This window comes from Bidens hawaiensis, unplaced genomic scaffold (genome assembly GCF_021521415.1).
Source record: "Bidens hawaiensis isolate Kalapana, Puna unplaced genomic scaffold, B.hawaiensis_p1.1 tig00044904_1, whole genome shotgun sequence".
NCBI classification, from domain to species: domain Eukaryota; kingdom Viridiplantae; phylum Streptophyta; class Magnoliopsida; order Asterales; family Asteraceae; genus Bidens; species Bidens hawaiensis.
The window spans coordinates 1-70,593 of NW_027497995.1; the positions used below are offsets into that span (position 1 = coordinate 1).

At 36.0% G+C, this 70,593-nt stretch overlaps 8 protein-coding genes, 1 non-coding gene and 2 pseudogenes across 15 annotated transcripts; 5 read left to right on the forward strand and 6 right to left on the reverse strand.

The window, feature by feature from the left end:
• Positions 1-1,787: 1,787 nt before the first annotated feature.
• LOC143595328 (NDR1/HIN1-like protein 26 pseudogene) lies at positions 1,788-3,353 on the forward strand (annotated as a pseudogene).
• LOC143595336 (U6 spliceosomal RNA) lies at positions 2,455-2,555 on the forward strand. Its single transcript, XR_013146503.1, has one exon. It is a non-coding gene; the product is annotated as a U6 spliceosomal RNA (small nuclear RNA).
• Positions 3,354-3,933: 580 nt separating the features above from the next.
• LOC143595327 (putative calcium-binding protein At1g02270) lies at positions 3,934-7,614 on the reverse strand. Of its 2 annotated transcripts, XR_013146502.1 has the most exons (10): positions 7,372-7,614; positions 7,194-7,299; positions 6,254-6,447; positions 6,110-6,186; positions 5,918-6,026; positions 5,713-5,838; positions 5,567-5,613; positions 5,313-5,423; positions 4,511-4,618; positions 4,234-4,423 (listed from the first exon to the last, which is right to left on the reverse strand). XR_013146502.1 is itself a non-coding variant. In XM_077074364.1 (9 exons), exons 1-9 carry the CDS (start codon positions 7,594-7,596, stop codon positions 4,229-4,231), a joined length of 1,251 nt encoding a protein of 416 aa, XP_076930479.1. In that variant the 5' UTR covers positions 7,597-7,612; the 3' UTR covers positions 3,934-4,228. The 2 variants fall into 2 exon arrangements, 1 of the variants encoding a protein (XP_076930479.1); XM_077074364.1 differs by lacking the exon at positions 5,567-5,613 and having other exon boundaries at positions 3,934-4,423; positions 7,372-7,612.
• Positions 7,615-8,174: 560 nt separating this feature from the next.
• Positions 8,175-15,774, forward strand: LOC143595323 (uncharacterized). The gene is made up of 20 exons (XM_077074362.1): positions 8,175-8,180; positions 8,540-8,683; positions 8,759-8,887; positions 9,542-9,709; positions 9,787-9,870; positions 10,807-10,857; positions 11,312-11,368; positions 11,445-11,527; positions 12,371-12,494; positions 12,569-12,628; positions 13,526-13,720; positions 13,791-13,877; positions 13,948-14,095; positions 14,184-14,311; positions 14,449-14,496; positions 14,624-14,837; positions 14,908-15,011; positions 15,115-15,185; positions 15,247-15,542; positions 15,620-15,774. The coding sequence occupies exons 1-20, from the start codon at positions 8,175-8,177 to the stop codon at positions 15,772-15,774; spliced, it is 2,352 nt and encodes a 783-aa protein (XP_076930477.1).
• Positions 15,775-21,493: 5,719 nt separating this feature from the next.
• Positions 21,494-24,056, forward strand: LOC143595329 (autophagy-related protein 13a-like). The gene is made up of 3 exons (XM_077074366.1): positions 21,494-22,897; positions 22,965-23,137; positions 23,672-24,056. The coding sequence occupies exons 1-3, from the start codon at positions 21,752-21,754 to the stop codon at positions 23,904-23,906; spliced, it is 1,554 nt and encodes a 517-aa protein (XP_076930481.1). The 5' UTR covers positions 21,494-21,751; the 3' UTR covers positions 23,907-24,056.
• A 478-nt stretch (positions 24,057-24,534) lies between these two features.
• On the reverse strand, positions 24,535-27,669 carry LOC143595321 (protein VASCULATURE COMPLEXITY AND CONNECTIVITY-like). The gene is made up of 3 exons (XM_077074360.1): positions 27,490-27,669; positions 27,213-27,412; positions 24,535-24,927 (listed from the first exon to the last, which is right to left on the reverse strand). The coding sequence occupies exons 1-3, from the start codon at positions 27,583-27,585 to the stop codon at positions 24,627-24,629; spliced, it is 597 nt and encodes a 198-aa protein (XP_076930475.1). The 5' UTR covers positions 27,586-27,669; the 3' UTR covers positions 24,535-24,626.
• Positions 27,670-29,228: 1,559 nt separating this feature from the next.
• Positions 29,229-30,359, forward strand: LOC143595324 (F-box/LRR-repeat protein 25-like). Its single transcript, XM_077074363.1, has one exon. The coding sequence runs from the start codon at positions 29,229-29,231 to the stop codon at positions 30,357-30,359; it is 1,131 nt and encodes a 376-aa protein (XP_076930478.1).
• A 1,510-nt stretch (positions 30,360-31,869) lies between these two features.
• On the reverse strand, positions 31,870-33,793 carry LOC143595330 (parthenolide synthase-like). The gene is made up of 2 exons (XM_077074367.1): positions 32,777-33,793; positions 31,870-32,638 (listed from the first exon to the last, which is right to left on the reverse strand). Exons 1-2 carry the CDS (start codon positions 33,773-33,775, stop codon positions 32,027-32,029), a joined length of 1,611 nt encoding a protein of 536 aa, XP_076930482.1. The 5' UTR covers positions 33,776-33,793; the 3' UTR covers positions 31,870-32,026.
• A 5,129-nt stretch (positions 33,794-38,922) lies between these two features.
• LOC143595326 (G2/mitotic-specific cyclin-2-like) lies at positions 38,923-40,840 on the reverse strand (annotated as a pseudogene).
• Positions 40,841-43,825: 2,985 nt separating this feature from the next.
• On the reverse strand, positions 43,826-51,287 carry LOC143595331 (putative F-box/FBD/LRR-repeat protein At5g44950). Of its 6 annotated transcripts, none has more exons than XM_077074373.1 (7): positions 50,098-50,762; positions 49,837-49,996; positions 48,540-48,652; positions 44,827-46,062; positions 44,521-44,724; positions 44,248-44,410; positions 43,826-44,183 (listed from the first exon to the last, which is right to left on the reverse strand). In XM_077074373.1, the coding sequence occupies exons 4-7, from the start codon at positions 46,042-46,044 to the stop codon at positions 44,158-44,160; spliced, it is 1,611 nt and encodes a 536-aa protein (XP_076930488.1). In that variant the 5' UTR covers positions 46,045-46,062; positions 48,540-48,652; positions 49,837-49,996; positions 50,098-50,762; the 3' UTR covers positions 43,826-44,157. The 6 variants fall into 6 exon arrangements, with proteins under 6 accessions (XP_076930488.1, XP_076930485.1, XP_076930484.1 ...); XM_077074370.1 differs by having other exon boundaries at positions 48,540-48,716; XM_077074369.1 differs by having other exon boundaries at positions 48,540-49,048.
• Positions 51,288-54,188: 2,901 nt separating this feature from the next.
• Positions 54,189-55,849, reverse strand: LOC143595320 (uncharacterized). Its single transcript, XM_077074359.1, has 3 exons — positions 54,839-55,849; positions 54,551-54,748; positions 54,189-54,443 (listed from the first exon to the last, which is right to left on the reverse strand). Exons 1-3 carry the CDS (start codon positions 55,847-55,849, stop codon positions 54,189-54,191), a joined length of 1,464 nt encoding a protein of 487 aa, XP_076930474.1.
• Positions 55,850-70,593: the final 14,744 nt, after the last annotated feature.

Sequence of the window (70,593 nt, forward strand, 5' to 3'; positions counted from 1 at the left end):
GGACTGCCTCACTTCACTTGTCTGTGAAGGCCATTGGGCACTGCAACTAAAGTTGTTGACCATCATTCGAACCTTATATCTTTTTATCTGTGACGGATATTGGGGATGTATCAGGAAACATAAAAATTAATCAGGAAATTGAGTAAATTGGCTGGGATGGATGCGAATATTGCATTATGATTTTGGGTGGAAATGTTGCGAAGGGTGAGCTCAGAAGTTGTAGCGTAGGACATGAGTACGACAAAACGTTAGCTTAATCTTTTAAACGAAGGGCATGACTGTGTCATTCTATTTGCATAGTTGTAGAGCATGCCACTTCCAACAGAGATAGCAGTCACACTGATCTCTATCCAACATTTTATTAAAAATCTCATTTTTATTTTTTATTGAAAACTGACAAGATGGCTATATCATATGGATGAGCATGGCATAGCCATGCCCAACACTTGCAGAAAGTGATGGTTATGTGAACTTGAACCATATATTTTTTTTTCAAACTCTAGAACACAACTTGCTCCTTTTTAGTAATTAGAAACTGTTGTTCTCACTTTAAAAAGATGGTAAAGATTATTAAGTTTGGTACAAAGATGAGTTTGTTTAAACGCACAAGATTTGTGACCAAAGAAGGTATCTACCATATAGGATAAGCTTCTAGCTAGTTAACACCTAACAGTAAGTTTTTGTGGCTTCTGATGGAGCCGACACATGTTTGCTTCTTTTCTGATAGCATACCTACACAACAAACACATCAGAGTATGTGGTTTGGTGTAGATATGGCCAAAAAAAACAGGTTTCTGAATCTCCCCAATACCAAACCAAACTAGTTTGACCCAAACCGGTTTCCAGTTTGATCCAGACCGGCGGTTCGTATACCAGTTCGCACTTTGGAGAATCAAACCGGTTTGACCAGCTGTTTAATAAAGCGCTCCGGTTTATAAGCCGAACTGGTTTCGGCCCAAATTATAATTACTGTTAATATTTTTATTGATTAAGAAGTTCCTTATGAAAGAAGAGATTGGTATTCCTAACCAAATAGCTAAAAGACAATTGGAATGAAAAATTGGAGATGAGGCCAAACATAAACAAACATAACCCATTGTGAAGTAACTCTCTTATGACATTAGAGGACAATGATAATACAAATCTCATTTCTTAGCTTGTAAGGCATTAGCCCACAATGTCTGCCTGTCTTTTTATAATATTTTTTTTTATAAAATCATTTACAATTTTATATAAACTCAACTGTGTTTTTATACATATATACCTGTTATTATACATATAAACTGATCCCAATTTTTTGTTTTGAAAATGCACCTTGCTTTTATGTAAACATACATTTTTTTGGTAAATATACATGTGTTTTATGTAATTATACGGGCGCTTTTAGGAAACTAGACGTATTACTTTAGATGTAATTGACCTGTGCATTTTTGTAACACAAATGGAGACGTTATCGAACACATTAAGTGATTAGCTGGTAGGTTATCTAAATCGAACTTCATCGCAGTCAGGGGTGCAACTGAGTTCTGCTCATAAAATTTTCTAAAGCTCAAGCTCAGCTTGGTTAAAGTCTAAAATTTTCAACTCGGGCTCAGCTTGTGTCCAGTGTAACTGTTGCACATGGATTATGTCAACCATTTTATTTAATTTATCTTTTCCAAATTTTATACGCAAAAATACATAAATACCCTTAACTTATAAATATTAAATCAGAAGCATGCAGCAAGGGACTTTCCCCCTTTTTATATTCCACACTTGCCATTCATAATATTCATTAGCATATTCTACACTAAACTATCATCTCTGATATTTTACAAATGTCTCAAATCCATGCAAAATCTCCGCAACACTGTGCCAAAAAGAAACTAGTAAACATCAACAAGAAGAAAGTATTCTTGTACATCTTCTTCCCCTCAATCCTCCTATTCATACTGATCATATTCTGGCTCGTTCTTCATCCCACCAAGCCGCAATTCTCCCTTAAGCAGGCTGATATTTACCAACTTTTCGTATCCGGAACACACCTCCTCAACTCCTCCATTCAGCTCACACTTGTCTCCACAAACCCCAACCAACGAGTCGGAATCTACTACGATGAGATTCAAGTTTATGCATCCTACAAGGGTCAACAGATAACTCTCCATTCATCTCTTGCTCCTTTTTACCAAGATCATAAGGATACCACTATTCTATCCGCTGTTTTAGTCGCCAACGCCTTACCAGTGGCTCCTTCTTTCACTTATGATTTGGGTCGTGATCAGATGGCCGGGAGATTGGTGTTGAATGTCAAGGCAGACGGTCTGCTTCGGTGGAAGGTGGCTACATGGGTCTCTGGAAAGTATAGATTTAGTGTTAATTGTGTTGCGGTTTTCGTATTTGGTCCATCGGCTCCTTTAACCTCTAAGCAAGGGACTCAATGTTCTACTATCATTTAACAACTAACTAAACTAAACCTTATTCCACTCATATATATTAGTCCACAACGATACAGAGAAGATTAGCATGGCTCATGCACAAGGATGACACATACTGGTTCATGGATGCTAGCTAGCTTTACCTGTTAATCATGTATTTTCTTACATATGTAAAGGATTAGCGCCATTTGATCATCGTAATAATGGAACAAGCTTGTTGTTTGGATATCCGCAACCGACTCGATCAAACCACACATTTTGATTATATGGACCTCATTACAAGAAACAAAAGCCAGAATTGAATAAACAAAAGCATTTCAGTCAAAGATGTGAAAAAGCTAGAAAACTTTTTGCAATGAATTTATATAAATACACCAGAAAGCAACTTTTTAAAAAGCTAAATTATTTTGCTTCTAAACTACTCAACCTTTTTGTCGGGAGTCTTTGTATCTAGCAAGTCTTCCCATGTGCAAATAAAACAAGACATGAAATTGGTAACTAATGGATTATTAAGGTTCTGGACCAATGTGCATGTAACAACAATTATCAATAAAGATTCTCATAAAGTTAATCAACTATTTGAACAACATATCTATCTCTCTTTCCACTCAAATAATGTGCTAAAGCCTTAACAATAATAGGCACATATATGTCTGTCTATCTATCTTCCACTAACCAAATATAGATGAAGCTAGCTACCCTTTTTTCTTTTTGGTTAAGGTAATGGCAGTCCCTATCAATCAATGTCCCAACTTGGCTAAGGCGGCTTGTTGGGCGTCGTTTGATTGCTAGATCAATAGCCGATCGATTTTGTCGACCAAGGTCATGATCAGACCTTCACGCAACAAAAGAGGCATGAGGACTCTCAATGAAAGCACCAAATTGATAGGACTGATTCGAGATGGTCAATCTTCCAATGTACTCGTAGAGTGAGTTAGGCTATAAGAACAAGAAGAAAAGAAAAGAAACAGAACTGGAAAACAAAGACATAAAAATATGAAAAGATAAACAATATGGAAACCAAATTATAATACATTAAGGAAAGTAAGATAAACTTAATTAATATATTAGAGTTAAATAATATTTGATCGTATCACCGGGCCATGTTTTGTCGTGGTTTAATGGAATTTTATTTTTGGTCATGTTTGTACTTGGTATATGTGATCTTAATGCGGTACTGTACCTGTCAGCATGAACATAGGCAATGTAAGGCATAGTGCATTTGACAACACATAACACAAAGACAAGTAATATCCTACAACATTGGGAAGGCGTATGGCGACGTCACCGGTAGGGAGCTCTTTAAGGCACAAAGCTTAGCGCTAAGCTAATGCGGGGTTATTCAAGCCCAATTGCATTACTTTGGACCATTTTAGTCAGCTCCAAGCCTCCAAACATTTCAAGACCAAATCTTGTTCACGGTTAACCAACCATCAACTGAACCAACATGTAAAACCGACTCAACCTAGACCAATTAGTTATCATTGTCCGGTTAACTGAAATAATATCATACAATATGAAAAATCAGTTTAGTACTTGATAAATAAAAGTTAAACAAGTAATTACTATTGAGGATATTTTGATTATGGGAGCAAGTAACAAATGCTCCGATATACTGCAACAAAGTATGTTTATTGTTTCAGTACAATTATACATGGTCTCTCATAATCTGCAAATACTACTTCTCCTGATATCAATCTGAACCAGGTCTCATGTATATCTGCAAATCCTCAAAAATGGATGCTGGCAGCTTACCCTTCTTATATATATACGCTGAAGGGTTGTTTGTTTCTTGGTGACCAAGAAACAAAGAATTAAGGTACACGCATTCTCACGGCCGGTGAAAAGACAACAGTGAGACGGGCATGATCAGAGAGCGAGTAGTCATCTGGCCACATTCCTTTTTCAGCTTCGCTCGGGTACAGTACCGCATTCTTCACCCTGTACCCTATTAGATCTTCTTCTGTAACTGTTTGCTCACACCTTGTAGGCGGATTCCATATTTGTTGCTGCAGTTACGTCAATAGCAAGTTTAATATACATAATTAAATAACAAGCAAGTTCAAGTTGAAGTTCAAAGGAAAAGAGTGAAGTACTTGGAATTCTTTATAATCAATAACACCATTGCCATCAATATCTGCTTGAACCCAAAGGTCTTTTATCTCATCATCACTCAGGCCATTTGGATGACCAATGAAATTAAGCTGCATAAAACCCATACACAATGTGATACAATGCATGTACAGACGTGTTCACAGTTCAGTTTCAAACCGTGAAACCGACCATCGCTTTGGCTGCATGATACATTTTTTTTTACTTTCTTTCAGTCGGTTTCAAAGTTCCCAAACCATAGCGAATGGTTGGGTTTACGGCTTATACTGAAAACCGACCATATAATTCTGGACCAAACCATGAGGTTTGACAATATACTTTTGACTTGTCCTTTATATATTTTACTATATTTAATCATCTATATTTTACATTGGGTTTAATTGAAACAATACTATAATAATATTACAGATATAAGCTATTATTTTCTTTCCTTTTCACTAATGGCCTAACGGGGATTATACTAGGTAGTCAAGAATCTTTTGGTTAAAAAAACTATGTAAACCAGTTTTTTTTTGTTTGTTTCTGAATATTATTGTCATTTGTAAATAGATTAGTTAAAAAAACTTATATTTTATGAAAAGTTTTACAAAAGCCCGGTAAGTCCAAACCGTTAAACCAAACCGGAACTAACGGTTCAGTTTTAATTTTCCTCAGTTTGGTTTTGGTTTTCGATAACCAAAAATCATTACTAATGTTTGGCTCACAATTTGGCCCAAAACCCGTGAAAACCGGTCAGTGAACACCCTGTACTTGGGAATAATTTTGTACAGCAATACCTACACCTACCTGGCACAATGCTTCACAAAAACCGGAGTAAGTAATACCATCTCCATCACTGTTGGCCTTAAGTAATGCAAAAGCATCTTCTTCGGTGAGTGAGGCCCGTCGCACATGATACTAAAAATACAAAGTCTTGGTTAACTACAGATCATAATCATAATGTCAACATGTATATATCTATAAATAGGAAAGGAAAGGGCGGTCTTCAGAAAGATAGGATGGGAGATAACCGAAGAAAGATTGGATGGGAGATAACTCACTGCTTAATAACACTGCCAGTCAAAGCAATAATCCCCCCCACATCTGACTTTCTTTCATAGCAGGTCAAACACAAGTGAACATAACAAGACAAATATATATATATCAAAGACATAAAAGAAATGTGCAAAAAAGATTGTGTGTGTACCTTGAACAGTCCAAAGACCGCATCGCTCCAACTTGTTTTGAGTACTTTCCTACACTTGTTTGGATTAAGAAGCCATATGAAATCTACACCACATATGTTTCCTCGATGATTCCTATGGCTAACCCACTGCATACATGAATTAAATTATGGATTATGAAATGCTATGGTAAGTACATTTGTAGATAAACAATTGCTAGTGACTGACCTTATGCGCATCAGCATCAGTGTAGTGATGAGCGGTATCATACGATGACACAAATCCCTGTGACCTAAGGAACTTGTACACATGACCTCGCTTGCTACCGTTCCAGTCACTTTGAACATAGATTAATTGTTAGTAATCATCATTGTATTTGGCAATTGGCATAGATATAAAAAAGTTGAGTTAGTAACTTACCCGCATAGAATAATGGGCAGAGGACTAAGATTATTCTCCTTCTGATAAGCTTCAACAGATTGCAGGATCTTGTAAACCTAAGATTCTTCATATTATCAGATGACAGCACATTCCAACCAAAGAAAAAGAAAAGAGATAGTGTACCTGACGCAATCTTTCCAAACACATGCTTGAATCGTGCGGGAACAATAAGTGAGTATTAACTATAAGAACTTGTTGGCCTCCAATTAAGAGCTGAACATGTAAAAGCAGCGCAACACGGTCTCCAAAATCGTTGAAGAGGAACTCCCGATGGTCTATCACACGAAAGTAGTCTTTGTGCACAGCAGTCAACAAGCCTACCACGTAATATTCAAAACTGTTGGTAACCAAGAACTATCCAATATCCATATATGAAATCATACGTAGAGAATAGGATCAAAGGAGAGTGTTTCATTGAATTAAGTATGGGATTACAACCAAAAGTAGAAAAGTTTGTTTACATATATGCATATATCTAGTCTTAATCAACCCCACCATATGATGAAACTTATGTATACCTGTTTCTTAATTTTGACACATAGTTGATTATTCAAATAATACTAGTGCCAAGGATAATAATACTTAGGCAGTTAGGCTAGGTGTGGTGGAGGCGTCATCCATGCCACATGGGCATGATGGAGCCTACAACACCACGCCGGGCAAGTAACATGGGGCGCCACCCCAATAACGGCATGAAACAAATCAAATGGTGGGCCCACCCCACTAACAACCGATGAATTACTTGTGTAAACCAATTAAAAAAATCACCTCAAATTTTTGAATAGTCTAATTATTATTTTAATGGGGAGTAGTGGCTAGTTAACTCGCAAGTCGCAACGCTTAAATTAATGAGACGGCTAGTTATTGCCTCACTGCCTACGTGGCCATGGTGCTAGTTATCCCACAACGCACAGCCCCCAAATGATTACCAATAATAATAATAATATAAGTGTAGATTATATTGTAATAAATAAAAACTAGTGTTTTTATTTGATATTCTACATCAATTCATATAGTACAAACATGAAAATGATTGAAAGGAATAGTGTTTGATTGATGTTACCATCACCGCGATTATTAGTCCTGGCAAGCTTGAAATTGAGATATCCTGCATCCCCAAGCCTGGTGTCATACATGTTGACAAGCTCTTCGTTACCAACCCAGAACTCCTGTTTATTATTAACAAATATAATATATGAAATAAAATAAATAAACTAATTATTAGTTACAAAGAGTGAAACCTGAAGACAGATGATGGAGGAGCGTTCACGCAGCAGCAGATCCAAAATCCCCTGGTTCCTGTTGAGCCAATAGGCTCTGATTTCACTCTCTCTGCAAGCATGGTCCTCGTGAATTAGGCGCTTGTAGATAGGGGCTAGGATGTTGAAGGTTGTGCAGGAAAATGAATTATTATAATTATAATTAGGGTCTCCGATGACTCTTGAAACACCTCTTTTCTTCGTCATTCTTTCTTCAAAATGGTAAGAGTGTTGTGTTTGTGTATCTGGATATCAATCAATCAATCAATCAATCCAAAGGTAGTAAGGCTGTGTTGTATGTGGGGGCTTGTCTTGGATATTTATTTGGCTTCTGATTCCAATAATAATAATTTTGTATTTCCTTTTATTTCAATGTCTTCTGACGGTAGTCTGAGGACACCACACCACACCACACCTTCATTTAATTATTTTATTTGTATTATTATACACCACACCTTACTTTAAATGTGATGATTGATGATTGGACACGGACACGACGAATTACTTTAAATATTTAAAATAGATATATTCCTTTTATTAAATACTTTTATATATTTATTTATTAATTTTGACAAATAACCTTTTATAAATATTTTTTTTAAAACAACGTAGGACACCTGGTAAATCATTTTTGCCTACAAACACCATGCCTCGTGTTTGATTATGAAGACGGAGGTTTAAAGGCCCAAGACCTTCATGCAAGAAGCCTATATGGAAAACCCCTGGTCACTCTTGCACTTGTCTTGATATCTTTCATTTTCGTATCATACTTTAATCTTATAAACATGCAAGTAAATATCTGTTTTACATGATCCAAACTCCAGCATTATGTTCCTGAGTTCACTTAACAAAGAAAGGAAAACATTTTCATTATTTTCCTTTCCTTTTCTTACATTTCCTTCCTTCCAAAAGCATTTACAATATAAAAACATCTCATTTTCCCTCAATTTCTTTTCTTCCTTTAAATAAAACCCAGAAACACCCAGGTACGTTTGGGTCACTACTGAGCTAGTAGATCTGTTCAAACTCCCATCCCACCCAGTGGCGAAGCTTGGACTGAGTCACCCCGGGAGGGGGGAGGCTCAAATTTTCGGCCGAAAAAAGCTAAACTTCACTGTTCATTTTCTACTTGTACTTCCATTCAATTCAGATTCAAATTCAAATTCAAATTCAAATTCAAACCACTAATAAATCTGCTGTAGTTGAAACCACTCTTCGGGTGCTTCAGTGGGACCAACTATGCGACTCCGTTGCTTCCTTTTCCGGCACCTCCTTGGGCCGCCAAGCTACCAAGGCAACCTTTCTCTTTAAATCATTATAATAATTACATCCTACGACTGACTGACTGACTGTTTGTGTGTTTGTTTAGGCAGAATTATGGTGTTTGGATCAGTCCTACCAAGACAGTTTGAGACTTTTGGCTGAGACAAATGCCGCCGTTCAAATGCACAACCACGGTAGCTGCATCATGGATTTCACCTCCATCGATACCGCACTGGTTGGTTACACTTCACTTTTTTTATATTAATTATCATAATTTCAGTCACTCCATCCAACAACAACATTTTAAATCATAACTAGTATACTTGTATTGTGTACTCTACAAATCAAATACCAATTCAGCAATTTGCATATATATATATATATATTAGCATGTTGAGGAATAACAACTATGACCAAACATACAATAGGCAACACCACACTGCCAGACATTAGACAATTGCACAATACTTTAGTGCTTAGATAAGATAAACTTCTGTTATGTTGCTAGGTTATACAAACTTACTATGAAAAACCATTCCTTTACTGATAGGATCTAAAAATTAGACTTGAAATTACTGAAACATATAACCCAATTCAACAAGGGCGCGATCTCCAGTGACAAGGTAATGACCATAGTTTTGATAGTAATCCTAAAACAAATGAACATCCAGGTACTAATACTAACACGAACGGTTAGCAAAACTAAGAAACTGTTCCATCTACTCCTATTTTAATGAATTGTTGTTTGAATTAAAGGCGGGAATTGGGTTCATATAACTTACTAAATCATCATGTGACACCAAATTCCAATTAACTAGATGATATTTGCATCAAAATAGGAGCTGATATGGTCAATAGAAGTCCTACATTTTGTTGTTTTTTCGTGCAGGTGAAGTCTGCAATACAACATGCTCACAGGGGCTTTCCTGTTGATGGAGTGGAAGCAGTGGCCCTTGTAACCATGCTACAATTGGTTGACTCATTGCAGATGAATCTCAAAGAGGCAATAAAGGAAGACTCAGATTGGCTACGACGTTTCATGCCGGTTGCTGAAATGGTATGCACATCTATGATGAGTTTGTTTACCACTATGCCCTTTTCTGTAAAGTCTAATGCTTGTTATACCGCTTACAGATTATGGATATGTCTGTTAATCGCCCATTGGTAAAGTTCATACAGAAACTTGTAGATGAAGATGGCTGTGTAAAAGATTCTGCGGTATGCCACTAACACACTATTTAAAACGTGTTGAATATATATTCACGTCTCTTAGCAGATATAGGTCTTGTTTCAGAAAATAGCAATTTTTGGCACAAGCCCCTGATACCAACAACATCTTTAACACCTATTTAAATACATTCACAATGTTAGTTTAAAGTAATCTAGTTGTACATCATTAGTAGATTACATCCGAGTGTTACTGACCGGCATCCTAGTGTGGATATACCATTTTTCATAAAAATGCTTTATCTGGGGTACTCTTTATGTGCACTCAACTCATCTCCTTTTTTTGCCACTAGAACCATCACCGCTAGTTTTAAAATACCCGCCAGCAAGAAAATGTGTTAGGCAGAAGACAATTTAGAACTGTCTAGTTAGTTTACTAGGTTATTATACCTCTGCTACAAATAGGAGTCATTAGTAGAAATTTTTCTTATGTTATAAATCGACTAAGTTTACAATAAGAGCCTGAGAAGTCTTCTTAAATCTTGTGTTCTTCCAGGAAACAATATTACTCTCTTCCCTTTGATAATATGTTAGTTATTCCCCAAAAACGTTTGCAAATATGTTAATTGCCTAATCTGTAGCTTTTGTTACATCAACTGACGATCCAAACCATATGCTTGGTATTTCATGAAAGAAATCAATATTTCTAAGCATCCAACTTATTTTGTATATCCAAATAATAGTTTTCACCCATTACAAATATAATTTTGTAAACATAACATACAGGTTGGGAGTTATACAAAAAATTCAAGAAGTTCCTTTTTCTCTCATTTTTTTCTATCCTTGCGATCCTTATTATTCCTTAAATCGCATCAAAAGGATAAGGAAAAGCATCAATTTTATTGGTTATGAAGTAACTGAGTCATATGTGGATGTTGTTATTTTATATATTCTTGTGTTAACTAACACCCCCTCCTGATTTTGCAGAGTCCTACCTTGAAACGAGCTCGTGAACAAGTGCGCTTGCTTGAAAGAAAGGTTCCATCCTTTTTCTTTAATCTAATATTCAATTGGGATTTTATCATTTAAATGAATCAAGTTCAACACGTATCATACATTAACACCAATCTAAAGCACATGCCCACAGATAGCATGAACAAAAATTTCCTAGTAACTCCAGCATTTTTCACTACTTTCAATAATGAGTTTCCATTAAGCAACCCTTATCAGGCTGGCTAATACCCTTTTGTGAATTAAGTTATTTGATATTTTGATTGCACTTTAGGGTTCAATCATATGGACCGTCTGACATCCCTCTAAATTGGTGGGTGCAGCTACATATAAAAGCAAGCATAGTGGTGGACTATGTGCTAATTTTGCACGGTCCAATATATCTCCAAAAACATTACTATTTCATGTAGATGTCTACTGTTAAATAAATGTATACCATAGAAATCCGATTCACTTACGCAGATTCTTCTTTCTTATTCAGTTATACCAATTAATGGAAAGTCTTATCAGTAAGGAGATGAAAGAAACATCATCTGTGGTAAGATGTGTTGTAATAATATCTATGTTTCATTCTCTTATGGTTCTACCCTCATCTTTGTTCCTTGTTGATCTAGGAAGTAAGCAACACTGATGGAAGATGGTGTATAAAATCAGGAACTGATACAAAGAAAAGCTTTGACGGTCTATTGTTATCAAGGTGAATCGCATGATACTCTTCACTGCACATTTTATTGTTCTGTTTTGTTCAGTATTAATTTTGCTCACCAGCTGAAATATGATAGTTTAAATGTTTTGGTGCTGTAGTATTGCCACAATGAATCTTGAACTTTATTGTAGGATCATTACTTTGTCTCCTACTTGAACAATTGTGCCCAGTAAATCCCACAAATAGCATAACTATTGGTACGGTCTGGGGAGGGTGGGATGCAGACAAACCTTACCTCTACCCTTGGCACCAAAAACTAACAAAAAGACAAACAACAGAAATAGAGAGCTACCAAATAACAAAAGAAGTGGTGGAAGAGTGACATAGTAAAATAGAAACTGATATAACATCATAAAACTACATATATACATAGATACTAAAAGACAAATCACATGCAAAGTCCACCTAAGTCTAAGAAAACCTAAGCCCCTAAAACAAAGCTATGACACATATATACCCTCTCCTAAAAGTCCTTAACCTTAATCCTACGTCTCCACGAACCCCTATCCTGGTCTATGTCCGCTTAGGCTGACTATCCATGCTCTTTGTATGTTTTAACCTTATGCACACAGTCACATTTTATTGTGGACTGAATTCGGAGCACCTTTGGTGCAATATATCTCAAAGAACTCGTTGCAGAAGTGGCATGCTTGATTTTTGTGTATGAAGTGGAACTTTTTAACAAAAATTATTCATTATATCTTTCGTTTTTGTCGGTCCAACAAGTGGACAAATATTTTTTATGATTTCTTCTATGATGGTGAAAGAAATTATGAGTGTGAGAACTTGCTACTACCCTCCCCCAGTCTTGAGAGATAAAATAGTGTGTTGTAGTGGTTCAGGCACGGGAAGCCTTGTGGAACCACTTTCTGCTGTTCCATTAAATGATGAGTTGCAACAAGCAAGAGCTTCAATAGCCAAAGCTGAGGCTGACGTGCTTTTGCAGATAACACACAAGGTAACTGAATCGAAACTCATTATGTTATTATTCTCTTACTGTGTTTTCATCTATTTATTTTTATTCATGTACAGATGCAAACCGATCTTGAGGACATAGAAAATCTGTTCAATTCAATAATCCAATTAGATGTGGTTAGTATCTGTCTCTGAGTTTGAATTCTCATAATTTGCCAGTTGCCACTGCAGTGGTCAATGTGCAAGGAGTATCTTTTTTGCATTTTAATTTTTTGTTTACCATTTCCTTTATTGTTTTCTTATGCTCAAATTATTTTCTTTCTTCGTAGTATAGAAAATAAAGCAAATACTGATAGGTGTATATATTGTATTAGTATATGTTTTATTAATATATGGCTCATTGGCCGATATAGGCTTCTCTAGGGTTCTTTCGTGTATAAATTTCCCTTCATTCAGATGCTTACATTCACTTTACAAGAACATATACAAGCTCATGGGCCATGGCTTTTTTCTTTCTTTGTGCTTTATAGCGTTCTTTTGTTTCTTGGGCATAATGCTTTCATAGCTGAGCTGTTGCTGAAACATAATACACTTTATTTATACTTGTTCTTCTCTGTCAGTTTGATAAACGTTTCTACAAAGAAACTATATAACTTGTGTTTCCCTTTTTGGATTCTGTTGTGCTGAATCATATATCAACTCTCGCAGGTTCTCTAGTTAGATTTTGTGTCTGTGTGTAAATATCATTGGGTAGGTACATTGGTTCATTTGGTACCATGATACACGCATTACTCATAATCGCAAGGGCTGCATCACATGCACACATCCAGAAGCATGCATGCACATTAGTTTCCCTTCAGTTACTTATTTCTTGTTAATTACTTCACTTAATTCTTACAGTCAATTTCCGTTAGTATGTATAGTTCATTTGCAATAGTGGGTCTAATTATGTTTATTTTTCTTTGGTTGTAATAGGCGAGCATGTTTAATGTTTTGAGTTAAAATATCTCCCTAAATCTTTTCTTATTATCTCTTATTCTTCTAAAACCTGGCTCGATACACCAACAAATGCAGATCAATGCTCGGGCGACATACAGTATTTCATTTGGTGGCACTTACCCGGATCTAGTTTTATCTTCCGAGGATGCATCCGCAGGTGAACAAGTAAAATGGAAACTGTATCTGCCAAAAGCTTATCATCCTCTGCTACTTCAACAACATCGGCAAAAAATGCACAAGGCTTTGAAGGACGTCAGTGACACTACTGCTGTAAGCGGCATCTGTTTTCTCTGCTAAAATAAAATCTTTATGTTAAACTACTCAAATTTAAAACCACTAGGAAATTAGAAGGAGAAGGCAGCAGGTGGGGATTGCCACTCAGAGAGAGGAAGAAATAAATGCAAATCTGTCATCTTTAGAAGCACAGGTAACTGTTTGACAAAATGAATAGTTTAAAGTTTCTGTTCCGATGTTAACTCAGTTTTATAAGTTTTCAGGTTGCAAGATTAAAACAATCATCCCCTGTTCCCGTAGAAATATATGTTGCACAGAAAACGAGAGTTTTGGTTATAACCGGCCCAAACACTGGGGGAAAGACCATTTTATTAAAGACTGTAGGGCTGGCTGCTATGATGGCGAAAGCAGGCATGGGCTTTAACTTTTAAGTATTTGCTTAGTCCGAGAGGAGTGAGTCTTATGCTGTTATATAAAGGTGGAGGCGTTGTTGTTGCAGGACTTTTTGTGTTGTCATCGGAACCTGTGAGGATGCCATGGTTTGATTCTGTATATGCTGATATTGGTGATGAGCAATCCTTGACTCAATCTTTGTCTACCTTTTCCAGCCATTTGAAACAAACTAGTGTAAGTTATCATTAAAACAACCTACTTAATTGTGATGTTTTCTATAACAGCTCAGAGCTTGGTGGCTGTTTGATTTCCAATATATATAGCTGACTGGTTAGGTGGAAGGCTAAACCCCAAGTGTTGTTTCTTTTCAGGACATACTCTCAAGTTCAACGAGTCAGTCATTAGTGCTCCTAGATGAGGTATAATAGATACATTTTAAACATTGAAACTTGTACCGTCTTTCTGGATTTTTCAATAACTCAATGGCTAGACATCTTTTTATTTTACTTTTGTAAGACGCATGCATAATTAAGAGTATCTGGGTAGGTTGGTGCTGGTACAAATCCTCTAGAAGGAGCTGCTTTGGGAATGTCACTCCTGGAATGCTTTGCTGAATCTGGAGCATTGTTGACAATGGCTACCACCCATCACGGTGAACTTAAAACCCTCAAGTACAGCAACAATGTGTTTGACAATGCATGCATGGAGTTTGATGAAGAGAACCTGAAACCAACGTACAGAGTTCTTTGGGAAATTCCAGGTTCTTAGCTTTGCATTTTATTATGTGATGCGACTTGCGAGTTAATAATTAATATGAAGATGCAATGCAGGGCGGTCAAATGCAATAAACATAGCTGAAAGGCTTGGACTCCCTAACGTGGTTGTAGATAATGCTCGTGAACTCCATGGAACAGCTAGTGCAGAGATTAATGAGGTGACTTGCAGCAGCATACTCTGCTACTTGTAACTATATTTTGCATTGACCAATCATCAAAGATATTATATTTGGTGATTGTGTGTAATTTCTTGACATGCAGGTTATAGAAGATATGGAGAAGTTGAAGCAGAAAGTTGATGAGCATATTCACGAAGCACGCCATCATCTTAGGTGAGGAATAGAAATGAGTGGCGGTTAAGTATAACTGCTAATGCTACTACTCGTGTTTCAGGCTTGGCAGGGAACTTCATAGAAAACTAGTTATTAGCGAGGGTAGGATCAGGGAACATGGCATCAGCCAAAAATACAGAAAAATACAAGAAATATCAGAAGCTGGAGGAGTAGCACGTTCAATACTTCACAAGAGAGTGAGAGAGCGTCGTGCATCCCCAACCTCACTTGTTTCTGAGCCAAATAATGTTAATAAGCAGCAGAAAAAGCTGACATCCTTTAGCGGCAGTCGCTCTATTACGGGTACAAAAAAAGACACAACAGCAGTAATGTTGAATGACAAGCAGCAGCCAATAGGTACTTGTGGATCACAATCTTATAGACTACTTACCTAATAACTACTGTATGACAAATCGTTTGCATTCAAATTGCAGAAAAAACCGTCAAGGCAGGTGATACGGTGCATGTTTCTAAATTTAACAAGAAAGCAACTGTGTTGAAAGTAGATCCTTCTAAACAAGAAATTTTAGTACAATGCGGAAACATGAAGTTGAAGTTAACACTAGCTGATATACAAGTGTTTACTTAGATTTCATTTGCATGACTTCTTGCTTCATAAACATTTGATTGGGACTGAAGTCATATTGGTAAAGAAAAAGAGAAGCAACGTTGCATGTACAAACAAAAAGTAAATATAGTTCCTGTTTAATTAAGTGATTAATCAATTTTATATTTCTTGATAAACTATGAAGAGTATCGACTATTGTATATTGATTGCGTGTATAATCTAACTATCTATATAATTGTCTACCATGAAATCATACGTGTCGCTCTCAGGTTGTTCCCTCCATTCTTTAGAGCAACTAGATTGCTTGATTTCTAAATGGAGACTTCTCATGCATTTGACCCGAAATTATGGGTATTGATCTTACCAAACCCAGGTAGTCTTTAAATGGGTTATAACATCTCATTTATTTGTGAAACTCTTTCATAATCAAACAATAATTTTCGCGGATCATGGTCTCACCAAAACCGGATAACTTTTAAACAAGTTATAACATCTCATTTATTTGTGAAATAACCCCTTAATCTTCAAAGAATAATTTCCACGGGTTATGGGTCTTACCAAACCTTAAAAGCCCTCAAATGGGTTATAAAATCTTATTTATTGGTAAACACTTTCATCATCAAACTCTAATTTAATTTATCTTCTTTACATATTCTCTGTTGCCGGTCTATCATCTCCATCGTCGGTTAACTTCTGATACTACCCACCAACGTCACGTTACATCAACGCCTACTTTTTCATTAGACAGATATTTGTGTTCATTTTTGTTCATTTAAAAAATCAACATGCTTGTGTTTCTTTATGTTTGTTCGTTAAAAATCTAAAAAACCTACACATCTCAATTGAAAATACCCAAACGCTAAAAAGTATAACAAACTAATATATATGTATTAAGTTAAAACAAAATTACGCTAAAAAATAAAATAAATCATCATAAAATTGCGAAACGATTAGAAAAAACTTAAATAAACTCCCGTAACTAGAGATAGTTTACACCTAGACACCTTCTACACATGATAATTATATAAGGCTGGTCGCTATGGTGAGGGGCTTCGAAGTCCCTCCACCGTGCCACGTCAACGTCATGTAAGCACCGAGGGCATCGAAGCCCCACCCAAAGATACCCAACTATGGTGTAATGCCCCAAAGGCGCCCTTACTATACATATATATGCATATGTATGTATGTGTGTGTGAGAGAGATGTCATCAACGGCGCCGACCAATGGAACGGCCATTTCTTCGTCGCCCTTGGTTAGACCGCGCCCCACGGCGGTGTTCCGCACCCACTACGCCCCTACAACCCCGCCTCATAGCGAATGGTCTAACTAGTATAATGTTCTTCACACCTACAATATTTACTAACGGTAAAAAATAATAATTATATATATATATATTAAAAAACAAAATTTCTTATACTGAGTAAGACTACTATTCATGAGAATTGTGGTTAATAGCTATACACGTGTTCATATCTTCTTACCGCATATTACCTCCTATTCTTCTTATCTCCTTCATCAAACATAAGTACTTCGTACTTCATAATACTTAATATCCAGAGGGAAACTAAGAAGATGCATACAGATGGCTCTCCCGAAGTTAGGGTTTTCCGTCTATATGTTATTGAAATCGGTAAAATACGGCTCTTGGATGAAGGTTTTAATATATAAAGATGTGTTAATATTATATTATTATAACTAATTTTAATTATATTTGTTTTTCTTTTATGAATTTTAGTATATAAAGTTTTATATTATTTCAAAACCGAAAACAACCGAAAACTGAAAAACCGAAAACCGATTGATTTGTATATTTAAAAAACCGATAACTTCTGTTTCGTTTACGCTTAATAACCGAATCGAACCTAACTGTACTAATTAAAATCATACATACCTTATTGATAAGTGTTTTCATCCATCAAATTATCTAATGTAGTCTATTCCAGCAAAGCTACAAACCCCACTTGCCTTGATAGCAACAATTTTGCACCATATATTGAAATCCAAATCCAATAATTGTAAGCAACAACTTATATTTGATGATTCCAAACTATTAAATGTTAAACTTTTAGCGGGTGAATCGAGAACACGAACACAAGATTTGATCAACACACGATCGACTCTTTTATTAAGAAAACAACTAACGAGAAAAACTTAATAATTGTGATACAATGTATGGCTTATATATAGACCATACATGACTAATCCTATACTAACTCAAATACACAATTTGAATCTAAAACAAATAAGATTAAATAAAATAAGACTAAGTTATCCTATAATAATAAACTAATTATTATATTAATTACTCTACAAGATTTTAGGAGCCTTCAATATGGTTTGGTGTTGAACACGTTTAACACTCCCTCTCAACACCAAATTTCTTCTAACCATGACACACACAAAGCACCTCGCCTCGAAACGACCCGCGACTCAACACAGTCACGTCTTTCGACTTAGACTCTAGTGTCAAATTCAACACTCCCTCTAAATTCACACTTGTTCCTTTAAAGTCTTTCACAACCCACAACACATGTATCTCTTTAGACTTGATTCTTGGACGCCTTCCTTTGATCATCCAATTTGTTTCATGGTGACACAGACCAACTTTATCCTTTATCAATTTAATTGCCTCAGTGGCATCGGGCTTGTAGCCACCAACCATTTAGTCATCTTCAACTCACATGCATGTTGATCGCATGATCCATTCAACATGAAATTTCTACACGTATACGTACGACGGTACGAGTAGCTCGAAATTGAACCATATAAACTCCATTTTGGATTCATAATATATCCAAGCTTTGGTCTTGAAAAACTCCGAACACTTGATGTTGTTGTCTCGTTTAGACAGCCCGGAAACACTACCACTCGGGACTGTTGGGTCATCGATTCAGCCAACTAAACTACACTGACACACAAAGATTTTATCATCTCGACACACGGTGATGACACATCATCGCGACTGGACACACGAAGTTTCAACTATCCCGACACACGGTGACGGAACTTCATCACTGAAACCTTCAAGGTGACGAACACCAAAACAAAGTTGACACACAACCTCATTGCAGTCCGTTATACCGCCAGGCCCGAACCAGCTTATAACCACTATTAACATCCATAGACAACATTCACCAGTTCGCCACTGAACCGCTAAAAACGGCTAAACTTCACGCGGAAAACTACTTCAAATTAACCCAAAACGTAGTCTGAAACACTCGAACCTACTACGACCGCGACGAAAAGTTTTAGCGCTACCACGGAATGCATTGATTGACCCGCCTTAGCTCAGTTTCACAATTCACCATTTAAATGTGTGATGGAACAACTATTGCTTCATGATAAAGCTTCAACACTTTAAAACCAACATTACCTTGCAACTCACGTTCACCTTCGTTTCAAAACTCACAGCACTCTGAAACGTGGACACACCTTCGCTCCAAAACTCACCGCAATCGATTCAATCGAGACCTACTGCGATCTAAACCTGGACACACCTTCGTTTGATTGTATGGCGACTAGAACGGGACACACACACCTTTTTCGATCGGAAACTTACCGCAACTGAAACCTGGACACATATTCCTTCAATCGGTTTCTCTGTTTTAAACTAACTAAAACAGCCGGCCCTCACTTCCTTCAATTTCGATCGGTTCAGTCACTAACCCGACAAACAGGTCGCAACTCCTTAACCATCGGAACCCCGGACACACCTTAAATCGGAAACTTATCTCGATCAGAACCGGGACACACCTTTCTTCTATCGGAAACTTACTCACATCGATCAAAACCGGGACACACCTTTGTTCGATCGAAAACTTAACGCGATCGAAACAAGGACACACCTTCGATTGGAAACTCACCGTTGTCGGTTCTGATCGGATAAATCAAACTGATTAAAAACTGACCTTAAGGACAGAATAAGGAAACCAAAATTCCTTCTTGACTCTGTTCTTTCTTGTCTTTGTTCCTTCTTTCTGAACAAGGAGAAATTGGTTGTTACTTTGGTTGCAAGTAACAGATATCACGCACATGATTTTGGTTTGGCAAACAAAAACCAGTAACTACATTTATTAAGTAAACCAATCTGATAGGAATAACTTTTGACATGCACCATTAGCCAATCTTGACTACCTCCATATATCTCCTCAGCTCCTCTAACAACAAGGACCTACTTTACCAGAAATCCATGTCGTCCCAAAAGGCACGATCCCGCACGACTAGGGACGAACAAAACACCGCACCGGTCTCTGTCTACTACTGTTAAGTCCTCTGGTTGCGACATAAGCCAGTCTTTCATGCGTGCCCTCCACCGACGGACACACTCGCCGGTGGAGGCTGCCCCGATCTTCAAAACGCTTCCCGATACGAGCCCTTGGCTCTGATACCACTTGTTAAACTTTTAGCGGGTGAATCAAGAACACGAACACAAGATTTGATCAACACACGATCGACTCTTTTATTAAGAAAACGACTAACGAGAAAAACTTAATAATTGTGATACAGTGTATGGCTTATATATAGCCCATACATGACTAATCCTATACTAACTCAAATACACAATTTGAATCTAAAACAAATAGGATTAAATAAAATAAGACTAACTTATCCTATAATAATAAACCAATTATTATATTAATTACTCTCCAAGATTTTAGAAGCCTTCAGTATGGTTTGGTGTTGAATACATTTAACATTAAATACCACAATCCCTATCCAAAAAAAAAAATTCAATTTGTAAAGTGTTAATAATATGACGTCAGCAGAAGAATCTTTTTTGTCTGATTAAAGTAATCAAGATGAAGATAGATAAATAACAAGAGCATTCTCATCCAGATCTTCATCCCTATCTTTATAATTACACTACAAAATATTACATTTATCTTTCCTATTCAATTAAATAATATTACTTTATACCTTTATCATTACAGTTTTCTCTCTCCTCTACTCACAACCAATTCAACAAATATTAAAAAACTAGTTTTTATCTCCCGTATTACGGGGGTTGTTTTATATTGTTTGTTCTAATATTTATTTATTTTTTTGAATTTATATTTTTTTTATTGTATGAAAGTTAATAAAATACTTATAGTTTGATGATAAATTGTTTCACAAATAAATGAGATGTTATAACCTGGTTTAAAAACTATATGGTTTTGATGAGACCCAAGACCCGTTTATTTTTTTACTATAAAACTGTTTTTTTTAATTATAAATAATATTTATGAAAATTAATAATATACTTATGGTTTGATGAGACTCAATACCTGTTTTTTTTACTATAAAATTGGTTTTCTAATTTAAATAATATATATATATATATATATATATCTTTTTTAAAATAAATAAGATATTAATTTTTAGTATATCCTATTTTATATGAATTTTACATCAATAATTTGGTGAGAATAATTTTTTATCTAATGAGATGTTATAACCCGTTTAAGAAATATCTGGGTTTGGTAAAACTCATACCCACTGATTCGGGTCAAATGCATGAGAAGTCTCCATTTAGAAATCAAGCAAATCTGGCGACTCCAAAAAAAGGAGAGCGACCATATCGCGACACATAGGATTTTTATGTTTTCATTTATATATATTATAGATAAATAGGGACAAACAAAATTTCCCCAAATTTACAAAAAACCACTACATTTTCTCTCTACCCTATAATTTACTTTACAACCACTCAAAACCTCACCCTAATTTTTACAAACTCTAAGATCATATATATCATCACTTCTTCCACTCTGCCTTGTACGCAATCTCTCTCTCTCTTTCTTTGTTAGATCTCACGTCTCTGTACACCCCTGGTACGTTTTGTCAACCATCAATTTCAAGGGTTTGACTCTTACTTCCATTTTCTTGGATATCTTTTTAATCCGATCTTAGTTTATCAACACTTAAATTTGTCATCTTTATCCAAAATCCGACATGGGTCTTGATCAATTTCACTCATTTCGTTCAAACAAGTGAGGAATGGAATTAGGGTTTTAGCATGGACTTGCAGTCTATTGAACATGGAAGAAATGACCAAATTGTTTCCCAGTTTCTGTTAAAATGTTTGCATATTGTCTTGGAGTCTCGGGTTCCTTCCATTCGGCCCGGTCTTCCCGGGATCCATCAGGTGAAAAAGAGTGATAAATGGTTTAATTTGGCTTTAGGGGAGCGCCCGACCGCGTTAGACGGTTTGAACTTTTGGCATAGGAATTTAATGGAGCCTATGGTAATTGATATTATATTAGTTCAAGGGGAAAATGAATCTGGGTACGGGGCGTTGGTTGAGACCGTTATCGAGAGGTGGGTTGTTCAGTATGAGTATTCCAGGGTGTCTCAGTCGAGTGAGTCTTATAAGAAAACGTATAAGAAGTCGATTATTCTGTTGCGATCGTTGTACGCCATGATGAGGCTTCTTCCGGCTTATAGGGCGTACCGTAGTAAGGCTAAGGGTAAGGCTTGCGATTTTGATATAAGTCATAAGGTGTCGTCGTTTAGTGTCCCGTTTACACGGTCGGTGGAACAGGTTATGAAGCTTTATAGCTTCTTATCGGTTGAAGCGCAGCATGGGCGTCTTTCGGTATCTGTGAGATATCGTGAGAGTCTGTCGGATTTCAACTTGGAAAGTTCGGCGCCGTGTCCGCCTGAGATTATTACGGATTATGTTGGCAGCCCTGCTACTGATCCGTTTAGAGCGTTCCCGACATCTTTTCCTGTTAGACGCCCGCATAGCTGGGCAAGTGGAGGTCAGTTCACTTCACAGAACCAATCTCCGCCTGCGTATCATTCCTCCAGTGGGCGTTATGATTTATCTTCTTCACCTGCTGTGTCATCTTATGATGGTTATGGTCAAAGGACCACCCGACCGCCAACTCAACATAGCTTTGATGATTCACCACCGTTCTCTCCGTCTCCGCCAACGTACCTTAACATGCAGTCTAGGCCTGTCAGTATTCCTAATCCCTTGATTACCAGAACTCCCAGATACCTTTCTCCTAACTTATCTGATCCTAATCGACATTCTCTTCCACCGCTGTCGCCTAGAAGCACACGCTCATCTCATGAATCTTCTCCCGCCATTAAGTCCCTTAAAAAGTCTGAGATGTCAAGGGTTGGGGATCTGAGTTCCGGCTCAACAAATCACAAGGTAATTATATCCTACGCCTTCTATAATAAAGCAACTGCAACTGCACTGATTAAGGGTTATTCCACAGGTGTCAAAAGATGATTCAGGGAGGTTTTCTGGCTTGCTTTCATCAAGTGGTTCTCCTCGTATTGGATTCTCTAGAAGCTCCAGTAGATTGTCTCTCCAGGATGAATTGGATGATATTGACTTCTCGTGCCCGTTTATTGTTGATGATGTTGATACTTGTGATTCCCCTGTCAGGTATTTCCTGCCTTAGACTTGGCTGTTAATGACGAGTGATTAAATTCTTATACGAGGGTTATGAAACTGACAATATTATAAGCAGTGTTCTGTTAACGCTGTATTGGTTTTATACTGTTTCAAGATATCCAGTTTGCAGCAAAGTTCAAAATAATATCTGAACAAACTATTATAGGTTTAAACAGAACTAGTGCTTAAAACTTTAATTACTCAGTACAAGAGTAAGCTAATTAACAGGAAAATTTAAAGAATGCAGTTTTCAGCTGCAGTGGCTATCTTATGATATGGTTGAGCTGTAAACGTATAAAACTACTAAACCCCTTTAGAAAACCGGTTCACCTTAAATAATACTCGTCTTGTTAGCGGGTGTGTGACCAGAGTAATAGAATAAAAATTAAAGAGCGAGCGGACCTAATATCCTACTTATTGACTCATTTGTGTATTAGTTTTAGACATATAGAAGCTGTTTATAATCTACGTGTTTATGTATGAAGTTACTAAAGCCTTGTGTGGTGGTGGTGTGACGTTTTACAGTCAGAGTGGTAAAAAATCACAAGATGCTGCAGTAGGTGCCCTTGTTCGTATGTTGAGGACGGCACCGCCCCTGCGACAAGATTCTAGTTGCTGCAGTGAGGCTGAGGCCCAATCCAACAGTGGCAACACATCTGGATTGTTTATGTCTCGAAAGACATCTGATGCTTTGGAGGAGGTAAAGTCTTACACTGGCATCAAGCATCTTATTCTCTCCAAAAGTAAACATACATTGTAAACATTCTAACCTTTATCTGTCTGGCTTACTTGCCAAAGTTTGATATGTGGGTGGTGATTTGTACACAAATTTCTTATATGTAAATTCTTTTAAAATGATCATTGATCATCTTATTTATGTATTTAGACATCTTAAAATATGTATACAAATCAACTTTTGATCTCTCTCCCTTTACCTTTTCTTTCTAAAGCAATAGATTGCATTTTGAATTAAGAACATAATGTGGTTATAAAACGGCTTACTACACACTCTTTCTCCTATTCAGAACATTATGTATCATATGATTATGAAAAAAAGAAAAAATAGAAGAAAAATGTATAAATGTAATGATTACCGTCTCTCGTCCATCTCTCATGGGCGATTTGGTGAAACACACTAACAACATATGGTAAAAGGATACGAGAATTCAACATGGTTCGTTTTAGCTGACCTACATCACGACTGATGACTAGAGTATATATGGTCGGTATCTGTAGACCAACAATTAGACAAGGCGACCACCCTTGCTAGAAGCGTGGAGTTAATTGAAACAAAAACTAAATCATTGGAAAAAAGCAAATTATAACTTTTGGACATAACCCACCTCATTGATTAAACACATATTTATATTCAACATAACCCTTAAGGTCAAAATAGGGTTAATCAAACAGTTAGATATATTCTAGCATAGTGATCACACATCGAAAAGAGAATCGGATTGTAAATGGTAACACAAGTGATCTACGAGAGTTGGCGTCTAGCATAGGTATCTTGATGCACAAAAACAGGATCTTGGTTTGGGTGAGGCTGCCCCATAGCAATGCCTGTTTGACTAACCACCTTGGTTGAACTCGAATTGAAGGCGAGATAATAGATGATGCCCAGGATGACACTTACCAAGGACAAGCTAGCAGCTCCAGCAAAGACTCCAGGCTTTACCACATAGCAGTAGTAGTTCCCAAAGTATATGTTTTCTTCTCCGTGTTGATCATTCAACGATGCCCCACTCAACAACAGAAGGAATGCTAAAACGAATGTGAACCTGCATATGTATATGCATATACCTTCAAATCAAATCATCATTGATGACAACTTACACAATCAAACAGACTTGCCTGGGTATAAACGAGCCGAACTGCTCATGTGCTACTCGACATTGGTTCATTAAAAACTCGAATCCAGCCGAGCTTGAGCTTTTATTGAGGCTCATTTGTTAAATGAGCTCAAGCCGGCTCACGAGCCTAAAAATATATTTATATAAAATAATTATTATATATAAAATTACGATATAAATAACTAAGTAATATATATTATAATATATAAATAATATTAACTATAAATATATATGTAAATTTCTAAAAATATAAAAATAACTATTAAATAATTAGTATATAATGACCAAGCCGAGTTCAAGCTCTCAAGTTAAAATGAGTCGAGCTCGAGCCTTAACGAGCTAGGGCTCTGCTTGTTTACGCCCCTACAATCAACCAATCAACTAGGGGTGTAAATGAACCAAGTCGCTCGTGAGAACTGGGGATTGGCTCGTTAAAAACTCGAATCGAGCCAACCTTGAACTTTTATTGAGGCTCATTTATTGGATGAGCTCGAGCCTGTGCTTCACATAACGAGCTCAAGCTAACTCGCAAGCCTAAAAATATATTTATATAATAACTACTATTATTTAATATACTTATATAATAACTATTATTATATATAAAATTACGATAAATGTAATTGATCAATATATATTATATTATAGACCCAATTACAAATTTTGTCCTTTAAAAAAAGCCAAATTACGGTTCGTGTCCTTTTTTAAGTTTCCTTGCAGGCGGTATCCTTTAAACATTTTTTTCCTACACGTTACGTCCTTTACGCTAGCTGGGTTAGAAAAACCCAGTTAAATACCCTCACGTGAGACGCATGTGAGGGCATTTTTGTCTTTTCAATGAAGTGGTTGAAATATATTTAATAGATATATTTAATAATTAATATTTATTATAAATAAAAAAATAGATAGTCTCTCTCTCTCTTCTCATCTTCTTTCTCTTCTTGTCTTCTTCTCTTTCTACACCACCACCACCACCACCACTACCAACCCCCTTTCTCTATCTCAGCCGTGACCACCACCACTACCAACCCCCTTTCTCTATCTCAGCCGTGACCACCACCAAACCAACCCTTTTCCCGTCGTTGTCTAGCCGAAACCACAACTGGTGGAGAGTCACTGGAAATACCACAACTGGTGGAGAGTCACCGGAAACACCCTTCGTTGCCTAAAACAGTCGCCGGAAACACCGGAATGAGCCGGCAATCCGGCATCGGCAACTGTCTACACCACCACCACAAATGGTATGAGCCGGCATCGGCAACTCTGTCGCCGGAAACCCCTACCATCACCTCGTCCACCACTACTAAACCCCCTCTCTCTCGCCTTTGAAGATCTGTTGAAGCTTTTGGACAGTCGTAACCGAGGAGACGCTGGAGTTGGCGACGGTGCCGGATTTTGGGGGTTGTAAGCTTCATAATTATATTAATAAAGTTGCCGATGTCGCTTTCTTTACGTCTACTAAACACCCAATACTAAACCCCCTCTCTGTCGCCGGATTTTGTTTTCATCCGGGTCGGGTTTATTTGAAGAATTGGGGATCTTGGTGTCTGATTTTGGTTCAGATTTGAATGTTGTCTGATGAAGGTGTAGGTGAAGAATTGGGCTTTTCGGGTTTGGGTTGTTTTGATTTCTTATCCCATTGTTGAAGAAGAAGATGAAGAATTCAGGTGGCCGGAAATCGGAGGTGGTGGTTCAGGTTGCCGGAAACCGGAGGTGGGGTTGGTGGTGGATTTTAGGGTTTTGCAAGTGGTTGGAGGGGTGATAAACTTTTTGCAGGTGTAGACGAAAAGACAATAATGCCCTCACATGCATCTCACGTGAGGGTATTTAACTGAGTTTTTCTAACCCAGTTAGCGTAAAGGACGTAACGTGTAGGAAAAAAATGTTTAAAGGATACCGCCTGCAAGGAAACTTAAAAAAGGACACGAACCGTAATTTGGCTTTTTTTAAAGGACAAAATTTGTAATTGGGTCTATATTATATATAAAAATTATTATAACTATAAACATACATGTAAACGATTATAATAATATCTTAATAAACTATAATAAACATACATGTAAACGATTATAATAATATCTTAATAAACTATAATGATGAATAATAAAGGAGCTATGAGCTGGAGTTTTAGAGTCAGATCTCTAAAACGAGCCGAGCTCTCTTAAGTTAAAACGAGCCAGGGCTCGGGTAGTTCATCAACTAATTAGATTAATTACCAGGAAATAAGAAAGCAGACAAGACCCAGTGTCCAGTTAGGTGTTGATGGATGTTCTCTCACGCAACAGATGCATCCAGTGGCGACATTGATGACGATCTGGGCGATCATAAGAGACACAGCAGCAGTTAACCCAAGGGCCAGAGCTGGACTCTGCGGGTACACGCATTCAGACGGCGATGAAAACTCAACCTGGGAACTCTGCAATAATCAAACAAACCCTAGCTTCAATTAAAACAACCCCAAAACAAAACAAAAGATAAGATTGATTTGATTACCTTTATCCTCTTGGCTTCTGCAATAAACCCCAAAAGAGCAGATACGAGCCCTAGAAACCCGGATACTGTACATACCACAATGCTTCTTCTATCCATTTCAATTTCAATTTCAATGGTGAACCCTAGCTGCAATTCCACACTCTTCTTTTTCTAGCAAATTTGGGTCGTATTCTTTACACGCCACTTTTTCAGTAAGTGGAACTGTCTTTAATTAGCATATATTTTTGTTTTTAAAAATTATTACTGTAATATATTCTTTTTAAAACGGCAAACGAATCCTTAAATGAGATACCGACGAAATTCACTATATCGGGATATACTCACATTCTAAACTAGGGAAAACCCTCACATAAGGCTGACACATGTGAGCACTCGCCCGAAAACAATAATATGGTAAGATAAAACTCGACCAGTTTAATGATAGAACTAATGATCGTCACATATTCGCTTAGTCTCCCGTCATCAACAAGTGTTGTCGATACTAAATGATGAGGTTACAAATCAAACATGAATGACATAAAAACATTAAGCAATGAAATAATTATTTTCAAAACCCTCAATTCTTGAGCACTCAATTTGTAACAATTTATCTTTTTCATTAAATGAGAATATTGGTGACACAAATTATACCTACTATACCATATTTCTTTTGCTATTTTAGATTATTCTTTTTTTTAACAACAAATATTATTCAAACTCTGTTATACCAATAAATATAAACTACACATTTGTCTAGGTTTGATTCTAGGACCTCCTCTCTAGATTATCTTTAATAGGGAGATAAGTTGTAACACTCAAAATATATAACCAACATAAAAAAACTACGTAAATAATAACAGATAATAAAAAAATATATATAAACAAAAACCATAAAAATATATATATATAAACAAAAACCATATGCAAGATCTACTTCTGGTTATCCGAAATTTTACTTTGAAACAAATAGAGAAAGGGAATCAAGTGAACATTGACATATATACTTGACCCGAGACACACATGATCTCTTCTCCGCATTTTGACCACTTTGTCCTTGCCGAATAAACATCGTATATTCCTAACCCATCATATGTACACTCTATTTTCATTGTTTTCAAAACCAGATAAAAAACGAACCATAAATCTCACTATTCTACTAGCTACACCAATATTAAAGCATTGACGTTGGAATTCTATAATTTTCAATCACATAATTTAACTAAAAACAAATGGATCCATAAAATTTGTTCATATTACAAAAAATATGTACGTCTGGTTTCTCATATATATTTTTATTTAATTAAATAATACTTATTAATTATTTTCTTTATTATGTTTTTATCTTTCTTTACTAAATTAATTATATGAAATGAATATATGGTATATGAATATATAGTAAACCATATATCTAATTAACATGTTCATATCAAAATTTGATTACATTGTTGGAGATGTTATAAATAAAGAACAAATACATAAGAAAAGTTGAAAGAAATTAGACACACTGCACAAGCTATTTTAATTTAATTGGTAGGACCACTGCACACTTTCACCATCTTCAATATACCACCGTCACTTTAAACCATCACCTTTTCAACAAATCTTTTTTCGATGGTTTGTTCCTTCTTTACATTACATGCAACCACTGCCGTTTGAGCACCACGGAATAAATTGGAATTTTGTAACAATGTTTTGCACCTATTTAGTTTATTCATTTCTTGTAAATTTTTGTGTTGTATTAGGAAACTTGGAGACTTATGATGGATATGATTTCAGAGCTTCCTGAATTCATTGTTCATCACATACTCTCCTTTCTTAATTCTCCTAACGAGCTTGTTCGGATGAGTGTATTGTCTAAGGCATGGCTTCACTTAACCGCTTCTTTCCCGGTTTTATATTTCTCTGAAGATGATTTTACGTCTCGGGAAACTTTTTTCAAGTACGTTGATTATGCCACTTCTAGATTTTTCCATCAAAATGTTACATTATATAGGCTCAAGCTCGTTGCAACTCTCGAGGAGCCTGCAGAATTAGATATCGTTAACAGATGCCTTGAACTAGCTCTTAACAAGGGCTTGTATGAGTTAGAAATTGATATTATTATTACTAACTCATCTTCTGCTTATGCTGAGTATCGTTTGCCTAACACACTCTTATCTGTTTCCGTGTTAGAGTCTTTGACCATTCGAGGCTGTGAGTTGCCTTCTTCCTTAATGCTTGACGCTGTCAAGTTTAAGTCTTTGATCGAGTTGAAACTTGAAAACGTCTCGATAGATGATGAAGCGATCACGCATCTCACCACCAGTTGCCCTCTTCTAGAAGAATTCCATATCGTCGGTTGTGATGGTTTCAAAAACGTTTGTGTTTATGGTCATCAAAATCTTCAAATTGTTTGGATTGACTATTACACTGTAGTTGAGAGAATAGATATTGATGCTCCAAATCTCTTGTTTCTTTTTATAACAGATATATATGGAATAGGGGCACCACTAATGAACTTAGCTTCATGCAAAAAGCTAATAGTTGTGCCTTACTTTGGGCTTCCCTCACTGAACTCGAATGGTTTTACCAACTTCTCATCCAGCCTCCCTATCATTGAAAGTTTTTTTTTGGATACTAAATCTAAATTCGATACCCTTCGGTTGTCAAGTAACCCTAGTTTGATTTCATTTGGTTACCCTTTGGTAATGTATTATCAATGGCCTTTGTTAAGCTTTTCCACCCATTTGAGTGTATGTATGCAATGTTATCTAGACGGTAATATAAACACTCTTTGGTTCTACTTGTTGAGGCTGTTTTTGTACCAGAAAAACGGATTCGAGGTTTTGAACTTGTATATTCAAGCAACATATAATCAGGTTTGTTTCTTTGATCAACCATTTATGTATTAGTTTGTTTTGAAAAGTTATATAAATAACCCCAAAACAAAGTTACATATAATTTCAATTGCCTTGCAGAAATTCATAGATTTAGAGGAGCTGAAGACGGTCTCGTTGCCACCTTATGAACTCGAGCATGTTGAGCTACAACTAGACACCCAAAAAGAACCATCAGATTATGTAGCTTTTGTGGAAGCTGTACTTTGGTGTTGCCGTCCTCGATCTCTAATATTACGATCAACCTCTCCTTTAACTAGTTATAAAGAATTAAGTGACCTTGTCAAGGTAATAGTTTTATCTAACAAAGATCATCTGTATTGTACTTTCACGGTTTCACTGCACTTCGATAAATTTTCTTAGAGTAAACTGCGGTTTTCGTCCTTGTGGTTTGTTCAAATCTACGGTTTTAGTCCAATAGTTTCAAATTTGCGTTTTTTGTCCCTGTGAATTCATTTCACTTGCAATTAAATCCGAATTCATTAACCTCGTTAAGTCAGGTCGTTAAACCCATCAACGCGTCCCTCACGTGAGGTGCAATTTTGTCCCTTTTCTCCCCAAATAAACCCCAAGCCTAATTCGTAAGCTCCCTCACGTGAGGGGCTGGGGTGTATTTGGGAAAAAAGGACAAAACTGCCCCTCACGTGAAGGGCACACTGATGAGTTTAACGACTAGACTTAACGGAGTTAATGAATTCGGATTTAATTGCAAGTGAAATGAAACCACAGGGACATAAATTGCAAATTTAAAACTATTGGACTAAAACTGTATATTTGAACAAACCACAAGGACGAAAACCGCGGTTCACTCATTTTCTTTTGTTGGATATTTTTTCTTCAGATTACATACGAGAAGCTACTTAAACAGGAGGATCAAGGCCGTACCAATATTCAGATCGTCAAGACTTCTTCTTCATTGTTGATGTCATTATCAGGTGAAGGAAGAGCAATGAGCTTCATAAAGAAAGAAGGTACAGTTTTTTTATCAGCTAATTTTATACAAATGCTTTATCTCATTTGTAAATATCCAAACAGTCGTTCAAGAAGAAGCAGGATAATGGAACAGTCCAAGGTAAGCAGATATGGAGTTTTACAGATTCGTTGGATTTAGGAACCTATCAGCTAAGACGAGGGTATGGAAGTTATTAGTTGAGATTAGTGTTTTAACAGATTGTTGTGCACCTTTTATACATATTATGATGTAGGTATGGTTTTGAATCATGACCTATGACCTTTTGCTTGTTACTTATTGTTCGATTCATTTATCTTTGGGCCTTAATTGATGGTCTTTGCTAAGCCCCACAAAAGCAGGCGATAACAGGTCAATTACAAAAGTATCATATATGCTGGATGACTTTTAGGTGAAAGTTAATTTGCTATCAAACAAACACATAAAGGGATAAACTAAATACGAAAAAGAGCCACGATCAGTATAAACTAGCAAGGTGGAGAAACAAAGAACATATTTATAAAACCTAACAAGCCAACACGATCAATGATCAAAGCTTTGATACAAGAAATATGATTGCTCTAGAATTTATAAAGACTATTTAACAACAAAGTTCAAACATATAATAACTCAAGTACTATATTTCTAGCCCTTAGCATGTCGTGCATTATTTAAATTGTTAGCGTAAAGATGAGACGATGTTTTACGGTCTAATTCGTTACTTCATTAAGGCTTACTTATGCTTTTTGGGTACAAGGCAAAGCGGACCTTTCATCCTAAGAACCGGGGTACCCCGTTCTTCCAAGTTCAAATCTTCAATCTTCATTCCACTAGGAAGTTCCCAATCAAACCAGTAAAGAAGGTTTCCGATCACGAACTCTAAAGTTCCTGGAGCTGTGTTCTTAGCTGGGCAGGCCCTTCGCCCCCCTCCAAAAGGGAGCATCTCAAACGTTTCCCTTCCAAAATCGACATCAGGATTCGTAAACCTCTCTGGATAGAACTCGTTAGCGTTTTCCCCCCAGGTGATTGGGTCTCTTGCTAGTCCCCAAGCATTAACTAGCACAAGCATACCAAGAAAGACATCATAACCACTAACTTGAGTATGGTTTAAGCACGCGTGTGGAATCAAGTATGGGGCAAGCGTATGCAATCTTAGTGATTCCTTGACCACCATTTTCAAGTATGTCATTTTCGTGGTATCGAATTCTTCTACCTTTTCAATTTCACCCGCATAATTTCGGATTTCACTTTGCAGTTTTTCCATCACTCTAGGATTTTTAATGATCTCGAACATTGTCCATATCAATGCCAGGACAGTTGAATCAATTCCCCCGATGAGCACATCCTAAAACATTAGTCAAGCATAATATTACTCTGTGTTGTATATATAATTACACTACTTGATATTCACAGTTAGCATGCTAATTTAATTCGTATATGATTCAAACCCATAAAAGTAAATTTAATAAAGTATATCATTTACCATCAAAAGACCTTTTAAGTCAGCATTACTCGGCCGATAGCCAGAAGCATTTTCTTTGGAAGCCATGTCAAGTATAGTATGGACAAAATCTTTGTCCTCGTCACTTATTTCTTCAACTTCATTTTTTTGATGCTCTTCAATGAATGTATCGATGTACGTATCAAGATTTCTAAAGCCATCATTCAGCCTACGATTCCATCCACTAAAGTGGTCAATAAAAATACCTAACCATGGAAAAGAATCACCAACAGATCCATTCAGTAATTCGACGGTTTCATCAAGCATAAAGTCCAATGATGGACCCTTTAGCTGTTGTTCTCCATAGCTCTTACCAAAGGCCACTTTACACACCTTTTGTTTTACTATTTGTAAGAACATATTACTTAGATTTACTTCTGTGTTTGGTGGATTTGATGACAAAGAACGGATGACGCTCTCCATCTCTGTCAACAACACATTATTAGTCAGTTTAGCCCTCTTGGGACCAAGGAACTCAGTCACCAAAATCTTTCGCATCTCCCTCCTGTGATCGCTGTGTGGCGAGAAGGCAGCATCCTTATAGTTGTAAGTAAGTCGTTTGGTAGCCTGGAAATGTCCACGCGAACAAAAATTGTGATCTTGAGTTTTCAATACTTCTTTGGCCATATCAGGAGAAGAGATAACAAGGAAGGGTTGTGAACCGATATTGATTTGCATAACGGGGCCATATTGTTTGGCAAGTTGCCAAAGGGCCTCATGACGAGTTTTACCTAATAGTTGGTGCGCGTTTCCAAGTATAGGAAGCTTTAGAGGGCCTGGGGGAAGCTTAGCCTTAGATGAATTACTAAAGCTTAGAGCACTACGGTATATGAATATGCATAATAATATGGTGAGGGCTAGTACCGTTGTGAGAGGCCATTCAGTGAAGATGTCCATGTGATTAATTGATTTAATTTGGCTGATGGTGGTATTCCAAATTACTCTTATGCAATGTCTATTTATAATGGAGGCTACAGACATTGATGAATTTATGATATATTCCAAATCACCCCTACACACACTACTTTCAGTGAAATCTTGTGTCGTGTCAAATAATTTGCAATAGAATCTTGTGTTAAGTCAAACAATTATATGAATCTTATATCGTATCAAATTACTAGCGGAATATAGCATCATGTCAAATAATTTCGTCATATTAACCAAAGAGAATTTTGTAGCGTCCTTAATATATTTTTTTATATGAGTCGTATGACATTATACGACTCATATAGTGTCAAACAATTCATATGCATGGCTTGGCCACGCATAGAGCGAGCCAGACAACCAGTTAAGGCATGTAGTTTTTGGGAACCAGAAATTTTTTATTTATATATTTTAAAACACTTTTTTTTCTAAAATATGTATAGATCTTAATCATCTTATTATATAATGGGCCCAATACATTTTTCACCATAATCTACTTAAGTTTTTTGGCCCAAACTAAATTTAAAAAATAATTAAAAAAACTACGACGGCCGATTATCAATTAAATTCCATATTTCTAGACACAAACCTTCTTTGGTGAAGATCAACGATCGACCATAACTCCAGAAGCTATATCGCCGTTTTATAACGTTAATGTCTTTTAATAAAAAGTGGCTTATATATTTTGTTTCTCGTTAGTACATACGGCATTTTCATTTCGGTTCGGTTGAGGTATCAAAATTCGTAGAGACGGACATGCTCGTACGAAAGCGAGGTCAACAGCAATGCTGATAGCGGTCCAAAATCCAAATAGTATGCCCGTTTTAAGCTAATGATTTAAAATATAGTATAGAATTTATAAGTTACAGCACATGGTAAAATAAATTTAATTGTCGTATTCACCTTTAACACTTCAAAATATGTAAAGGTGAGTTAACATTTGTTTATTTAATAAACTAATGCAATTATCATTATTTTCGACAAAGACAGGATTTACTTTTCATTTTTTATGATAGACAGTACATCTAAAGAAAACGCATACCATAAGTTTTATTAACTCATCATGAATGTTAATTAAACGTACTAGAAGCTGGTGCCTGGTAGCATGTGTTTATTTTATAACTATAACTTTGAGATATTTGTTGTTATCATTTAACAACTTAAAATCGTGACTTTGCAACCAGATGGTGCTCATGGTCTTGCCTGTATCCCATAAAATAAATATAGTAGTATATTTATGAATTGTGATCAAATCACGATCCGGTTCTCATTGAATTTTGACACCTACTCCACTAGAATCTTAACAGAAGTTTGAAACACAAAAAAACCGCCGTTGTGATGCAAGTAATAGAGTCACGAATAACTATAACCGATGGTGTTTAAATTAATGCCGAGGGATGAATGGAAAGATGATAGATTAGAGATGTGATAGGGTCGTTTGGTGGTTGTTAATGGTGGCAAAGCTAGTGTTTCTCGTCAGTAGAGTGTATTAAGCTAGGGAGAAAAACATAAAACGGAGAGGTCTTTATCGTATTGAAACATCAAACATACTTACATATATAGGTATCGTCCTTACTAAATCTAGATTATGTGTGAACATATAATTAGAAATTCCTATATATATCCACGGCTACACTTAAGGTTGTGTTTGTTTTTGCTTATAAGGTCTGCAAGGAGCCTATGTCTGCGGACACGCAGACATAAACTCTTGAAGACTGTTTGTTAAAAAAAAATCTAAAAACTGCTTTTATGATAAATAAGTTTTTTTCACCATTTTCACACTTTTTCACACTACTTAACATCATACTAAATACCAACACCCAATGTCCAACACCACCACCACCCACCGTCCGCCACAACCACCACCATCCACCGTCCGCCACCACCACCACCATCCACCGTCCGCCGCCACCTCCACCCACCACCTTCCGTCTCCACCACCACCCACCACCACCACCACCCACCGTCTGCCGCCACCACCACCCACCACCACCTTCCACCACCACCACCCACCGTCCGCCACCACCACCAACCACTCACCACCACCACCCACCGTCCGCCACCACCACCACCACCGTTTACCACCCACCGCCATCACCGTCCATCACCACCACCACCCCCATCGGCCACAACCCCCGTCCACTACCATCACCATCCACCACCACCACCCATCGTCCGTCGCCACCACCATCCACCATCACCTGCCACCACCCACTGTCCGTCGCCACCACCATCCACCACTACCACACCCACCACAACCATCCACCACCACCATAGTCCACCACCCACCACCAGCACCCATTGTCGGCCACCATCACCGTCCATCACCACCACCCACCGTTCAAAGCCTACCACAATCGTCTACCACCACCCACTTTCATAGTTCGTACACCACTACCAATTATTTTAGCAGACTACAAACGTTAAATGACTATTATCTACTGTAATATATATGATAGGTAATTAATTTTCAGCTTATGCAGACGATTTCCAGTTTATAAAACAAACAATATTATATTTTCAGATTGCAGACCTTCAGACCACATCTTCAGTTGCAGATATTAAATCAGATGAAATCAGATTGCAGACAATTTTTGTCTTCAAATACAAACAGAATTGACGTACGGAACAAAATGAACGCTACCTAATAGAGGTTAATCTAGGCGTTCACACACTAAAAATTTCAAAATTACTTCAATTTTAAATTTTGTTTTTTTTGTTCACGTAAGCTTATCTAGAATTTAGATAGCCTTTTGTAACTTTTTAGGAAAATGTGACTCTAGCTACACTCGTGGGAAAAAATTTAGATCTACCCCTTTGAGTTTGGCCAACATGGATATTAAATATATCTATAAACAAAATAGAAAATGGTGCAAAAGTTGTTTTGATCGTTGAACAAGACAAAGAAAAATGTGGCTGAAGTAAATCATTTTTCAATAAATTATTCTTTTGAATATATAGATACCCAAGTACAACCTATGACAACACCATCAACATGGTTTAATCTTAAACGTCACACAACGAGCAATGACAATTAATCAATATGTTTATAAGACTGTGTGTTGGAGGAGCCTAGCAAGAGCTAGTTATCATGACACGTCACAACCAAGATAACTAACCACATCTTAATTTAATCGTTGTGAGTCAACCAACCACTATCCCATTGAAATAATAATTAAACTATTTAAAAATTAAAAACGATTAAAAAGAAAGTGTTAAAATGGGTGAGGTGACGAGGGTGAATTTTCGGTTCGGAGTATTAAAGACATGATGATAGAGAGTGAGTTTTCTACCCCTGGTTTCTTGTTTGATTGGAGTCGCTTAGTACCTCATAAGGTTAAATTTGTCGCGTGGCGGGTGGATTTGGGGAGGTTACAAACCTTTGTCGAGCTAAGCAAAAGAAATATCCCGGTAATTAGCTCAAACTTATGCCTAATTTGCGGAGAAGTTGAGGAGTTAGTGGAGCACGTTTTTGTTACCTGCGGTCTTGCTCAATCCATGTGGAGTATTATCTTTTAATGGTGTAATTGCCTACTTTCATTTTGTCTAAATTTTCGTGACTTGTTGGAAATTCATAAATTCTCCAAGCTTCCGCATAAGAAAGCAAAAGTGTTCCAAGCGGTTTGTTTGGTTGCGACTTGGTGTCTATGGAATAAGAGAAACGATCTTGTTCATACCGGGTCTCCGGTCTCAATCTCGAGCATGATCGATGAAGTAAAGGTGTTGGGATTTTTATGGATAAAGAATAGGGGGAATTGAAGGAAATTATGTGGGAGGATTGTTGTAGGTTCAAAGTGTAATTTTGTTTTTTTTATGTTGTGTTGGTGTTCTAGCGTCTTGCTAGTTTATTTTAATAAATTTTTGTTAGACGTTTAAAAAAAAGAATTTTTTTATTGGTTTACACAATTAATTATTTGGTTGTTAGTGAGGTGGACCTGTAGCCACCATTTTTTTTAATTACACTGTTACTGAGGAGGCATGCGCTCCACCTATGGCTCCCCATATAAGTTCTCTGGCATGGTTTAGTAGGCTCCATCATGCCCATGTGTATGAATAACGCCTCCACAACACATAGCCTAGAAACTTAACATGTTGACGTGACTCAAGGTTGTATGTAAAGTTATCTAGATAAATAAATATAAAATAATCTCAAAATAAATGTTTTAGGGCCAACTGAAAATAAATAATCTCAGCTTTTGTGTATTGACCGATTTAATCTCACTTTTAAAAATCTCTATCAATAGTCTAACATTTCGACTATTATTTCTTTTAATGGACCTCCATTAAAAAACACTTAACGCGCTAAGTGTTTTTCCAAATTTCAAACCGATATTTTAGGGTTTTTGAATGATCAGATTTGTTGGACCGAAAATGGGAATAAAGACTTCTAGAATAGGTTTAGGATCTGTTTACTTAACACCAGAATGACAGGAACAGTAATAAACAGTTCAAAATGAGATGATGATGAAATGGAGAAAGCCATAATAAACAACTCAATTCATACAACATAATAAGCAGAATTAAAACAACTCAATTCAGCTCAAAAGTAATAAACCTTCTGTTCAAGCATATTCTAAATATCTCATAATATTTGAAATATAATTTCATATTATTAGAAAAAGTTCCAATAAGATACATATCACACTTATAATACATACAAATACACTATTCTGTTAAAATGTATCAGTTTGCTTCCAAAAACGGTCCGCGCTCATAACAAAATTCACATTTTGTTATAATGTATTGTTTTGAATTAATTGATGAATATCTAAGTAATTAGAATAGCTAAAGTAACTTCGGGGCTTACAATCCATGTTAAATAGTTTATTTAAAGATGGTTAAGAACTGTTGGGGCTCAATGGCTCATATATCTCTAACTCCGTCTGTTCACTATCAAACCATGCATTTAAACTTATATATTATATCTTTAGAAATATGATTTAAAAGTGCTACACACGACGGGTTTGACTTGTTCTAAGTGTTAAAATCCTTCTTGTTACATACTAGTCATGTGACCAAAGAAATATTGAAATATGTTCAACATGATCTATCATGCAAAGTAATTATATATTGTATCATATTACTTGATTATATCTTTAGGTTAAGGACAACAAAGGAAAAGTTGACCTATTTATTTACCAAAGCTAAACTAGACATGAGAAGAGAATCATACTAGCTACTTTAGTTGCATCACCAACACATTATCATGTAACATTGTTATTCTGGTTATAAGAATTGTTGGTCTGCTCTACAAGAATCGTTGCGGGCTCACATCGTGCTACGTAACCGAACTTTGAGGTGTTGTATTTCTTATAAACATTAGTGAATTTCCCTTCTGCTGCTCTTTGGTGATACCCCACAATCATCCTTGAGCATTCCCTAGAAACAAAAGTCAAAGTTAGAAAAAGTCAACTCATCAGAAAAGTAAATATGAATCTTGAATACCATCAATAAACTTACAAAATCTGATCTTCTGAGTATTTGGTATGCCATTCACATGTGTTGGACCACTGTTTCATCCCATATAGACAACACTGAGCCGTGTAGACCGATGCAGCCGCCAACAAAGATGGCGGGAACTTAACCATCTCATACTCCACAAGGCAAAGCTCGATCAAGAAAAAAGAAAGTTGGTATAGTTTTGCCTCTGATTGAGCTTCAGAGAGGAATCTTTTTAGAAAAACATACGCGGTTGGACATGACATGTTGAACTCTAATGTGGTCAACATTAGTTTTTCCTGAAATAATAAGTTTTATCATTGAGATCATGTTTGAATGTGTAATTAAGAATTAATAATTAAGATCAAGATAAAGCTGCTGAGTTTTGTACCAATTCAAAAATTTCACTTTTTGAGTATAAAGTCAAATCTTCGATACATAAGATTCTGCTTTCTTCATATTTAGAACATAGCAACCAAACCTACTAACTTCAAATTCTCACTAGTTGCAGATTGTTTTGACAAAAATCTGTCTACGAGGTTCACCGTCAAGAGTAGAGTCTCGGGTTGAAGTTTAAACTTGTCATGCACCTGTTGAATCGTGTTTATCAGTTACAAAAATAGAAAATCATTGACGGGTATGATCTGATGATTAATAACTTAAATGAAAATGAAAAATGAATTTGAACGGCAAAAGTTTATAATTTTGGAATCCAAGTGACAGAAAGTTTACCTCAACGAGCCAGTCAATCAACTCGGCTCGCATAATCTCGTCGATGTCATGTTGTTGGCTTATATAGTCAGGTGAAACCAAGCTACAATTCTGCAAAGAAACAGCATTAAAACCACTCGGTTTGATGAAAGTCAACTTTAGTTTGACCTATTGTACAAAAGTCAAATCGACTAATATCAATGAAATCAAGCTAAAAGCCTAAAATTAAACTTATGTTAACATTTAAACCATGTGTTGACTATTAATAAAGCTCAAAGGAGCCATATATGATTTACCTCCAGCCTTCTGTAATTGGCATAAAGATCTTCAACATACTCGAGAACTGCAAGTTGACTTCGGCCATCACAAGCGTCTGTATCGACCTCAGATTCGTCAGAAGTCAGAACTATCCTCCGTCTCATCCCAAACCTATCAAAATTCATAAAAAGTCAAACTAATGATCTCAAAATAATTTCCAACATATACATTGATAGACAGATATCCAATATATTACACATACCATATCATAATTCATTTCCAACGTTATTTCGGGTGTTTCCAATTCCATTGGCACACATCGATCATCATCGCCTTGAGCTTTGCATATATTCTAGTAAATTGAAAATTTAAAAGTCAAAATATTTTAACAAATTAAAAAAATAGTCAAAGTTGTTGGAAACCATGGTACCTCAGTGACAAACTGTTTATTGTTGGCGCTAATTTCTGCAGCAAGATTCCTTTTTTATTTAAAAAAAAAAACTGTTAGTAAAAAATAATACATTAATCTTGAATTAAAATCCAGTTTTGACTTTAAGAAGCAAACTGAAAACCCTTTTTATTATAAAAAACAAGAAGCATATGTAATAAATAAGCATACTGTAATGAAGCTCTCTTGTTACCACCGGAAACATCGCCATGGTTATCCATGTTCCGATTATTATTATTATTATTATTATTAAACACAAGAAGCATAATGAAAATCGATATAAAATATATAGACTTGATGAATTAGTTGAAACTTGTTATAAGATTGAAGAGACGTGCGTATGAAGGTAACCATTACGTAGTTGAAAGTTAAAATTAACGGATGTAAATCTTGACACAATTTCTACCAAAAATAATATGCGTGAAGCTTACGTACCCTTTCCAAATCAAAAGTTGTTAAGTCAGATTTTTACTGATTTGATCGTGTAATTAAATTTTGTAATTAAATTTGTACATCGGTTTGTACATTGATTTGTTAAGCCATTTTAGTACATGTGGTTTGTTCAACTACGCAACTTTAATACATATTCTTTATTTTGTGTAAATGCATACCTCAGTTTTAAAAATCTTGCATTTTTAGTACCTTTGTTAACCCCCGTTAACTTTCATCCGTTAAGTTCGGGGTATTAGTGTAATTTTATTATTTAAATGAGGGGTATTTAGGTACTTTTAGTATTATATTATTCTTTTTTCTTTTTCTTTTTCTTTTCTTCTTTTCTCTCTCCCCGTTTATAAACCATCTCACCCAAATAATTATCATATGAACCCTAATTCCCAAAATCCCAACAAACTTTAATTCCTTAAAATCGATAATCATCCCATCCAACATTCAACCCAGAAACAGAATAAGCATCGCCACGAAGGTGCTGCAGGTGAGCGGTAAAAACGAGTAAAACAACGGTTTGAGGGCGAGAAAGAACTTGACGGGTCTACTGTAGAAGCCGTGGAAGGTGCTGCAGGTGATTGTGGCCATGGCACCGATGAAGAATACGTAGATGAAGAGAGCGTAGAGGATAAGGAGTGTTGGTATGTGTTGCGGAAACGACGTCGGGTGGTGGGTTATGAGGAACTGGTTTGAAACAACGTCGGATTGGGTGAGAGAGAGGTGGAGGAGGAAGACCACGGATAACGCCATGAAGTGGGGGAGTGCGCGTTCACGATGCGTTTGGATTCCGGGCGCCGGAAAGGTTTAGTGTGTGTGTGTGTTGACATGGTGGTGGAGGTGGTGTGACGGTGGTGAGAAGAAAATAGTGAAATTACCAAACTGCCCATGATTTAACAAACAAAAAACGGTGTTAAAAAAGTATTAAAAATAAAATAAACGGTGTTAAAAAAAGTATTAAAAATGCAAGATTTTTGAAACTGAGGTAGCCATTTGCACAAAATAAAGAATAGGTATTAAAGTTGCGTAGTTGAACAAACCACAGGTACTAAAATGACACTTAACTCTAAATAGTTATATAGTGGTCTGGAGAAATAAGAAGCCAAGTTAAGGTGGCAACGACAACGGCAACATTTGTGGTTCTAGCCACGTGTCATGTAAGCTTTTGTTGACTTGTCAAAAAAATCTTTTCAGAAAATATTATTTGATGTTGTAATCATACTTATGTCTTGATTTGTTGCTAGGTGTTTGAGAAAGAAGGAATATTCACGACAAAATCGGTCTGAGATCAAATCCAAAACGCAACAATGGATGGTTCGGTTTTTGTCATGAATTGGAATAAATGGGCCCCTTTGAAAGGGAATTTCTTTGGATGGCGGGCATAAATAGGTAGAATCGCTATGTCAGATGCACCTTTTAAACAAAACGTACTTAATAAAATCAAGTGGTGGCCACTATGTGAAAGTGAAGAGGAATCAGTGGACCGTATACTAACTTCGTGCTATGTGGCTTCGATAATATGGCAATTTATTAGTAGGTGGTGTTTTATAAGTCCGGTCTTTGCTTTCGGAACTCGGGATCTTCTAAACATCCATCTAAATTGTGGATATTATAAGAAAAAATAAAAAGGCACTTCAATCGATAATCCTTACGGCATATTGGTGCTTATGGAAGTCGAGAAACGAGACACTTTTTGATTAAAAAAAAGAGCTTCGGGGAATAGAATCAAAGAAGACAATAAACGAGTTGGCTTCCTTTGGATAAAAATAGGGGTAAACTCGTAGGGATGGAATGGGAGCCTTGGCGTGATTTTTCGTTTTTGATAATTTTTGTCATTGGGGGCAACTGTAATAAGGTGTAACGTTGTGTACTGACTGGTATCTTGCCAGTCTTGACTTGTTTGTTAAAAAAATCCATTTCAAAAAAAAGGAAAAATAAAAAAGGAGACCACTAATATTTTATTGTTTCGGTTAACCGTGAAAAAATATTATATATTTAAAATTTAATTGGGTTGCTTTTAACACACATAATCCAAATCAATATATTTGGTGAGAAAGATATCTACCATAGGTGGAATATGCTAAAAATACGTCAATGGTGAGACGCAATCGGTAGTCTGTAGTCGTGATTCAGCGAAGGTCTTTCGAGGCTATTGTTTGACGGTTTTCGCGTTAATCCTTATATCCCAATCCCATTCCCATTATTGGACTGACACAAGACTCACTAATATAGCAAATGGTTCAAAGAATGAATTCAACATGTTCCCGTGCCATTGTGAGATCGTAAAATTATAAAATAAATTGTATTTGGAGGTTAACGTCAAATACACAATAGCATGGCACATCCTTATCTCTCCAAGGCTTTAATTTGCGCAAGTTAATTTAACTCAGGTGTTTGTATTCATGGCTTTTGATTCAATGAGGTTTGAAACAAGATTGGTTTCTGTTTGCATGATCTGATTTTAGTTAAAACAATTAAATTACTTAATCCTCTGTTAGATGTAAGATAGTGATTATTTTTTTTCAAGAATGTTAAATAAGCAAATAAACAAATGTCATAATTAGGCATCAAATCTTAACAAGTTATTTTAGCATTTAAGTATTAGAATGTTCGCGTAAAATGATTTTAGTACAAAATGGTTTTAAAATATCAAGTATCTTATAATCAATATCTCATACAAAATGGTTTTGAAATCCTGTACAATTTTATCAGAATGCGACCGTAAGAAGTTGACAGATTGATGCAGGCATTGGTGCTGTTGTAGATGTTAAGCAACTACCTAATGTCAGTCAAACACAGGTATTGCATCTGATCATGCTCCACCATTTAACTTGTAAACAAGATGATTTAAAATAGCACACATTGAAATGAGACATGATGCTCATTATAAACCCAGATTAATACTTAACCATCCCGTTTTTGCCAACCCTACCGGAACTGTTTGGCCAGGCTTAACAACAGCCATAAAATAAGTCCCAAAGATAAAGCAAAATATCCCCATATATATGTTCATGATTTAAAACCATCACGGCATATGTAAATATGTCAAAGCAGAATATAGATGAAATTTAACCACAATTTGTTCGAATTATCAGTTTTAACTAATTTCTGCAAGAAAATCCAATGCATCAGAAAATCTCCTTTAAGCGTCTGCTTCTTCTTGGACAACTGTATGGATATTGACAATGTGTTAAGACATGTGTGTATAAAAAGAGCTGATTAAAATATGTACCTTCTTCCTTAATGAAGCTAGTTGTTTCTCCTTCACGGGGTAATATCATTGACAATGATTTCAACTCCATCAGGTGCTTTTGGGCATGGGAAGAGGAAGGCCCCACAATCTGAATATTGGTATGGCTCTGATCTTCTTGTTCAAGAAGCTTCTCGAATGTAAACTACAGAAAAATAACAAATAAAAAAGGATAATATATCTACTTAATTGTTGAAGTGCAATGAAAGTGAAATAAAGGATCACCTTTGTTAGAACAAAACAAGTAACTCTTACCTTCACAATATTACTTTGTTCTTCAACATCAGTGACAGGAGAAGACAATCTTAAAGTTAGAGATCTAGGACGGCAACAGCAAAGTACAGCATCCACAAAAGCCATTGATTCTTCGAAAGGAAAAGCGTCTAGTTGTAGCTCAACATGCTCCAGTTCATAAGGTGGCAAATCAATCGCTTTTAGCTTCTCTAAGTCTGTGAGTTTCTGCAAGACAATTAATATTTTCATTTTCATCTTTGTCGGGATTGTTTAATACTTTTTGTTCACAGTAAAGTAATGCATAAATGATTGATCAAAGAAATGAACCTGACTATATATGGAGTTAATATACAAGTTCAAAACTTTGAACCCATTTTTCTTGTCCAAAAATAGCCTCAACTTCTGGAACCAAAGAACATCTATATGACCATCAGGATAACATTGCATGCATCCTTTCATATGGGTTAAATCCCTTACCGGAGGCCAACATTTACCTCCCAAATACCAATGTTTATCCACCTCAGGCCGAAGTACATTATAATTACGAGCGTAAATAAACAAAGCCAAATTGGGGGTATTGAACTCCATCTCTTTAAAATCACAGTTTATATGTAACACTAACGTCCTCAAGGAATGACTTGACCAGTTGAGGTTGTTGCATCTATAACCAGTATACAAAACCAAATTTTCAATGAACGGGAATTTAGATAAGAAGTCAGTAAACCCATTGGAGTTTGGTAAGGGGCGCCCAAAGTAAAAAACTGTTGTTAGTTTTTTGCATGAAGACACGTTGATTCGTGGTGCCCCTATATAATTCGTATCCACTACCATAAGATAACACAGGTTTGGAGCTTCGATATCTATTTTCTCAACTGGGGTGTGATAGTAAACCCCAACTCTTTGTAGATGTTGATGTCCATAAATACAAAATCTTTTGAAACCATGACAACGGGCAATATAAAGTTCCTGTAGAAGAGGGCAACTAGTGGTGACACACTTGATCACTTCATCATCTATCTGAACGTCTATCAGTGCCAACTGAATCAAATACTTAAACTTGACAACGCCAACCATATAGGAAGAAGGCAACTCACAGCCACGTATAACCAAAGATTCCAACATAGAAGCAGATAAGAGTGTGTTAGGCAAACAGTACTTTGGCACAGCAGAAGCTGGGACATCTGATGAGTTAGTAATATGAATCTCTAACGCCTTCACGCCTTTCCTAAGAACCAAATCAAGACATCTGTTCACAATATCTAATTCTGCAGGCTCGCAGAGAGTTGCAACGAGTTTGAGCTTGTGTGCAGTGAGATTTTCATGGCAAAATCTTGAGATGGTATACTCAACATACTTGAAAAAACTTGTTCGAGATTCAAAATTACGGATATCGAACTCTAGAATGGGGAAAGAGGCGGTTAGCTTAAACCAGGTCTTGGACAATACACTCATACGAACAAGCTCAGCAGGAGGACCATCCAAAGTATTACAAAACGAGAGGATGTGATGAACAATAAAATCAGGAAACTGTGAAATCCGATCCATATCTCCAAATTCACTAGCCTGCAAAATTGAAAAACCATCAAAATTTGGGAGAATGTAAAAAACATGCTGAAGACCATCAATCTCAACATATTCTAACTTTTATATAATACTATCATGTTCGTAATAAGAATAACAAATTAAAATATGTTTTAACTACATACATATCACATCTAAAATAGACTATTACACATCATAGCATTTTGGTGAATCAAGTATCCATTATAGTTATAATATGTTGAGGCATATCTTGAGAAAGCAAATTAGTCTTATATGACTTATCAGAAATTAAATTCATTTTCTATTGATTTACCCAAAACAAAACAAAACAAAACCAAAATCAAAGATAAATAATGAACATCGATCGGACTTAGAGCAAATTAATTTCACGAGAAAGCATAATAAATAGGACTCCAGAGAATCTAAATTGATAAGTTGCCATTGATTAACAGATGCAAAAGACAGATGTTGCTTCTTGTTCTTGCATCCTGGACATGTTTTCCCAAAAAAATAAGTTACCATTGATTAACAGATTAAGATGATAGATGTTTCTTGCTTCCTGAACATGTTTCGCATCAAAGAATTTGAGGTTCGAGGTTTGAGGAAAGGTGTAGCTCTGTACTGTGAAGGTAATGGTTTAATAGAGTTATTTTGGGAGGGTTTTTCTAAATCATTTGTAGTTCGTAAGAAAACAGACTGAATTAAAACATGTTCAACCACATATATACATATACCAATGGGGTGGTCGTCCATTGGATTATATATCAACAATAAGTAAACTTGCATAGCATTAAGGTCTATATCACAGTTTCTTCTGTAGCAATGACCTATGCATAACTTAAGCAAAGACCTATACAGTCTAATATTCCATGGGAGCATGAGAAAGCAAATTAATTCAATAGGTGAACAAACTTTTATATAGTCTAATTTGATAGGGAAAATGACTCGAATAGCCATATTGACTACCCCAATCCCAAAAATAGCAGTCAATTTCACAAAATCCCCAAAATAGTCATCCAAACTTTCGGATCCGACAGAACTTTAAATGGATCCGACGAAACTCTTCATCTCCTACCTCTAAACCGTAAACCTCCAAAACCAACCCCTTCTCCATTTTTCTTATTTCTCCACAAAATCAAGCAAATCCATAGTATAAATCGCTTAGTTATTCGAGAACACAACCATAGTGTTTATTTTTTCACGAATCACATCTATTGTTGAGAAATCTGTGCAAGAAAGTGATGAACCCTAGATTTCAATTCAGAGGTTTTTGAAATTATACACTATGGCCATGCTCTCCTCCAAAAACTAAGCGATTTGCACTATGAATTTGCTTGATTTTATGGAAAAATAACAAAGATAGAGATGGAGGTTGGTTAAGGAGGTTTAGGGTTTGAGAGGTAGGAGATGAAGAGTTTTGTCAGATCCATTAAAAGTTCCGTCGGATCCATTAATATTTCTGTCCGGTCCGACAGTTCTTTAACGAGTTCCGTCAAATCCATTAACAATTCCGTCGTCTTTTTCTAATCTGTCAGATCCATCTTCAGTTCCGTCGATCCACAAGATTCATCGGTTGGCAGGGTTAAACCGTCAGCGGCTGATGAAATAACATAAGCGGCGACGATTTAGGTGGCTATTTTGGGGATTTCTTGAAACAAATGGCTAAATTTGTGGTCAAAATGGCTATTTGGGTCATTTTCCCTAATTAACATCACTTATGAGTAATTAAATACAATTGGTACCAGAAAACAAAACTAAAAGATGCCGAAATCAAACATAAATCAGACATAAATATATAAAGCAAACAAAATCTGAATAGATACATCAATGACCAGTGAATCTAAATCGGGCATAAATCGGACCTCGATCGAACATAAATCAAACATAAATCGATCAATTACCAGTGTTGCGAAGAGAATCTAAATCGATAGGAACAGAAAGTTACCTTCAAGTAAGACTAATTTGAGGTCAGTAGTTGGTCAGTATTGTGTAGGTGATGATTTAATAAATCTATTTGGGAATAGCTTCCTCTCAGAGGCGGCCCAACGCTTTTGGGGGCCCAAAGTGAACAATAACATGGGGACCTTTTACTAAACTTTTTAGTTCTTGCTATAAGTTCTATTTGACATAAATACTACTAATCAAGTCTCCCCAAACAATCAGTTTACTTAAATCAATATAATAAATTCCTCAAATGAATCAATCAACTTACCTAATCAATTTAGCAAATTTACCTCATCAATCACTAAGACAGAAACAAAGGATATAATCTGACCAAGATGAATATAAAAGTATAAAATATATATTACCTTAGAGAGATGTTTTCTATTCAATTTATCCAGTCATCCAACAGCACAATTTAATAACCGTAAACCACATTCTGTATATTATGTATTAGAACTATGTTGACACCATATAAAAAAAATTAAAACTATAGCTACAATTTAAGAACCATGTAAATAGCACATTAATTAAGTGGATTTAAGAGAGAATATAACCTGGTCAAGATCAGCTGTAGTGATAACATCAAAGTCTTTAGGTGTTGTATTTAGAAGTAAATCTCTCACACAACCATCAACAAAGTAGGCTTCGAATCCGGCAAATGATGGAGCTAACATGAGAATTCAGCAATCAGGAGATGGATACTATTAAGCAAATGGATATGTGACATTCAACTGCAAGGGATGTATGGATTTATATGGTTATAAACTAAAGATATCAATATTACCAAAGCTAGAGAGAGGTTTATGATATGAATAGTTGAATAATAACTGCTATTAATAAGAAACATGAAGATAAAAGCATTCAAGAATCAATATCGAGATTAAAAAAGCATAAGGAGATAGCAAGTACTGATTAGCTGCAAATAAATGTAGCAAAATGCTTGCTTTCTATATAAACAAAATCACCAACAATCATTATATGGAGATGAGGGGAGCTTTCGGGATTGATCATCTTTTGTTGGTGATTCCGGACAGTATTCACCAGTCGGTGAATATAGAAGGACCTAAGTTGATAAGTTGGTCAAATCGGTTTAGTTTCCTAATTTTAATATGATTATTGTGGTAATGTCTTGTTCATCAAGTTAGTGTTAGATTATAAATATAGGGTTTGGTTAGAGGCAGATGACTGATTAATAAAAAATTATTGTAACAAGTTTTTGAGTCAGATTTCTCTAACAATAAAGCGTTTGATTAATCTTGTGCCTTGAAGTGGTATAAGAGCTTGGTGTAATTGTGGTCCAAGCTCATGGTACCCGGGTTGATATCAAGATCTAGCCACCAGTTGCTGTCGTGAAGAGATCTAGGGCTAATTCTTTTTACCAAGGAGAGATCTACAAAGTGATATCTAAGGTCAACTGATCAAAGATGTCAAGGAAGATAGTATAGTCAATTTTCCCTCATGATATTATAATCTCTCATCTCATTCATCGTAGCTATCTATGGGTCATGGGTCAAAACCATTTTGACAATTGTGTTATAAAATAATCAGAAAGTTAAAAGTAAAATATTGATTGAAGATCAAACAAGTAGATATATGAAAGTTAAACAAGTAGAAAATAGCCAGGAACAATCTTTTCTAGGGTCAGTTTGTTCCTTCGATGTCCCAAACACTATATGTTGCATTATTCAGGGCAACTAGCAGACGTAGTCTAAAATTGTTAATATTGGATGACGATATAAATACTTGTGATAAAAAAACAAATGTTGTATGTAAAGAGATTTTCACAAATTTATTAAATTGAGATTCTAGACTTCATATTGTTTGTACTATTATATTTCATTTCCTTTTTACCTTTAATGACGATCTAAAAGTTAGAGATCGAGGACGGCAACACCAGAGTCCAGCATCACAAAAGCTATTGATTCTTCATGGCTTTCAGTTGTAGCTCAACATGCTCCAGTTCATAAGGTGGCAACTCAATCACCTTTAGCTTCTCTAACTCTATGAATTTCTGCAACACAAATGGAACGAATACACAAATTTGTATTAGGTTTTATTTATAAAACTGTTCACAACAAAGTAATACATAAATGATCGATCAAAGAAATGAACCTGACTATATTTGGCGAGAATATAGGTTCAAAACTTTGATACCACTTTTCTTGTTCAAAAATAGCCTCAGTTGGTGGAACCAAAGAGCGTCTGTACAACCATTGGGATAACATTGCATACATGTTTTTGAATGGTAGACCAATGTTTAGCCATTTGAGGAGAGTTAAACAACCACTGTAAATAAATAAACCCAAATTGGGGGTATTGAACTCAATATATGCCATATCGTAGTTTGAACATAACGCCAATGTCTTCAAGGAATGACTTGAGAACTTGAGATTGTTGCTCTAGTAATTAGTATACAAAAACAAACTTTCAATGAAAGGAAATTTGGATAATAAGTCACTGAAAACACACGAGTTTGATAAGAAATCGCCAAAGTAAGTCATTGTTGTTAGTCTTTTGCATGAATCCAAGTTCATTTGCGGTACCCTTTTTTGCAAAATATCTACTATTTTCACACTAGATAGATTAGGACCTTCAATTGTCTATTATCTCAACCGGAGTGTCACGAAGCGTAACTTTTTGAAGATTTAGATGCCCATAAACGCAAAATATTTTGAAACCATAACAACAACTAAAACAAAATACTTGCAGAAGAAGGCAATTAGTGGTGAGACGCTTTATCACTTGATCATTTATTTGAACGTAATGGAATTCCAACAGACTTATAGCAAGCATCACAGTATGGTCAAAGACTTTAACTCAGAGACAGATAAGAGTGTACTAGGCAAACGGTAATTATAATAAGCATAATCAGGAGCTAATTCTGACGGATTAATAAGATCAATCAGCAACACCTTCACTCCATATATCTCTCCAATTAGAATTAAGATCAATCAGCAACATAATCAGGCCTTAGACAATAATACACTCATTCGAGCAAGGTCTGCAGGAGTATTAAGAGCAGAGAGTATGTGATGAACAATGAAATCAGGAAGGTGTAAAATCCGATCCATCATATATCTCTCTAATTAGAATCAGAATTAGGGTTTGCAACTACAAAACGAAAATCAAAATTGAAAGAATTAAGCAAATCGTGAAGCAGTAACTATGAAAATGATAATTAAATTCAAACTTTGGGGAGATTTAATTACCTTTTATAGTTAGTTTCGTGATCATAAGCACGGTGCTCACCGGACCAATTTGTTCAAGTCAGGAGGCGCAAAAGGTTCTACTTCTATCGTATTGGATTACGTGTCATAAGAAAATACACTATATTATTATTATTATTATTATTATTATTTATTTATTATAATACAGGAAAGGTTCATGTACATTTTGATCCTAACATGAGTACGTAGGAAATAATGCCAATTTATTTAAAAATGCGAACGTAATAAACAATACCAATCTGCATAAACAAGGACTCATAATAACAAAGAAAAGAACTTAGAAACAACAACAAAAGAATCAAAATCAAGAACAAAATAATAACAGCATATACCAGCAAATACTTATAACAGCAAAAGAAAACATCTAATAATAACAACAAAATATAAATAAGCAAATACTTATAATGTCTCGTAATCGAAATTTAGCAAATACGAACAAAAAATAGCAGCAAACACCTATAAAAATAAACCTAATCATAACAACAAATTGGTTCTCACCGTTTTCATGTTAAGAATAAAATGTATTTGATCCTGTTTCTTATAATATATATCACGTTTGTTAGATCCCACTCGTTTGTGACATGAAAGATTGGGGTTTAGTTTAATACTTTAATCCATATCTGTGTCATATTTAGTAAATTATTTATTGGAATAAAGAATTTGAACTAGGTTTTGTGAAATTGTGATTCGAATCTCAAATTCACTCGGATTTCCATTTCACCATGTTACGCTAGAGGGTTTTGTTTTTGTGGCGGCACAACGACTGTTAAGTGGCAGTCGACGGTATGGTTTCCGGGAAAACACCCAAGTCAAACTCTGAAGTTATCGTAGGCCCGATTTAGACAACATGTTTTGACTAGTGTTGGGCAACGAGACTCTCCAATTAAAGAAGTAATGTGGCCTAAACACGAAAAGAAAGTCATCTTTCTAAAACAACAAAAAGCAAAAAAACGATATGTTGTACATTTAAAATTTAAAACTATATATGATTATAGTGTGACTGGTTATATTTATTGGTTGACGTTTGCTACCCTTTGCATACTATTTATTGGTTTGACCGATGGAACTTCTTCCAACTACTTAAGCATTCAAATCTCCATACCTTCATTAAAATCATTTTTTTGATTAGTTTATACTTACCAAAAATCAGCGGGTGTCTCAATGGGCCAATGGTTGAGTGGTCGAAAGACAAAGGTACATACATCAATCGACAGGTGTCCCAATGGTTGAGTGTTATGTGTCTTATGTCCAAGGCTTAATGCAAAACTACTATCGAGCCAAGGGTCTCACCGGAAGCAGCATCTCTATTCCTACTGGGTAGAGGTAAGGCTGTCTACATCTTACCCTACTCAGACCCTACCATAGTTTGATATTGGTGGGATTTACTGAGTACGATGATGATTACCGAAAATCACATTTTTAAAGATTTGTCATTTGTCCCGTTGGTTTCTGAATTTTTAAAGTTTTTTCAAAATAATGAACTTTTAATGCCAACAATGGTCAAATAAATAGGTATGAAAGTCCAAAAACTACCAACTTTGATCTCTAGCCATAATTTCAAGTACTATGAAGTCACAAAAATCTTGGTTCTGTTTGGAATTAGTTTTTTTATCATGCTTTGTGTTTAAACTTTTTTTAACGATCATAGGTTCGTTTTTACCGTCACTAACAATATAGGGGCCAAATTTAGTATTACAAATAACTTTTCTTACAAAGTTTGATCCTCCTACTATAATAATTCAAAAATTGAGACTTTTGGTCGTTCATAAATCATAACATATCCATATTTATGCGTTACAAAAATGTCTAATTTAGTGGTATTTAAGCTGTGTTCTTTGAGTAGGGAGTCCATACTTTGAGTTGGAATTTTTATGGGCTTTTAATATTCTGTAAGAATTTGTAATAAATATGTTTTGAGGTTCGATGACCATCTATGCAAAAATCACCATGAACATGTACTAAAATAAGGTTAAAATGTAAGATAAAGGTGTGCTTTAGGCATTTTAACAACTACGGCTCATGAGTTCTTGATATGGCTCACCAGTAGTTCCCACTTTATCATTGACTTTCTTAATCAAGTTAACAAACAGAAACCCAGATTAAGAAGCAAGAGTTAAGCACACATGTATTCTGGTCAAAGCTGATAGCAAAGGTCAGACTTTACCAGAGGTAAACTTTGACCAATAAAAAGTCAACCTTGACTAAAAAAGTCAAAGTTGAATACAAAAACCAACGATCCCTAAATAACAGTTGGGACCAATAAAAAAGTCAACTTGACCCAAATTTCAAAAATAACCAGAACCTTTCCCAAGTTCCCTACTTTTCAGTATGACCAATTTGCCCCTAACTTTCAAGATCTTCATTTTAAGCTACAAGGCCCTTTTCTAACCAGTAACCAAAGACTCAATATTGTAAAATTAAAGAGCAGAATCAAAAAATTCGGTCTTAGGGATTGTGTACCACTGCGATGTTTGCCTAAACTAGTTACCAATGTTATGGATGGAAAATAAGCCGAACAAGAACCAAATTGTGTGTAAACTGAAAACCTGTAAAATACTATTATTTCGTTAGTTGTTACATTCTAAATTTAATGTAAAACCTTATTTGCTTCATTTTATTCGCTTGAAGACACCATAATGATATAATGAGTTATTTTTTAACAAGTATTAGGTAATTAACTTTAAAATTTGAGACTGAAACTGAAAGACGTTGAAGAAATGGTGAAGATAGTAAAACCAGGATTAGCAACATCAACTAAGGATCAAACATAAACAAATTGAACAATGAGCAACAAGTAAAGAGTCATCAATGTCATGATTCAAAACCATCCCTACATCATAATACTTATAAAAGGTAAACTGGAATTTGTTAAACCTCTAAACTTTACATATAACCTTCATACCCTCGTCCTAGCTGATAGATTCCTAAATCCAACTCATGAGAAAATCTTCATATCTGCTGTCTGCATACCTACCTTTAAGTGTTCCATAATCCTGCTTCTTCTTTCATAACGGATACCTTTAAGTGTTCGATTATCCTGTTTGGATATTCAGGGGTGAGATAAAGAATGTGTATAAATTTAGCTAATAACAAAAAAATTGTACCCTCTTCCTTCCTGAAGCTGATTGCTCTTTCTTCATCCGAAAATGACAACAATGGAGAAGAAGGCGACACAATCTGAATACTGATACGGCCCTGAACCTCCTGTTGAAGTAGCTTCTCGTACGTAAACTGAAGAAAAAATAATAAACAGGGGTAAAATATCATCTCTACAAAATTGCGACAAGATCTAAACGTTGTTCTAGCGCAATGCAAGTAAAATAACGAATCATCTTTACCTTGGCAACACCACTTTGTTCTTCAAAATCAGTTAAAGGAGAGGATGATCTTAAAGTCAGAGATTTAGGACGACAACACCAAAGTACTGCATCCACAAAAGCTGCATGATCTTCATGGTTGTCGATATGTAGCTCAATATGCTTGACATGTGAAGGTGGCCACTCGATCGCCTTTAGCTTCGCTAACTCTGTGAATTTCTGCAAGACATTTGGAATGAATATACAAGTTTACATGATTGTTCATAATGTAGTAATAAATACATATATGATTTGCTCAAAGAAACGAACCCGAGTGTGAATATAAAAGTTCAAAAATTCGAATCTATTTCGATCGTCCAAAAACAGCTTCAACTTACGGAACCAAACAACGTCTATACTTTGGCCGTTGGAGTACGATCGCATACACATTTGCAAAAGGTGTGCATGCCTTGTCACAGGCCAACTATTCTCGACATCAGAAGAGTAAATAAATAAACCCAAATTAGGGGTATTAAACTCAATATTTGCCAATTCAACGTTCTTTGAATGCAGCACCAATGCCTTCAAGGTTTGACTTGACAGCTTGAGTTTGTTGCTACTATATGCATTAACCAAAACCAAATTTTCAACAAAGGGGAAGTTGGATAAAAAGTCGGTAAAAGCATTCGAGTTTGGTAAGGTGTGCCCGTGGTAAGTCACTGCTGTTAGTTTTTTGCATGAAGTTAAGTGCATCCGCGGTGCCTTTTCTCCATATTCGTCTTCTATAGAAAGATAAGATAGATTTGGAGCTTCAATATCTATCCTGTCAACTGAACTAGTTCTATAACAAATCCTAACATTTTGAAGATTTTGATGCCCGCAAACACAAAATTCTCGGAAACCATTACAAAGGATAATGTAAAATAATTGTAAACGCGGGCAACTAGTGGTGAGATACTTGATCACTTGTTCATCTATGTGGACGCCTGCAAGCACCAACTGAATCAAAGACTTAAACTGAACATCACCGGCCATCAAGGAAGAAGGCAGCTCGCAGTGACGTATGGTCAACGATTTCAACACGGAAACAGACAAGAGCGTGTTAGGAAAACGGTACTTTGGTATGGACCTAGCAGATAAGAACGTAGGCGTATCAATGGCCAACACCTTCACACCATTGTTAAGAACTAGTTCAAGGCATCTATTAACAATATCTGATTCTCGAGGGTCCTCGAGATTTGTACTAAGCTGGAACTTGCCCGCAATGAGATGCTTAAACTTCGTTTTTCTCGAAGAAACCAAGCAATATATAATTGTTCTCTCTTTTATAACGTGAATCATCTCCTCGTCATAATCAACTGTTCAACTTTTTGAGCCGACCCCCAAACAGATTTCCACCACCACCACCGTTGGTACACCTTCGCCTAAAGAACAACCTGCCGTCACACATCAGTAACCAGCATCATCTCCTCGTCATATCAACGTCATCTCCTCACCACCACCCCTACTGCTATTTCAATTTTGCCTTTAATCCTCGGTTTTGGGTCTGCCCGCCAGGTGTTCGATAAAATGTCTCAATGAGTTAATCGGTTTTTTTGGGTTTACGGAGGGGAGAGCAACTGGCGGTTGTTCTCCTTTCTCCTTTTAGTTCGGGTTTTTACTCCCAAAACTCAGCTCAAGTTTGTTTGTTGGCCTTTTTGTCGTGAGGGGTTATGACAAGGGCTCGGATTGTCAAAGGAGCCCCATCGGGGGAGGTGGGCACGGGAGGTGGACATGGTTGTCGGTTCGACATCATTTCTCGTGGTGGATTAATTGATGAGGGTGCTATGGCTAAGACCCTAGAAAATAGTGTGGGTTTGGTGGGTGTTTGGCCATGTCCTTTTAGGGGGTTCCATTGTTGCCCGGATGGACGGGCGGGGTCAAGGGGGATCTCTCGGTTAATGGCGCATATCAAACGACTTCATTTGTCGTCGGATGAGCGGAAAGGGACCCTACGGGACGCCATTTCCACAGATTGTGATTTATTTATTTCGGTTGGGGAGGCTTTTAAGGCCTCGGACCACTGGCTATGTGGGGCGTGTATGCGTCAAAATGCTCTTAAACGGACGTGTCATCATGCTGATGGAGTCACCAAGTACAACGAGGGTGTGGGAGCTGTGGAGGAGTTTATTGTGGGGATTGATAAACCACATGTTATGAGGGATGTTGCTCCCTTGGGAGGGATAGTGGTGGATGAGGTTCTCCTTGACCGCGTCTTCTCTTTACCTATCACAACTGTTAAGAGCATCCCTCATAGTTGTCGTATGGCATTTGCTCAAGCGTTAACTGCGGCTCTGGGTAAGGTGGTTGCTATGCCAGACTCTGTTGAGGCATGGGTGAAACTTTTCTTGTTACCGCGGTGCACGTTGTGTGTTTTCAGACCTTCTAAACGTCAGGAGCGCAGGTCCGGTAATAGAAAGTCTTTGCAATGTCAGAGTATTCAACAAGCACTAGCAAGTTGGAGTGCTAAGGATGGTTTTGATGCGCTTATTTTATCCCTTTTTGCCACACCTATAGGGGTGAACTCGAGTCATGGGGAGCCTCTCGCTAAGCACGATGATGTTGCGGTATGCGCCAATGTGAAACAATGTTTACGAAAAGTGGCGGACGGGCATTTTACTGCAGCCATTAAAGTATTATGCTCTTCAGGGGTTGCACCTTTCGGCAATGACACTTTGAAAGCGTTAGTGGCTAAGCACCCCAATTTGCCCCCGCCGGTTATGCCTGCTTCATTGCTTTTTGAGCCTCCTCTTGTTGTTGATGAGGATTGTGTGCTTGGATGCATTAAGTCCTTCCCTAAAGGGACGTCATGCGGACGAGATGGATTGAGGGCACAACATATTTTGGATGCATTTTGTGGAGAGGGGTCGCCGATCGCTGTTGGGTTACTAAAGGCTACTACTGCGATGGTTAATTTATGTTTGGGGGGAGATGCCCAAGGGTTTGGCAGAGTTCATTGCGTCGGCTCCTTTCACACCGTTGCTCAAACCGGACAATGGGATTAGACCCATTGCCGTAAGTGTCATTTGGAGAAGATTGATCTCTAAGGTGGCTATGAGGGGTGTTGGGAAAGACATTACTAAATACCTGTGCGACTTTCAGTTTGGGGTGGGAGTCCCTAGTGGTGCAGAGGCCGTTCTTCATAGCGCGAACAGGTTTTAAAGTAAGTTCCATTCTGATAGGTCATTGGCTATGCTTACTATTGATTTTTGTAATGCCTTCAACTTGGTGGATAGGACTGCCCTTCTGAATGAGGTTCGGGCCCGATGTCCATCTATTTTCTTATGGGTGAACGTTTTATATGGGCAACCGGCCAAGCTATATGTGGGGGATGACCACATTTGGTCCACCACTGGGGTTCAGCAGGGGGACCCTTTGGGACCTCTTATTTTCGCCTTAGTTCTGCACCCACTTATTCATCTAGTCCAGAGTTCCTGTAAGCTTCTCTTTCATGCTTGGTACCTAAATGATGGTACAATTATTGGGGACTCTAAAGAGGTTGCCAAAGCTTTAGATATTATCAGGTCGGAGGGTCCCCGCCTGGGCCTTGAACTTAATATTAAGAAAACCGAAGTATTTTGGCCGTCGTGCAATGGGGTTAAGGTGCAGGAGGGGGTGTTTCCCTGTGAGATTGGAAGACCGGTGCTAGGTGTGAAACTCCTCGGGGGAGCCGTTAGCCGGGATGCCGGGTTCATCAGTGAACTTGCTAGGAAAAGGGCTTCGCGAGCTGTGGAGTTGATGAGCTATCTCCCGCATTTGCGAGACCCTCAATGCGAGCTCCTTTTGCTCCGCTCATGTATGGGAGTTGGAAATTTGTTGTTTGGTCTCAGAACATGCCAACCTGTGTATGTAGAGGAAGCAGTTTTTGTGTTTGACAATGGCCTTCGGGGGGCGATTGAGGACATCGTGGTTTGTGGTGGTCCCTTCTTTGGAGATTTTCAATGGAGGTTGGCATCACTTCTGACTCGTTTTGGAGGTTTGGGTTTATGTTCAGCTTCAGACGTTTCTACTTATGCGTTTGTGGCCTCGAGGGCGCAATCTTGGGAATTACAAGACCACATTCTTCGAGGTTGTGGTATTGATGGGTTTGACTCCGATTACGGGCGTGCGATAGATCGGTTGCACATTTCACTTCCCGATTTTGACATTAGCGGTTTCTCTAATAAAGACACCCCCCTAAAGCCCAACATGCTTTGGCGAGTGCCCTTTATAGTGGAATCATCAAGAGTTTGGAAATGAAGTTTGATTTATCCCCTCGTCAGAAAGCGGTGTTTGAGTGTCTTCGGGCTCCTCGGGCTCAAGATTTCTTAAGTGTTCTCCCTATTGAAGGACTGGGCCAACATATGTCGGCTTTGGAGTACCGGGCCATCCTGAAGTATCGGTTAATGATCCCTTTGTTTCCGGTAGATGAGCCGTGCCCGGTTTGCCGTAAGGTTTGTTTGGATTCTTTTGGCGAGCATACGGTTCACTGCAAAGAGTTGCCTGGGTTTAAGTACAGGTATGATTTGGTGAGGGATGTTCTATGCGATGTTCTTAAACGAGCCGGAATTTCGGCTAAAAAGGAAGCCCCCGTAAACTTTCTTACGGATCCTCAAGAAGGAAGATCTACATTACGACCAGCCGATATACTTGTTTTTGGGTGGGTAGGGGGAAAACACGCTTGTGTCGACCTCACAGGAGTGTCCCCTCTTGTTGGGATTAGGGACACTGGATTTGTAGCAGGCCAGGAAGCATTGAAGGCGGCATCGGGCAAGGTTGCTAAACACGAGAGAGCTTGTTTGGAGAATCAACACGTGTTTATCCCCTTCGCCTTTGACACTTTTGGTTTCTTAGCTCCGGATGTCGTGGACCTTTTGAATAGGGTTCAAAAAGTTGTGTATAGTAACGTATCAGCTCATAAAAATCAAAACTTTGTTTTTAGTCGGATTGGGTTTGTTATCCAAAAAGGGGTTGCGGCGCAGCTTGTTGCCCGCTTACCTGCCACTTCATTGTAAATCGTTTGGATGTTTCTATGAAATATAAAAGGAGCCAATAAAAAAATAAAAAAATATATTGAAATCTAAAACCGGGAAAGAAGCAGTAAGGTGAAACCAGGTCTTAGACAGAACACTCATTCGAACAAGCTCTGCAGGAGTATTAAGAGCAGAGAGTATGCGAAAAGCAATAGATTCGGGAACCTCTGAAATCCGATCCATCTCTCCAATTTTACCAAACGAATCAAATCAGAGGCGCCAGTTCTTGAGAAATCAGTGTTAGGGTTAGGGATTTGAGTGAGATAACACTAACGATGAGACTAGGGCTTACAACTAGGGACCTAAAACAAGACACAATTGGTACTCTTTTGGGATGAATTTGGGATTTGTCATATGCCCGATCGCCCGACGCTATTACCCAATAATATTGACTCATTTATCTGATTATATACCCTATATAACTGGCATAATATCTAACTATCTAATCTAACTATCTATATAATTGTCTACTAAAAAATCCTACATGTCGCTCTCACATCGCTTCCCACCCCCTCTAAATCAACCAGATTGCTCAATTTATGAGTGGAGACCTCTCATTGATTTAACCCAGTTTGACCCAGATAGATCTCACGGGTCATAACATCTCACCTAATTGGATTTTGTATTACCCTTCGTAACCCTTATTTGTTAGTATTCTCATACCTATCTATTGATTGAATTAGTAGCAGGTTAAATTGAAGATGACAGACATCGATTTCTCTCATATGTTTCAAGGTCTGTTCTTATCCTTGAGATTCGATTAGGGTAAGGTAACCCCTAATTGACGGGGTTGGAGGCTGACTGAACGGGCATGGTGGTAGTTATGGGTTTGAACGAGGCAAAAGAAAGGCTATCAACTTGCAGGTTAGTTTTGATTTATTAACAACGGTTGGAATTATTTTGGGTTAGATCTAAAAAAATATTAAGATCGTTTAAATGTCAAATCGGTTCGCTTAATAGTTTGTTCGTACACATATAGCCATGATCGAACTGCTTGGTCTGCAGTGGTTGATGTGTACGTTGAACTTATATATTTTAATTATTTGCTGCAATGTATTGTTTGCTATTGCCTTAACCCAGGGGATGTCAACATAGATGTGACATTCGTCAATTTCGGGTCACTTTTGTTATGTAAACCCGACCCGTTTGTAACCCGAACATTTCAAATATATAAAATATTGGATCTTGTCATTTAAAATATATAAAATATTGTTTTTTTTTATATTATGCATTGTTTGACCATTTAAACATACCCATTTTTATGCAAACCATAAAAGAATCTTTATACCCAACCCTTCACTCCTTCCCTATATATACACACCCATCTTCTTCATTTTACTCTTGCTACATCTCCAAAAACTCTCTCAAAACTCCATAGATTCAAGGTTGTTATTTCTTATGTATTCTTGAAGTTTTGACTTCTTAAGTCAAACTAACTATAGTCTTTCATTCTAACTTGTTCATCTAATATTACTAACTCTTGAATATGGTGGTACAACATATATATAATACACACCCCTTGTTTCCTTTATTTGTTACTTCACCGACTTTGGTTGGTTAAGTTTCGAATGTCATAAGGCAAGGCTTCATGGAGGACTTCGTGTTCTTGATATATATTTACACACACATAACTTATTATACATATCACTTATGACTAACTTCTAACCCTTTAGTTTGTTCAACTTATTTACAAGTTCCATGGTGTGGGTTTGTATAAGACTAACCTCGGTTTAACCGAAACTAGTCCAAACCGGAAACCGAACTTTTGTTTACTGGTTTTGTTAAAATAGTTGTTTAAACATGTTTATTGCTAGATTTGAGTTTCAAAAATCATTTTTACAAGTTCTTTGATATTAAGCATATGGAATCCATCTATGAACTCGTTGGGAGATGGAAACCGAACTAAACCGAAACTTTTGCTTAAAAGACTTGTAGTTAACTTTTTTTGTTGTAAAATTTAAGTTTTCTTCATTTATAAACCAATATACAAGTTCTATGATATTTGGGCATGTAGAAACCATCTATGAACTATTTGTGAGATGGAGACCAAACCAAACCGAACTATACCGACTTTTACTCGCTTAAGACACACAAGTGTGTTTTTAGCTATTAAGACTTGTATATTTCTTTAAAAAATAGTTTACAAACTGATTTTAATTATTTTCTTAAGTACTTGGAATAGTTGGATCCAACTTGATCTCATAACATAGTTTGGACCGACAAAACCGAACACTCGCTTAACGTGCGTTGTTAGTTCTAAACAATAGATTTACATACTTGGTTAAGTGTTAGTATATTTTAATGAGTTATCTCATAAAAATTAATATTTTGGAAAGTTGACTTTGGGTTGACCATTTGTCAAGACCCGAACCGACAACCCGAACACTCGTTAAAAACCCGTTTTAGTATCTTTAGCCTAATGGAACTTGCATTTTAGCATTTTCCCCACCTTATTACTTAACATTGGTTAAATAAATATTAAGGTTAGATACTTTAACCCGGTTTTGAGCAAACTTACATTTTTTAAAAGGGTTATTATTATAAATTCTTAAATAGTTACATTTTAAACCTTGAACTTTAATTGATTAGTTTTTGCAACAATTATTTTATTTAAAGATCTTCAAAACAACCTTTCTAAATCCAAGACTTTCTTTATTTAGGCTTCATACGTTAAACTCGTCGTTCAGGCAAATCTCCAAATAATCAATCTTTCAAGTTTATTACTTGAACGTGAGTAACTTCATACCCCGTTTTCTATCTTTTATTTTGGGGGTGACATTTCAACTTATCTAAACTAAATGTTTTATACTTGGGTCTTAAACCACAAACGTTGTTGTATACCTTACTTGAATAATTGCTCGATTTGGTGTTCTATGCTTATTTGACTATGTGTTTATCGCTTTTGGATGGTGGAACTATAAATCCTAGACCATTTGGCAACCCCTCATGGAAAGGTGTCGTTAACGTAATGCAATTAACGATAACTATAAAATCCTAAACTATTTGGCAACCCCTTATAGTTGGGTGTCGCTAACTTGTTAGCGATAACTATTTATCCAAGTTTATAGCTATTATTTATGGTTTTGTATACTAGTTTTGTGGCTTTTCATATTATATATCTATTGTTCAAACTTATGAATTGCTCACCAACCTTTGTGTTGATAAACTTTATTTTATGAAATGTTACAGGTTTGCATCTAGGTTGATTATGGAGTTCGGTGAAGAAAACGTCACAAATACCGTTAGGATATTAGCAAAAATGAACAATATTTGATTTGTTATAATTTGTTATATTTTGTTGTATTTGAGTTATGAATATTTGGTTATGTGACATTTTCGATGTTGTGAAATGAAATGAGTTTCTTAAATAGTCGCTTTAAATAGTGTCATGCGCTTATGAGCAATCGTTGCACCCCGGCATGTTCCGCCGCCTTTGGTCGGGGTGTGACAATAGAGGCAACAAATTAAACCATAACCCTACCACAAATAAGCTTCAAGTAACCAACTCATTAGATGAAAGAATGAACTTGGTTAAAATTATTTATAAACAAATACAATTTAAACTAATTAACTATTAGTAAAGAAAAAAAATATTCAGATTGTATTTGACTAATCAGATTGTATTTGACTAAAAAAAGTCTTAATAATTTATTAATAGCAAAGTTAATATAAAATTACCAGTTGATTTAAATGAATAAAGAGTTATTTTTTACAGGAAATTTGTTCTTTAACTTCATTAAAAATACTATTTGTGAAGCAATATCTGCTTTTTTTTGTTTGTGTACTTTCTGTTTCTGGTAAAATAAAGATTGAAAAGGTTGCCTGCGATTATCGAAATAAAAATATTAAATGTAAAATGATAGCCTTAAGGACCTTAAAACCAAATATCTGATTGAAAAGGAATAATCAATTTTAGATATATAGAACACCCCTAGGCGAGACAACAAATTTTCATCTATCACTTTGTATTGCCTTTTGATTTCAAGAAATGCTTTCTCTGCAAACGGATCTATCTTATAATTAGCTACTGAAAAATTTTACAAAAAGATCTTATATAAGTGAAAAAATATCAACATGATTTTAGTCTAATGTGCTTTGCATCATAATAAAACTTTTCAAATAATAATTTTCAGTAACGAGTCAAACGAGTAAAGATAAAATAAAAGAGCATGTATGTTGTTCACATGTGTCGAATGTCATGTAAGGCCTCGTTACCGGTGCCTCGCATTTGGACGTTGGATTTACTCATCAACATAGTTCTTTCCATCAGAGTTAATAAAAACATACGCGGAATATAAAAACTTTCATAAAACATCACGTTAATCCATAACTTGTTTTAAAATAAACATTCTTGTCTTTCAAAATAACATAACATTAAACGTAATCGTCTTGCGTCTTCCGATGCCAGCCTCTTATTCGATGCCACGTGTCCCCTCAAGCGAACTGTCTCATCCTACTCACCTGCGTGCATACTAAAAGTCAGCTACGCTGAGTGAGTTCTAGTTAATCAAACATAATACAATACATACACTTACCTTCAATCATGCATCCGAAGATACTTAATAATTACTTTGCTAACTTACTTCCATTACATAATTTCATACATACATTCATTCTTTATTACTTTCATACTATATAGTTACTGTCCATTCTATCTCAGATATTATTAGGGTCTGGTCCCTCTTTCCTTTGTCTATCTCAGATATTTTAGGGTTTGGTCCTTTTCTTGTCTACCTCAGATATTATTAGGGTCTGGTCCCTTTTTACTTCTCTATCTCAGATATTATAAAAGGGTCTGGTCCCTCCTTCTCTATCTCAGATATTATTAGGGTGGTCCCTCTTTCTTCATCTTCGTACATACTGTCTTTACATACCCATAACATACATACTTTCTTTAATTATTCATACATATTCATATATTGTACGTATATCTATCATACACATTCATCTATCATAAACATACCTCCCTTGTTGGCACGTGCAATATCCGAAGATCGTTAACGTACCGATAAGCTTTCATTCACATTTAAGATATACATACATAACATATAAACCACATTAGGCATACACTTACCAGTTAAGATAGGTGTATTAACTATCACATCGAGTATGCACACAACCCCGAAAACATAACAAGGAAATGGGGCTAGAAACTCACCTGAATGCGGTTACGCTCTCCGTTAATCGTTATTCCCTTCTTGAGCTGTGCACGGCTAACTGTATAATATTTGCATGTATCAATTAACTACTACTACCCATATCGTATTTTCTATCTTTATATAACCCAAACGAATTGGGGTCCGGGGGCAGCGCCCCTGGCAGCGGGGTCCAGGGGCGGCAGCTCCTGGTCCAAGGGGCAGAGCCCCTGGCTGGGGTCGAATTTAACAGCGAACTTAACTTTTGGCTAACTTAATATTAAGCGAATTTAACATTAGCGAACTTGTGTTAGGCGAAGTTCACAGTGGGCGAACTTGTATACAAGCGAACTTAAGGTTTAGCGAACTTAGCTCCAGCGAATTTAATCAGAAGCGAACTTGGATTCTGGCGAACTTGTCAAGGGCGAAGTTACTTAGTTGCGAACTTAAACTGCTAGCGAAGTTATACCACATGCGAACTTATGCTTTCGGCGAAGTTATACAGCAAGCTCACTGCAGCGAGCTGCTGCTTCCGGAGTTCGTTTCACCAATCCAAAACACGCGTTTTGCGACCCTTGTTCGCTTATTATGGTTCGGCCCTACTCCCAACCGTTCCCTAGACCGATTACGGCCCAAGCTTGACCCAAACGATTCGTAAAGTTCGATCTTTTAAGCTAAAACGTTCCAACTAGGTTTACGGGTTTACTAGGTTCGTTTTAGCATCAAGTTTACAACTTTACGTTTCCTTTATACTCGATCTATTCTCGTTCTAAGTTTCAAGGCTAAACGTTTATAAAAACGTAAACTTTAGGATCAAAACATACCTTTTATACGTTCGGTTGGTCGCGTTTTGCTTGGTTATCTTGTATCTAGCTCGTATATGAGAGATCTATTGCTATTCGATGTTCGTTGGTCATTTCACCCTCTTCCCCTCTCTCGGCCGTAAATAATAATAAGGAAGTGTGTGTGTTTTTGAGTGTGTAGAGATTAGGATGGAAATGAATGAGGGTTTAGGGTTTTAGGTTGGTTTAGGGGATATTTATATCCCTTAAATCCCATGGACCTAAGGCCCATTCCTATTTAACCCACCTTAATTAATCTAAGTCCATGATCCGTTCTTTACTCGATATTAATTAATTAATAACGCGAAATCACTAAACGTAACTTTCTTTATTTAGCATTATAATATTTAGGATGTTACATGTCATGTCTTCTAAAATATTTGGACAAAAATGTTATATCTTACTTGCTTTAAAGAAACACTTTATGTTTGACCCAATTTAATTAAAAAAATTAAGTTTTTTTTCGTGATTAACTACTTAAATTGAATGAAAATTCGTAATCCGAATAAGAATTAGAGTGAATTGAAGGAAATTTGTTTATTGTTCTTGCTTCCAACCCTCGTATTCTTAACTTTGCCCACACTCAAAACAACAACATTTTGTAAAATGATAAACCGAAACCTATTACATTTGTTCCATCTATCAGAACTTAGAAGTCCTCGGTTTTGAAAGTTTGCTAATGGCTTGAATCATGTAATCATTTTTTTTGTTCTCTTAGAATTTGGGATTATTTGGCCTGATTATATGCCAAAGACGTCACTCTTGATGATAGACAGGAACTTGATGAGGCTTTGTAGCATAACGAGTTAGTAATTCATTCATTGACTTTGTGGTGAGATGTTTGAATATTAGTCAAAGGTCGAACGAATTGACTATTCTCACTTAAATCTTTAGATTCAAGCTGCGTTTCGCACAGATGAAATCTGCAGAACCCCTCCGACCCAACAAGATGAAATGAAAGCTGGAACGAGTTACTTCTATGAAACCATTTGGAGGATTTTTTAACTTGTATAAATTTTTGGGCTTATAATAGCAATCTAAAATATAGAATTTTATTAGTTTCCTGATTACAGAATTGAACCTGTTAGAGCTTAACTTGAAATTTGTTTATGGTTTACACGAGCAGATTCACATCACGGACTCACAAAGGTAATAATTTTCTTACATTTTGTTCTTAGGCTACTCTTTTATGTGATGGATATGTAAAATATATTGCTTTTCATTAGTTACTTGTGTAATGATTCATCAAACAATTAATTGCCTATTTTGTATCCAAACAGATTCAGGAAACATTTTATTGCATATATAGTTTTTAATAATGCTATTGTATTCATGATATGGCATATGAATGTGATTTTTGTTATAGCAGCAAAGAAGTATCCAAATGTTGACAAGTCAAATGGTGTTGAAACAAATGATTTAGGTTGAAATTTCATAAGATTTTTCTGTTTCACGTTTGTTTGATCATGTCTTTCTTTAAAGAAGACAAGGAACATACATGGTGAAGGGGTAAATGGAGATGTTATGACCCGTAAAGGAAATGGGTCAAACCGGGCTAAATCAATGAGAATGCTCAATTCAGATAGTCTTTAAAAGGGTTATAACATCTCATTTATTTGTGAAATTCTTTCATAATCAAACAATAATTTCCGCGGGTCATGGGTCTCACAAAACCCGGATAACTCTTCATGGGTTAAAATGGATTTAGGTAATTCATTATTAATCAAGAAATGGAAAATGAAGGTTTTGTGAGATGCAACTAATTAAAGTGTTATTTCCTGTTTAATGACTTTTTCTTATATATGTGGTGTTGGCTTGGTGTTTTCACACTTTATTTCTTCAAGTATGTTTTATCTTTTTTTTTTCTCTTTGCCCGAGTTTGAATCATCTTAAAGTGATGGTCTCCCCAATAAGTGAAATACACTCTTAAGAATTGAACCAAAGACCACCGACTAATAAATGATATTGATATCTCTTTATTTCTTACCCGTGGACATCTATTTGATGACAACTTTAATAAACAAATTTCTATCTCTTTATTTCTTACGAGTGGACTTCTATATCATGTCAACTTCAATAAACAATATTGCTGTCGTTTTCGATACATTAAGCAGACTATTGAAATTGCAAGTCATGGTCATTTGCAACTATATTTATAGATATATGATGAATCGTTATGTGATTTTGAGAAATTTTCATTTAAAAGGAAGTTGATTTTGTGTTTATATGAAATTGAATTGTTTCTAACTAATTGATTGATCATATACATGTGTGTGTGCATGTTTTTTTTGTTAGGACCTTTTTTTGTGAGGACTGGGTCTCACCGTAGGATTTCACCAGTCATAATATCTATGTCTACAGTAATTTATGCATATATGTTTGTTTATATATATACACTAGGTTATTTTCCAATGTAGCACACAGTTTAGAATAAGTAATTTTTTTTAAATAATAACATAATGTGAAATACAAAAAAAAATGTATCACATATATATTGGGGATGGTTATTGTACAAATGAAATTAATGTGCTAAACATGAGAATTAAGTAGAGTAATTACGTATACAAGTAGAGTAATTATCATAGAGTAATTACATAATTACTCTATGATGTAATTACATAATTATTCTACTTGTATACATAAATACTCTACTTGATTCTCACGTTTAGCACGTTAATTTCATTTGTATTTGATCCAAACCCTATAAAGATATATTATACAGTATAAAAATTACACATTACGCAATTTGGAAATAAAAAGTTGTTAGAATATTCATAAATCATAAATTATTTCTTTGTTATTTTCTATATCAAAACTTAGTTGTAAATGGCTACTTTATTAAATCAACATGTGGACCAAAACTCATTCTAATCTTAAACTGTTTTGACACGAACAATGTTTGATACTTTAACCGGTTAAAGAAACTCACTCGTTTCGTATTGGTTACTTATAAAAATCTAATATTAATAACTAATGCAATATATTTTATATTAAACAAATTAACATATTTATGATGGTATTAATTCTTTTAAATTATGATGGAATTATTAAAATTTGAAAATGAAATATTTAAACGAGAAAATGTATTTAATATGATAGAGATGAGGGAAAATTTTTTGTAAGGATCAACATAATGATGACATATGACATTTAGAAATCTTTATTTATTAAATAGTATAGATAAGCGTTATGGTTCATTTAACATATTAAAGATGTTGAATTTCTGGTCGGTTATTGGAACTTTTATATGCTTAAATGGCTGTGGCTTTAGAAATAGGTGCATATTTATTTATCGTTTGTATATGCATCGATCGGTTTACAATTTTAATTTTGTCATTGCATATTTTGTTAAAGAAATTACATCAAAGACCTATGGAGGTATCTTAAGTTGACACGACCAAGCTTATTTGCATATTATTTTAGAATTTTGGTTCGTATATACTGTGGCACAATGCACTCCTTCATATTTCGTTTTATATATTATAATTAATTAATTAGTTAACTATGATTATTTAAGAATTAAGAGTTGGAGATGTCAACAATGCATTTTAATTTGGATTTTAACGGTTCGTTTAGGTATTAAAAATAAAACAAGTGGTTATCGATTATGAGATTGAATGGGTTAAAGAAGTTGGTTGTTTTAGTAGTTGAAAATTGAAAAAATTATATGTTTCTGAGTCAAACCAGTTTAACCCAAACGGTTTCTCATGTATTGAAACTGGTTTGTTTCAACATGTTGCTTGAGCCAGTAAGATGACTGTTTCGTCATTTACATTCCAACTGTGTACAAAAATTGCGTGTATATACTAAAACCAACATGTTTAAAAGTGTGACTAATAGTAATGTATATAGGAATGTTCACCTTTTTATATTGTGTCTATAATCATTGAGTATGCATTTAGTATTTAAACATCAAATACCAGTAAAGAAGATTTTCGACATCCATATCAAGAAAGTAACACCTTAATCAGGTAATTCTATCAATCATGTAACTATAATCTCATGGATTAAACAATATGAGTGATTAGTCTTGTGTTCAATGTGATTATAACACAAACATGATATAAAAATAATCTTATTAGAGACTGACTTAAAAAAATTAAATTAAACTAAAAAAACATGTTCACAATAATGAAAACGACAGACAAATGTAAAAAAAACAAAGAAAGGGTAATACAAGAGGCTATAAGCCTTTCATAAAAAGGATTGTTAATTTAATACTTTTTTTTGGATTATGATGCAGGTGTGTTGGGGTTTATGTATGTGGTAGCAATCCTCTTATGAGCTTCACTTAAAGGAAGAAACATGGCTAATACGGTTATGAGCCCATGTTTGTGTTCGTTTATGAACGTTCATTTAAAATCTAAATGAATAGTTTATGAACATAAACAAACATAACTGAATAAACGTAAACGAACGTAAATGAACATATATGAACAAATGTAAACAAATATATACATACATACATAAGCGAATATAAATGAACACAAACGAACAAATATAAAAACTTTATATAAATGATTAATTTAATGTTTCATTCAAAAATGAACATAAGTGAACATAAACGAACGAACATAAAAACATAAATCGATCAAAATAGATCCAAGCATATAATTTCTGAATGAATATAATAAATTTCCTTATAAAAAATTAACATTAAATAAATTATAATTAATTACAAAAGTATAATTGAAAAATGATTAAAAACAAAAACATAATAAACCCGTGTGACACGCGGGCTAAAAGCTAGTGTGTGTATATATATATATATATATGGACTGGTTTGTAGTAGTTGACTTATGCAATCGGTCTGAAATTTAATGTGTGATTGATTATCATAAACTAAGGGGTTGTTTGGTTCATTCAGATCTGAATGAGTCTCTGTCCCATTCAACAACAACAATAAGTTTCACTTATTGAATGATTCAGACCTAATTTTAACCATTTAGATGTTTTTAAGTTTGGAATCAAACAGCCTGAAGTCTGGATCTGAATGGTTCCATTAAGATGTAAACAAACAGCCCCTAATACAGTAGCAACTATGTGATTGACAAATC

Coding starts and splice junctions, on each gene's coding strand:
- LOC143595331 (XM_077074372.1), bottom strand. CDS start 48,659: ATGTTAGCTCCATCATTTGCCGGATTCGAAGCCTACTTTGTTGATGGT. Junction 44,725..44,826: donor TTAACTCCATATATAGTCAG/GTTCATTTCTTT, acceptor ATTGTCTTGCAG/AAACTCACAGACTTAGAGAA. Junction 44,184..44,247: donor TAGCTTCATTAAGGAAGAAG/GTACATATTTTA, acceptor ATATCCATACAG/TTGTCCAAGAAGAAGCAGAC.
- LOC143595327 (XM_077074364.1), bottom strand. CDS start 7,596: ATGACGAAGAAAAGAGGTGTTTCAAGAGTCATCGGAGACCCTAATTAT. Junction 4,619..5,312: donor TTTGTGAAGCATTGTGCCAG/GTAGGTGTAGGT, acceptor GGTTTTATGCAG/CTTAATTTCATTGGTCATCC. Junction 4,424..4,510: donor TTGATTATAAAGAATTCCAA/GTACTTCACTCT, acceptor ACGTAACTGCAG/CAACAAATATGGAATCCGCC.
- LOC143595323 (XM_077074362.1), top strand. Junction 8,888..9,541: donor CCTCCATCGATACCGCACTG/GTTGGTTACACT, acceptor TTTTTCGTGCAG/GTGAAGTCTGCAATACAACA. Junction 15,543..15,619: donor TGACAAGCAGCAGCCAATAG/GTACTTGTGGAT, acceptor TTCAAATTGCAG/AAAAAACCGTCAAGGCAGGT.
- LOC143595320 (XM_077074359.1), bottom strand. CDS start 55,849: ATGATTCACGTTATAAAAGAGAGAACAATTATATATTGCTTGGTTTCT. Junction 54,749..54,838: donor ACTTTTATATTCACACTCGG/GTTCGTTTCTTT, acceptor AATGTCTTGCAG/AAATTCACAGAGTTAGCGAA. Junction 54,444..54,550: donor AACAAAGTGGTGTTGCCAAG/GTAAAGATGATT, acceptor TTTTTTCTTCAG/TTTACGTACGAGAAGCTACT.
- LOC143595330 (XM_077074367.1), bottom strand. CDS start 33,775: ATGTCTGTAGCCTCCATTATAAATAGACATTGCATAAGAGTAATTTGG. Junction 32,639..32,776: donor ACTTAAAAGGTCTTTTGATG/GTAAATGATATA, acceptor CTAATGTTTTAG/GATGTGCTCATCGGGGGAAT.
- LOC143595329 (XM_077074366.1), top strand. CDS start 21,752: ATGGACTTGCAGTCTATTGAACATGGAAGAAATGACCAAATTGTTTCC. Junction 22,898..22,964: donor CCGGCTCAACAAATCACAAG/GTAATTATATCC, acceptor GTTATTCCACAG/GTGTCAAAAGATGATTCAGG. Junction 23,138..23,671: donor ACTTGTGATTCCCCTGTCAG/GTATTTCCTGCC, acceptor GACGTTTTACAG/TCAGAGTGGTAAAAAATCAC.
- LOC143595324 (XM_077074363.1), top strand. CDS start 29,229: ATGGATATGATTTCAGAGCTTCCTGAATTCATTGTTCATCACATACTC.
- LOC143595321 (XM_077074360.1), bottom strand. CDS start 27,585: ATGGATAGAAGAAGCATTGTGGTATGTACAGTATCCGGGTTTCTAGGG. Junction 27,413..27,489: donor CAGAAGCCAAGAGGATAAAG/GTAATCAAATCA, acceptor TGATTATTGCAG/AGTTCCCAGGTTGAGTTTTC. Junction 24,928..27,212: donor GTCTGCTTTCTTATTTCCTG/GTAATTAATCTA, acceptor ATACATATGCAG/GTTCACATTCGTTTTAGCAT.